The following is a 72,089-nucleotide window of genomic DNA, read 5'->3' on the forward strand; positions in this document are numbered from 1 at the left end:
TCTGGTGAATCTCATGATTAACAGTGGATAAGTTGGGAAGATATCTACTGAGGTGGGGGTAGGGGACTTTTATAAACAAGGGCTTTCTGTGCCTGCTCTTCATCGACGAGGCCTGCATACTGGGTAGGGCTCCTTGCCTCTCATGCCTCTGGCAATGGTTTCCTCACTGGCTAGGAAGGAAGGGTGTCAGTAACAGAAACAAGCATCTGATCACACCGCCTTTTCTCAAGTCTTCCTGTCGGTGCTGTGCTAGGCACTTCTAGTCACCATCTCACTGGATCTCCACAGAACCTGAGGAGCCAGCATGGATCAAGAGAACCATCCACTCTGGCCTCAAAGATGGGGAAACAGACTCAGAGATGTGGACCATCTAGAATAACATTCAGATAGCAGAGAAGGTCTGGAATCTTTGGGATGCCATTGTAGATTTTATGTAGAGAAATGACCATTGTGGTTGTTTGAACAGGTATGGCCCTCATAGACTCATGTGTTTGAATTCCATGGGGAATTATTAAATGCTATTAGAGAGTGTGGCCTTGGAGTAGGTGTGGCCTTGTCAGAGGAGGTGTGTCACTGAGGGGGTGGATTTTGAGGTCTCCTATGCTCAAATTAGAGCCAGTGTGCAATTCCGGTGTGGAATGCCTTCGGATCAAGACGTAGAGCTCTTGGCTTCTCCAGCACCGCGTCTGCCCCGCATGCTACCATGCTTCTTGTCTTAGTGATAACGGGCTAAATCTCTGAACTATAAACCAGTGCCAGTTCAATGTTTTCTTTTACACGTGTTGCTATGGTCATAGTGTCACTGCATGGCAACGGGAATCCAAAGACACAGTTTCTTAAGGCACAGTTCAGTGGCGTGTAGTTCCTTCCAGTTTTCTTTTGTTCTGTCACCATCGCCACCAGCCTCACCAGAACTTTTTGTTTTTGTCATTTCCTATGGAAACCTTGAACCTATTAAGTAGCAGTTTCAATTACCCAGCCCTTTGAAACCACAGGGAATTTAGTGGTTACAAATGCAGGCACTGGGCAAATTCCCTGAAATTGATCTTGCTGTTATTATTATTACTGGTGTCATTGCTGTTGTTGTTGTCATCGTCGTCGTCATCATCATCATCATTTGTTGTTGTTGTTTCTCCTCCTCTTCCCCCTCCCCTCCCATGTCACTTCCCTGCGGTGCTCAGGAGAGAACCCAGGCCTCTGCACATACCAGGCAATCGCTCTACCGTCTCCCACAGCGCCATATCTCCAGAGCTCTTAGACCCCAGGTATATGACACTCTAGGAACTCTTGTCTGTGGCTGGTGCCTCTGCTTTCCTGGGTATAAAGGTAGAGTGAGAGGCTCCGCCAAGAGGAAGATATCCGTTCTCTGAGATGCTCCTCAAAGGAAATCCAGGATTGGGGAAGATAGATGGCTTTAGGATCCAAATGCCTACAGCTGAATTCAGGCTAGTTACTTGCAGTCTACCAGAGTTCAAGGGCAGTGATCTATGCCTCCTTTGTGCTTTTCATCAGAGTGAGCAAGTTAGGCAGGGAAGTGCGGAGTAACTGAGGTGGGCCAGCATCACAGTACTCAGAAGGAATGCTAATTCACACCAGCAAACAAACTATTTCTGACTGCTTGGAGGCTGCTGTTTATATACCAACAGCGGGCTCCTTGCAGAGGGCTTCTGTCTTCCTTGAAGCTGGCTCCCTGGGCCTCTCTAGCTTTTAGTGGGAGATCCTTCTGCAAAAAACAGTGTGCCTGAAGGAAAAATGAAGGCCATCCTGTAATACGACTTTTCTACCAGCCACACAGTAATACTTGTGCCCAGGAACCAGGCACAGGAATTCTTAATAAACCATTGTGCAAGGGTGAGGAAGCAGGAATCGGGGCCTACGTACCCAGGTCATGCAGGCCAAGGCTGAAGGAGGACCCTTGGCCTAGGGAGATGCCAGGATCGATAAGGCTTCTCAGGAGGAAGTGGAGTTGAATTTGAGTGATGGATCTGACTTGCATTAGGACTTACTTCTCAGCTCGCACACCCTCTCTCTCATCTGGTGTTTGTCTGGCCTCCGTTTCTTTCTCTGTTCATCCCTTCTTACGATGCTGTCAAACCAGAGGTGTAGGGTCAGCTCCTATAAGCAAGGCACCAGCCCTTAGATTCCCTGGCCAGCCCTTCGAGCTAGGGAAGAATTGGGAAGAGCCCCTCCTTGGAATTTAGAACATGGTACCGGGGTAGGCTGATAGAAAAAGCCATTTTCAAATGTGTCCAGAGGATGGATGGCAACAGTTGGGGTCTTCCTCAGTTGCTCTCTGCCGTGGTGTTTGAGAAGGGGTTTCTCTCCAGCTTGGAGCTTGTTGATTCTGCTAGAATGGCTGGCCAGAAAGTCTCTAGGATCCCTCTGTCTCCCCTCCCCACCTGGTCTGCTGCCGCACGGCTTCTGTGGGTGCGAGGGAGCAAACACAGGTCTCCAAGCTGATGCATGTAGCAAGCACTTTGTTGAGTGACAGCCATCTCCTCAGCTATTAACTGTGATGGAGACAGGATCTTACTATGTTGCTCAGGCTGGCCCTGAGCTCCTGGGTCCAAACAATGCTCCTGCCTCAGCCTTCTGAGTAGCTACACCTCAGACATGTGCCGTAGTGCCTGACTTTTAAAGAGATTACCCTAAGAAACAAGAACCTGTGGGGATGGGAACAGTGAGTGGCCTGCTAGAGTGGGCCAGACTTGCAGTGAGTAGAGCCAATCTGTGTCCCAGGGCACAGTGGGAAGCCATTTATAATCCCCAAGGGATGAGAACCAGTTGGTATTGTAACAGAGCTCAAGTGGAGAGCTCTCACTGCATGCTTAGAAGGGCCATGGAGTTAAAACTCATTTAAAATACATCTCTAGAAACCCTCCATCATCTGCAGAGACGAATGCAGTCATCTGAGGAATACAGAAAAGTCTAATTAAAGAGGAGAGGCGACGTTGATCTCCATGCTGGAAGTCTGGAGCCAAGTTTGTCGGGTTCCTGAAGGCCTTTGACATTTGTGCTCGAATGTGTTTCAGAATGGGTCCCCCTACATGACGCAACAGGAAAACCAGACAAGCAGACATCGTAGGAAGTATGAGAGACTATGTAAGGGCAGAGAATATGGAGCCTTAGGGAGAACTAGAGAGAGTAGCCCTGGGCTCAGAGGGCATAGAGAGGCCAAGCCTGATGACCTGAGTTAAGTCCCCAGGACCCACAGGTGGAGGGAGAGAGTACTGACTCCTACAACCTGTCCACCCCATCTTGGCACTGTGATACAAATGCACATTCGGAGACACAGGGACACTAACTAACTAACCAATGAACTAATTAACCAATCAACTAACTAACTGTGGGGGGAAAGTAAACCAAACCAAACAAAAATCCTCTGAAGCAGCCCTGAGGAGGACCTTCCTGGCCAGACACCTTTGTGGAGCCTGCACACTTGTGCCCAGAGGTCTCACTCACAGGGCTCTGTGGCTGAACCTTCGAATTGAGACCTTAGTTCAGAAGAGCCATGTGAAACTGATCAGAAGCCCCCTAGACTTGTTTGCCTCCTGGCTCTGACAGCTATCTTGTATGACCAGGACAGCCTTGGGGACAGGAGCAGGGGTGGTATAAGAGACAGGTTGATGGAAGTTAAGTGGGACCTGCTTGAGAGGAACTTTAGATATTCTGACCAACATGAGTTTAGGAGCAGGGTGTGTGTGTGTGTGTGTGTGTGTGTGTGTGTGTGTGTGTCCGTGTCCAGGAGTTTGTCACAGTGCAGTGTCCTGTATAGCTCAATCTACTGTCCAAGCTCTGCTTTTGGCAGATCATTTGGGGTTTGAACCCACAGCCCTGGTTCTCAACCCAGTGGTACATCTGAGTCATATCTGAGTCTCTGTGAAGATTACTGTTGATGCCCAGGCCCCTTTAAGGCAGCTCCATCACAGTCTCCAGACATATGATATTGGCTAGGCTATCCTGAGCAATTATAATACCTAGCTGAGGCAGGAGGCTGTGAGGAGGGAGACAGACTGTGAGGAGGGAGGCTGTGAGGAGGGAGGCTGTGAGGAGGGAGGCTGTGAGAGGGAGGCTGTGAGGAGAGATACAGTAAGGAGGAAGGCTGTGAGGAGGGAGACAGACTGTGAGGAGGGAGGCTGTGAGGAGGAAGACTGTGAGGAGGGAGGCTGTGAGGAGGGAGACTGTGAGGAGGGAGGCTGTGAGGAGGGAGACAGACTGTGAGGAGGGAGGCTGTGAGGAGGGAGGCTGTGAGGAGAGAGACTGTGAGGAGGGAGATTGTGAGGAGGGAGGCTGTGAGGAGGGAGGCTGTGAGGAGAGATGCTGTGAGGACCGAGGCTGTGAGGAGGGAGACAGACTGTGAGGAGGGAGGCTGTGAGGAGGGAGACTGTGAGGAGGGAGGCTGTGAGGAGGGAGACTGTGAGGAGGGAGGCTGTGAGGAGGGAGGCTGTGAGGAGGGAGACTGTGAGGAGGGAGGCTGTGAGGAGGGAGGCTGTGAGGAGGGAGAGATGTTGTGAGGACAGAGGCTGTGAGGAGGGAGACTGTGAGGAGGGAGGCTGTGAGGAGGGAGGCTGTGAGGAGGGAGGCTGTGAGGAGGAAGACTGTGAGAAGGGAGACTGTGAGGAGAGATGCTGTGAGGACAGAGGCTGTGAGGAGGGAGGTTGTGAGGAAGGAGACTTGAGGAGGGAAGCTGGGTAGGGAAACTGTGAGGAAGGAGGCTGGGAGGAGGAAGACCGTGAGGAGAGAGACTGTGAGGAGAGAGACTGCGAGGAGTCTGAATGCAATGATTCAAAGAGATTTTATTTTTTTTACTTTAAATTAGTTAAAAATAATCAGCTTCATTATGACATTTTCTTTCATGCATACATATATACATATATACATATATCATGATTTACTCACACCTCTCCCCACAAAAGAGTAATTTAAAACTAGATTAGAACCTATCAGCAGATTGTGTGTCACTGCAGTGACAGCCAGCACTTTAGAATTACATGTTATTTATTTACTTACGGATTTGTGGATGTGTGGAGGTCGGAGGACAACTTCAAGATTGGTTCCCTCCTCCCACCATGTGAGTTCTGGGGCTCAGACTCAGAGCTCGGGTCACCAGACTTGGCAGCCTTTACCTGCTGAGCGCACTTTACAACAAACCAGGACTGTGGGGCTCCAAACTGTGGAACCAGGAAGGTTGGAGTCCAAGCCCCAAATCTCCAAAGCAGTAGGAGTTGGCCACTCCTTCTCCTGCCCCAGGCCTGCAGATCCCAGCTCACAGAGTCCTGTGTCCCTACTTTTCTCCACAGCAGAGGAAGTCACAGGTCACGGAGTCCCAGCCAAGTTAAAACTTCCCTTCTCCTTATAAGGTCATACCCAGCAAGCACCTGGATTTCCTCCTTATGCAAATGAGGCATCCCCAGCACCCTGGCCCCAGTATACACTGGTAACCCCATAGCCCCTACTCACCCCCAAAGATTTAAGAAGTCTTTGTTCTTCCCAATTAAACTAGCTGTCTCATTGAAGTTGCCTCCTGAGAAGTCTGTTTCTTGCTGTGCTCACCGACCCCCTGAGGTCTCCTCACCACAGCTGGTCCTGTCCTGCTCTCCCTCTCAAAACAACCCCACTACAGGTTGGGGGAGCAGAGTGGGGACAACAAAGCCATTTCACAGTAATTAGTAATTAGATCGCATCACAATTGTTAAACAGTGTCAGGTGAAAGTTTGGTTTTGTTATATAGCCATACCCCTCATCCACACACACATACATAGGGTAACAGTGTACCTTGTATTTAACGCCTATGAAAGATGAGAAGAACTGATGTGGATAGGGGGAAAGGTGAAGTCATTTTTCTGTGTATGCATGCATGTGCATGTGTGAGCATGTGTGTATGTGTTCATGTTTGCATGTATGCATGTGTGTATTTATGCATGTGTGCGCATGCATGTTTATGTGCAAGAATGAGCATGTGTGTGCGCATGTGTGTGTGCATGCATGTTTGTGTGTCAGAACGGGCATTAGTGTGTACATGCGTGTGCATGTATGTGCATGTATGTGCATGCATATGTGTTCATGTGTGCTCTATGCATATGGGTATGTGTGTATTTATGCAGGTGTGTGCATGCATGTTTGTGTGTGAGTATGGGCATGTGTGTGCATGTGTGCATGTATGTTCATGTGTGTATGTGTGCATGTATGCATGTGTGTACTCACATGCATGTTCGTGTGTGAGTATGGGCATGCACATAGCATGCTGCTGAGGGGAGGTCAGAGGATAACCTTGGTGTCAGTCCTTCCACCTTCCACCTTGTGTGAGGCTCGGTCTCTTCCTGCTGGCCATTGTATATGCCAAGCTAGCTGGCCCACCAGATGCTAGAATTTGCCTGTCTCTGTCTGCCATCTTGCCATGAATTTGCTGGGAAGTAAGAGGCTCATAATCGAATCTGGCTTTATGAGGTTACTGGGGACCATAATTCTGGTCTTCAGGCCTATGTAGCAAGTGCTTTGTATCCTTTGGGCCATCTCTTCAGCCTTGTCCTACCCAGGGTCCTTGGCATTTGGCTTCCCTCAGATACTCTGCAGCTCAGCACAGCCATTAGAGGGTGAGAAGGAATGGAACCTAGTCATTAGCCAGAGTTATCCTATCACATTTCCCTCTCTAGTCTGTCTATAAGAAACCATGGGACCAAAGACTGAACATCCCAAGGGACCTTTAGAAGCCACCTGAGGCTTCAGACCAGCAGCACTGGTACACCTCTGTGTGCCGGAGACACTGTAAGTGCCATCTGTGGAGCCAGGAAGTGCATCGGATCCTGTGGTGGACATAACGAACCTCCCTAAATGTGTGCAATGTACATATTTATTCTCTTTCATCTGCAGGTCAGAAATCCAAAATGGGTCCATGTTGTTGTAAAAAATATAATAAATAATAAAATGTATTGCTGTCTTTTACCTCACTAGGTCCCGCACCATGGTGCCCCAAGATGTCTGCTAGATATCTTGGTGGAAACACATCCCAACTCCGCCGCGGCGGCCGCTGCCTCCAGCCGCCACACACTTTCCAACACTGAAACCCTCACATAAAAGAACACACAAGGGGTTGGGGATTTAGCTCAGTGGTAGAGCGCTTGCCTAGCAATCGCAAGGCCCTGGGTTCGGTCCCCAGCTCCGAAAAAAAGAAAAAAAAAAAAAAGAAAAGAAAAAAAGAACATACAACACACTAATCTTAGATCCAATTGATAAGATGTAATTGCCCACTTAAACATACAAAGCCCGGTACCATCCATCCCTTAAGAACATTGATAACAACCTGTAAATACACAGAGCAAGATCTTTACGTCAGCCTCCATTGTCCTGCCACGGCTTCTCGGCCTCTCCTCCTCTCTTCCAGTCTCCTCCTCTTCCTTCAAACTTTTCTCCTGCCCATGCTTCCTTCTCATCCAATGACAGGCCTCCTTCTATCCTGTACCTGCCTCACCTGTGACATCATCCCACAGGTCCAAGTTGTCGAAAACAAGGGTGTTCACAGGGTTGAGTTCTTTCTGGAGTTTTCAGGGGAGAATCTGTCACTGTTTTCCCACTTCTGGAGGTTGTCCACCTCCGTTGGCTTTATGGCCTCTCCCTTCATCTTCAAAGCCAGCATAGTAGCAAGATGTGTATGCTCATGGCATATCGCACATTGCTTAATGAAGCAGCTACTGTAAACATTAGTGCCAAGCAACTCTGTCCTTATCATTTGGGTAGGAGCACAGAGTCCTAGCGAGGGGAATGGCTCATCGAGGTCAAGCAAGCCTAGCAACAGAGATGAATTCAGCTCTGAAGCCGTCCGTGCCTTTCCTCTTTGACACCCTAACAGATAGTAGATGCACAAGACAGTGTATTCTAGGCACTTGTGGTGACAATTCTCTTTACACTGTTGACTGGTGTTTAGAGGTTATGTTATAAGAAAGAGTGGAAGCTTGGATCCTGTTAGACCCGGCCTCAAATCCTCGTGTTTTAATTTATATTAGTTTGCTACTGCTGTGTAACAAGACACATGCACTAGGATTTTCCAGAGAAAAAGAACCAATAGACTATATATCGATATATAAGGAGATTTACTGTAGAATTAGCTTGTGTGACAAAGTCCCACCATGTTGCTGCCAGCAAGCAGGAAAACGAAGGAAGCATTTCAGTCCCAGTCTGAAGGGTTGAGAGACGGGGAACCACTAGCACATAACTTTGAGTCTGAAGATCCCAGACTAAACAGCCTGGTGTCTGAAGGCAGAAGGCACCAGGCTCAGGGAGAGCAAGCAGAGCTCAGAGTGCAGAGTACTTAAGTAGCACACATGAGGCCCTGGGGTTTGATCTTTAGCACTCAATAAAAACGAAGCAAACAAACAAAACACAAAAGATTAAATGTGCCTTTCTGCATGTTTTTGTTAAGCTTAATACCTCACCGCATTGAACTGAACGACGCCTTCTTGTACGGAGGGAGGCAGCCATCTTTACTCCATCCGCTGATGCAGATACTATCCGAGAACCCCCTCAGAGACATTCGGAAATAGCATTTTACCAGATCTCTGGGTTTCTCTTTGCCCAGTCAAGTTGACACAAAGTAGCAATTGCTCTACTTCCAAATCTAGGAGTTCGCTTAGCGGCAGCTTCAAGTTTCTCATTAACCTGCAGGTGGCGGGAAGGTTGTTAACAAACACTGAGCAGATGATCTTACTAGCATCCATTCATGTGCCTGTGTGTCTGTGTGTCTGTGTGTCTGTGTGTCTGTGTGTCTGTGTGTCTGTGTGTCTGTGGCTACCTAGTGAGTCAGCTGCAAGTGGCCAGTTTAGGATGACCTGAGCTGGGACAAAATGCTTTTTTTTTTTTTTCTATGCTGCCTATTGTCCAGCAGGCAAGCCTAACTAGTTCTCACAGAGAACAGATGCCCTATAGCAATGGTTCTCAACCTGTGGGTCATAACCCCTTTAAGAGTTAATGATCTTTTTACAGGGGGTCGCATCATATCAGATATCCTGCCTATCAGATATTTACATCATGATCCATAACAGTAGCAAAATTACAGTTATGAAGCTGCAACAAAAATAATTTCATGGCCAGGTAATGTTAGCACATGCCTTTAATCCCAGCACACAAGAGGCAGAGGCAAGCAATTTTATATACAGCCAACCTGGTCCACAGAATGAGTTCCAGAACAGCCAGGGCTACATAGAGAAGCCCTGTCTCAAAAAATTATATAATATACAACAATATCATTGTTATTATTATTATTGTCGTTGTTGTTGTTTTATGGTTGGTAGTCACCACAACATAGGAAGATGGGCGAACCACTGCCCTAAAGTCTCTCCCAGACATTATTTCCATCGTGGAGAAGCAGTCTAAATTCTCTTAAATCGTTGGGTCAGCCTCCTGAGGGTTGGTAGAAGTGCATGTGCCCAGAACAAGTGCATGCCGCTTCTGCTGGATCCTGTTGGCCACAGTGGCTCAAGACTGAATTCAAGTGGCATAAATGTGTCTCTGCTTCTTTTTTTTTCTTTTCTTTTCTTTTTTTCAGAGCTGGGGACCGAACCCAGGGCCTTGCGCTTGCTAGGCAAGCGCTCTACCACTGAGCGAAATCCCCAACCCCCGGTCTCTGCTTCTTTATGGGAACTTTCCAAGGTCCCTTTGCACAGTGGGTGGACAACGGGAGGGCCAGAAATGGTTAGCTCTGTGACTAATGGATCACACATGTTTCTTAATGCCTCTGGTCCTCAGTGGTATTTCTAATAACAGCTCCTCAAGAAATGATGGTTAAAGGATTTAAAATATGCATATTCATATGTAGCATAGCACCTGCGCAGTGCATATAATGACAGCAGTTGTATTTTCTATTATTACTGCTGTTATATACGACCACTACTACTGCTATTACAATATGTTTATTGTCACGGTTCTTACTATTATTGTATTTATCTGTTTTCCGGTTGCTAAATACCCAACTCTGAAGAATTCACAAAGACAGGAGCTTATTCAGCTTATCCCTGCGGAGGTTGAAAACCCAGGCGTGCCTGTTGGCCCAGCATCTGTCAAGGGTCCCCTTGACTGTCACATCAGGGTGAGCGGCATCATGGTGGGTGGGTGTGAGAGACAGAGAGATCACACTTCAAGACATGAAGCCGGAGAGGGATTCAAGTGTCAGGGGTTGTGAAGGCAACTGTCAGCTTGACTATATCTGGGGTGAACTACCATCCAAAAATGGAGGGCACATCTGGGATCCAGATCTTGAGGCTGGGAGACACAGGTTTTAATTCAGATCTTGAGGCATAGTGGCCATGAAAAGCTTAGGCCCAGGCATGCTGATACATGCCTTTAATTCCAGGAGACAGAGGCAAGCAGAGCTCTGAGTTCAAGACCAGCCTAGGGCAGAGCAAGTTCTAAGGAAAGAACATCTTAGGTCCAAGCGTGGTGGTACACACCTTTAATCTGGGCCACACCTTCTGCTGGAAGCCTACGTGAGGACAATGAAAGAAGGAAGGCTTCCTTCTCTGCCTGCTTGCACTTACTTGCCAGCACATCTGTTGGAACCCACTTCTTCAGGATTCCAGCTTCTACAGAAGAGCAGCTGAAACGCTCAGTCTCATAGGACTGAGTAACTATTAGATTCTTGGACTTCTTATTCATAGCTGCCCATTGGTGGGCTAGTTGGACCGGAGACTGTAAGTCATCCCAATAATTTTCCTTAATATAAAGAGACATTCCATAAGTTCTGACTCTAGAGAACCTTGACTGATACAGAAGTCATTCTTCAGAATAGCTCATTCACTCTGTAAGACCAACATCAGTGACTCCCAGGGCAGCTCTCCCATTGTCCCCCACTGAGTCCCACTGAAGACCGAGCTTCGGTCCTTTAACCTCAGAGGACGCACTCAGACCTTACAAGAGCCACAGCATGATAGGGGATGCTGTGCTGGGATGAACTTGGTGTTGCTGGGAAAGGAACGAATGAGACCAAGGCACATAGCTTTTCAATCAGTGAGCCCCGCCATCCATTTTCTCCATTTCATAAGCAGATGGATGTTGTTCAAGACAAATACAAAACCAGTTAGAGATGGTGTGGGATTTGAACCCAGGGCATCTGGATCTGAGTTATTAGTGCTTCATCCTCTTAGCTGTGAGAATTGGATAAATTCCTTTGCCTATCTGTGTCTCTGCTTCTTTATCTATAAAGGGAAGCTGAGCCTATCTATTTCCTAAGTCTGCTATGGGAGATGAATCCATCGATCAAGGTGAAAAAGGAGTTTTTAAGTAGGAAAGTTCTGGGCAAATATTAGTTATTCTAATCAGTACTTTCCTTTCTGTCGTTTGCACTTCTGACCTCAAAAGCGAGTCTCAAGATGATGGCCTTTCAGAAGATGATGGACGTCTCTTGGCTCTCTGGATATCTGTTAGCAGGAAACCTACTTTAACTCTTGTGATTTTTCTAACAGTTATCGAAGCTTAAAAGTTTCATAAAAAAGGGGGACACATTCCAAATGCTCAACCCTCTAAAATCAGAAGGAATGACTCACGGGGTCACCCACGTCCCTGGAACACAGTGGCTTCTCTTTTATTGCTATTAAGTAGGGTTTTATGAAGGCAATTTTTACAATCATGTGAGAGGTTAATGCATTTCGCACATAATCCATTCCTAACTCACTAAATGCTGAACCCATTAAAGACCAGCTGCTTAGGGCCGGATTTCAAGGTAGAGCCACATATGGGTGGTGTCAGGTGACTGACTGAAGACATCCAAGGGTTTGAGGTAGTTTTTCCAATTTAACTTGGTCCTCTGTGTGTTTGCATGTGCATGTGCATGTGCATGTGCACGTGTGTGTGTGTGTGTGTGTGTGTGTGCACGCGCGTGCGTGCACTAGACTGACCAGAGAGCCCCAGGGATTAGACTGCCTCTGCCCCCAGTACTAAGTTTATGCCACCATGCCTGCCTTTGTTTACATGGGCTCTGGGGACTGGACCTAGGTCACATGGTAAACAGTTTACTAACTGAGCCAGTTCCCCATTCTTACAACTTGCTCTTAAATGAGAAAATAACAGAACTTCAACCTGGGGAAAAATTATTTAAGTACCTATTACTGCTAAAGGTAGGCTCTGATGGAAATCCACGGACTGATATCTGGGTGGTTAAACTGGAGCTGCTCACAAGAACCTTCCAAATGGAGTAATGTTTGTTGTTGTGGTTGTTTTGTTTTGTTTACTTTTTGGGATAAGGTCTCTACACATAGCAGGTCTTGAACTCAGAGAGATATGCCTGCCTTTGCCTTTTGTGTCATGGGATTAAAGGCATGTGCCACCATTCTCGGTAGTACTGTGTCTCTTCAGTAGTGAGAATCCTTTTTCACCATCTTGTCCTTGCAGGGACAAGTGACTGACATTTTGGGAAATGAGAGTGACTGGCTCACGTGTGTCTGAAGGCTAGAGGAGGGTAATGGAAGGACGGGAGAGCATTGTGTGTGTGTTAAGTGTGAGCTTGATGCTTTAGGACATAGGAATGGGGCCGGGCTGTGTCTTTGTTTAAGTCAGCGTTAATGAGATGGGGAACATTCCACAAAGTATGCCTGTGTGCCCTTTTTTTTTTCCTTTTTTCTTTTTTTCCGGAGCTGGGGACCGAACCCAGTGCCTTGCGCTTGCTAGGCAAGCGCTCTACTGCTGAGCTAAATCCCTAACCCCACTGTGTGCCCTTTTTGTGTGCATCGGATGAGTTTAAAGCCTGTGCGCACATGTGTCTATCTATGTCAGGGTATGTGCGTGTGTAAATACATGTGCCCTTGGAGTCCAGAGGAAGGCATTAGACTGGAGTCATAGGCTGTTGAGAGCCACTTGGTGTGGGTCCTGGGAACTAAACTTGAGTCCTTTGCAAGAGCAGCCAGTGCTCTTAACCACTGGGCCATTTCTCCATGCCTTCGATGAATTTGAAGGAGAGATTTGTGTACGTAAATGCTGCCACAGCAGAGATAGAGACCCTGCTCGTCACATCCCGAGTCCCCTGTGCCCTTGTGTGTTCAGACTCTGCTCTTCACTCTGTCCTGTGACCCAGGCGAGTGCTCTGACTTGTCACTGGGTCAATGACCTCAGCACATTGCTTTAAACCTGTGCTATCGCACATATGACAACTGCACTCATTTTTCAATTTTCACTTTTTTTAAGTAAAATATAATTGCATCACTTCCCTCTTCTCTTTCCTCCCTCCAATCCCTCCCATGTAACATGTAACAACGGCCCCCTACTCCCCCTTGAAATTGTAGCTTCTTTAATTGTTAATGTTGCACATGTACACACTTGCATATATATGGATATATAAGTATACACACATATTCATTTAGTGTCACTGTATGTATATAATCTCCTCTTTTAAGGTGTTCCCTGAGCCTTGGGCGCAGGATCTGTGTTGGCTGGGCATTTCACAATCCCTTGTCCTGCATCTTGACTTGTCTTGTTTTTCTGTAATGTCTCTGTCTATTGCAAAGAGAAGTTTCTTCGATGAAGAGCGAGGGCTACACTTAATCTGTGTGTATATTTAGAACAAGCTAGTTATGCCGCTTTAGTAGAGTGGTGGAGGTAGGGTCTCCTTTGAGTTGCCTGACCTCACCAGGCTCGGGTAGGTAGCTAGGTTTGCAGGACAAGGCATGATTTCCTTCTTGTCGAGTGAGCCTTAAGTTCAATTAGAGCGCTGTTGACTGCTGACAAGGTAGTATGACAAGGTTTTCCACCCTCAGGGTCATCGTGCCAATCTGGTTGTCGATGTGGTTCATAAGCATTACAGCTAGGTAGAACTGTTGTTGGTTCTGTGAAAGTTAGTCCCTAGACTTTTGGGTCAGATCAAGCTCAGGTCCTCCGGGTCTTACGTCTGGTGCACTCCCTTTTCCTGTCATGTGGTAGCCTGGTGTTTAGATTTACCATAAGGACTTCTCAGTGCAAGGGCATCTTGACAGGGCATTTGAAGCCAAAGTCACACCATGCAACAAACCTCACACAAGAGATTTATTGAAAAGAACGGACTGGTGACTACCTCTGACCTGGAGCAGGGACAACAAATAGAGGGTTGGGTGGAGGGAGGCCTTTGATAGTTTGTTTTTGGAGAGCATTCAGTGAGCTAGTGGAAAGTGTGTTGTCTGGCCTTTAATGCTGAATCATAGGGGTGGAGATCACCAAGTCTCAGGAGTCCAGGTCGAGCTAGGGTTAATGTGTTTTTCCCTTGGCCTTGGTCTCTGGCTTGGGGTCAAATCTGGTGTTCTTTCCCTGGTCCCTTTTCCCTACATTTCCACAGTGTGTTTATTCACCTCTGGATGCACACTGGGTCATTTTCTAGATAACTTATTTTGTGTATTTTTATTTGTTTTTGCTATGCTGGGCTGGCAAATGCTAAGCCAGTTCTGTCACCGAATGATAATCCAAACAATTTACTTACTCGTTTTCCAAAAAATTTGCTTTGAACACTCGTTACACGTGTTTATGAGGATGCATTTGTACTTTCTTGGGTAAGAGGCTCAACACTGTATCAGTTGCTTTCCTAAAGAAGCATCGTTTTGCACTCCTCTGAGTAGCATAGAGGTTGCTTCCAGGGGCCCCGCATTTTTACCATTCCAGTGTGTTCGTAGTGTCATAGTTTAACCTGTTTTTAACGGGTACAGACACTGACTTCTTGTGCTTACTGAGAGCAAAATTCTCATGGTAGAATTATGGGATCAACTTTGTGCCTTAGCGTCTTGAGCCAAGATGGCTACCGTGTTCTTGAGATAACTTCTTGCCATCATTCCAGCTGAGGTCATGAGACGGAAGTACTGGGGGCCAATTCTGTATAATTTTAAAAGTTATGTGTGCCTATATGTGAGCGCTTGTGTGTGTGGGGGTGGTGCTTGTGTGTATATGGGCATACATGCGCATGTGTGCTCAAATGTGTGCAGAGGCCAGAGGTTAATCTTCAGTGTATGTCTCAATCATTCTCCACTTTATATTTTGAGACAGAGACTCTGCCTGAGGTAAGAACTCACCATTCCAGCTGGCCAAGCTAGTCAGTGAGCTCTGGGGATCTATCGGTCGCCATCTGCCCAGTGCCAGGGTCACAACTGCACGCCACCATTCCTGCCTTTTTCTGTGGGTGCTGGGGATCCAAACCGAGCTCTACATGCTTTCCGTGGTAGGCACTTTACTGATGGAGCCATCTCTCCAATTCCACATAATTGCTGAAATCCACAGAAATCTTACCTGCTTATCTGAAACCTCAGAGAGTTTCAGCCAATTAAAAAAAATGAAACCAACAAGCAAAAGACAAAGGAAAGATAGGAGCTCAAATAGAAACCTCTCCCTAGACCAGGTTGTGAGTGGAGCGGAGCCATCCACTCTGCTCCAGCACCCAGTGCTTCCAGACCATTGTGGCTCAGTTGAGGAGAGAAGGAGGGAGTCTCAATGGCTTCCTACCATGCGCTCTCCCATTATTTCAGAGAAATGGAATGGTCAAAGGACCACTTAGAATAAAGGCTGCGTTTTCTAGCAACTTTGCAGATAGATGTGTTCACGGGGTTGAACTCTGGTTACTAAAACTTAAGCAGAAATAGAGTAGTCATTTCTAAGGGGGTGCGTTTTATGTTTTTTGTCTGTTGATTTTTTTAAAAGATTTATTTATTTATTTTATGTATATGAGTGCGTTATCTGCGTGTACACCTATACATCAGAGGAGAGCATCAGATCCCATTATAGATGGTCGAGAGCCATCATGAGGTTGCTGGGAATTAAACCCAGGACCTCTGAAAGAACAGCCAGTGCTCTTAACTGTTGAGCCATCATCTCTCCAGTCCCTGTTGTTGATTTATTATTATTATTGTTGTTGTTGTTGCTGATGTTGTTATTATTATTTTTTATTTTATGTGTATTTGTGTTTTACCTGCATGGCATATATGTGTATTACATTCATGCAATGCCCACAGAGGCCCCAAGATTTGCATTGGATCTCTTGGGACTGGAGTTTTAAGTGGTTGTAGCCACCGGGTGGATGCTCAGAATCAAATCTAGGTCTTTTGCAAGAGCACCAATTGTTCTTAGGTGCTGAGCCCCTGCTATGTGTCATTTGAGACCAGTTTGTTCTGTGGCCCTGCCTGGCCTTGAACTTGAAATCCTCCCACCTCAGCCTCCCGAGTACTGGGGTGACTAGCACGTACCAAGCTCAGGTCCCAGGAAGTGTTCTTGAAGAGAGAGTGTTTGTTCCCCCACTTCCTGACTGCGATCTGGAGTACGAACTTAATGGGTGGGATTGAAGAACTCCTTTTGTACTATGAGACAGAGAACTGTGCTGAAGGCAGTGGGCCAAGCAGACTGTCCATGTGAGTCAGAGTCCCTGGTAACATTCATCAAGCTTCTTTATCACATCTGGATTTCCTTTGGCTAGAAGAAAAATAAACTCACATCCTGTTTATGAGGTGCTGTTTTGTTAGGCTGCTGTCACTTGAAGCCAAAGCTAATTCTGACCTTATTCCCTAATTGCTGACTTTCTTTGGTTAGTGCTAGGGGACACATGGTTAACTTAGAGTCACCAAAGGGTACTGTCCAAGGTAAATCAACTAGAAATGTGACTGGCAAATTTGAAAGACCAGTTGGGGAAGGAGCAGGGAGATATGTATCTATCACAATCTACATCCCATGGAAGGTATGTTTCCGGGAAATAGAGGGGTTTTCAAAAGCCCTCTCAGCGAGATTTGAGATGCTGTTAGGAGGATTCAAAAGGAACAGTCTGAGAACAGCAAAGAGTCTTTTGAAGGGAAAAGTCCTGATTTCCAAATTAAAGCCCTCGTAAAGACCATGCCTGGCAGTCTGGCAGTGGGGCGTTTTGGGAAAACCAACTTGATCAACTAGAAAGCTAGCTCAAGAAGGTCTCAAAACCCAAGGAGAATTACACAGAGAAGGAACCACATTGTGGAGGGGAAATAAAAAGAATGTTTAAAGCAAACAGGGAGATACGAGAAAGACAGGCGTGGAGGGCCAGGTACATGGGACTTAGAAAGACAGGACTCTTCAGAGCTGAAACTATAATAAAAAAAATACTAAAAGAAAAAAAAAACTTTGAAAATGCTAGCCAGTGACTTTGAATTTGAAGGAAGCAAAGAACTTCAGATATTGTTCTACAAGTATCAGACAGGTGGAGGGGGGAGATGATCAGAGGGTAGAGAGATGGCTCAGCAGTTAGAAACACTGTTCTTGCCGAGGACCTGGATTTGGTGTCTAGCACCTACATGACGGATCACAGCAGCCTGTGACAGGGGATCTAATGCCCTCTTCTGGCTTCTTTTCTGATATTGCATGTGGTGCACTTAGACACATGCAAATGCTTACGTAAAAATAAATATAATATAACGAAAAGAAAAGAGGCTCAGATCATTGGTTAGTCTTCAGGTTGTGTTAATAGTGGAAAACAGTCACAGAATTCTGAGAAAAATAGTCCCAACTACAATTTGTTTTATAAATCACTAAAATAAGTTTGTGTTACTCACTATGCGCTAATCTCTGCTCAAAGTGCGTCTGTTGAATTATCTCACCAGACATTTACAACCCAGTAAGGTAGGGGCCGTCGACTGAGGATGCTACAGCATAGAGAGGTTAAGCATCTGACCGGAGGTCACATAACATGTAAATAGACAGTGTAAAAGGTACGGAGGGGAAATCAGCTTATGCTGTCGGGCACCATTCCGAAACCTTACCTCCCAAAGTAAAGTGAGAAATACCAATCTCATGAAGGGGACCTGCAGTTATGATCTGTACCATGAGGGGGCGCTGAGGAACTCCTGGGCCTGGGGAATTCAGCCTGCCCTTGCCTGGGTGCCATTCACAGGGGAAGAGCAGGAGGAAAGACCTGGGTGGTGCTTTCTCACTGACAAGGAACACTTCATTAGATGGAAGGAGCCTTGCCTGTCATGAGCGCAAGGCAGAAAAAGTTAGAGATGTCCTGTCTGGTTAGAAGTTAGGTGGAAGGGGCCAGTGTGTAGGTCCCCCCTCCCCAATTCCTGAGTGCTGCCAAATATGTTTTTTGAAGGGTGGCTCCTGCTTGTAATGGGGAAGGGAAGGAAGGACACAGGAAGACAAGATCAGCTTTGCAGGGGTGGGTCTTGCTTTCACCCCCCCCCCCCAGTATCCTGACAACTGTCCTGCTCCTCAGAACACAGCCCCTGAGTTCCCCATTTATCCGTCCATCCATCCATCCATCCATCCATCCATCCATCCATCCATCCATCCATCCATCCATCCACAAGCTGGTTTAAACCCACATCACTCATTCTTCATTGACCGATGTCTGCATATAGTTCATCCTTCACTCGTGGGTTCTGTGGGTCCCAGCTGGGTCAAGCATAGGTTTCGGGGTGATCCTTCAGGGCATATGCTGACTCAATACACAGACTATGGAGAAGGCTGTGTGGGTGTGTGGGCTTGTGGGTATGGGCTTCATCTAGAGTGAAGGGAACTACATACTACTGAATATACTGAATGGGGTCTGCGCATTGGTCACAACTACTTTAACCCTGCTCCTCTGGCACAGACCAACCATCCATTGAATAAACAAGTCTCTAAAGACAGGGCTAAGTCGAAAATGCACTTGGGGGCCCAGAGGGCCAGAGGTCTTTGTGTCTAAAATATCTGTTCTTCAGTCATGCAAATCTGAGTTCGGATCCCTAGAACCTGCACGGAAAGCCAGGCAAGGTGTTATGTGCCAGCAATTCCAGCACTGGGGAGGGTGAAGGCAAGCAGGTCCCTGGAGCTCTTTGGTTGGCCAGCCTACTGTACTAGGTGAGCTCTGGGTTCAGTGACAGACTGTCTGAAAGTGAGGTGAGGAGTAATCAAGGGAGACTTCCGACAGCAGCCTCTGGTCTAGCCTGTGCTCACACATGCATGTACATGTACGCACAAGCACATGCACACACAGAGAGATGGAGAAGGGGAGGAGTAAGGGGAGGGAGGGGAGAAAAGGAAGGAGAGAGAGAGGGAGGGAGAAAGAGAGAGAGAGAGAGAGAGAGAGAGAGAGAGAGAGAGAGAGAGAGAGATTGAGAACTTGATTTTTTTCCAATCGGCCTCCCATTTTATAACCAGACCCAGGCCGAGGTTGCTCTCTCCCACACCACTGTCTGAAAACCAGGGTGTGAATCTCACCTGAGTGCTTACAGGCTTAGTAGGCATCATGGGGAACCAAGATCAGGAATCGCTTTGAAATCATTTATACCATAGTCAAATTCTTAATTTTATATCCTAAGCCAAGCACGGCTGGGGAATATAGCTGGGAGCCGAGAGTGAGAGACGGTGGTGTTTTAGTCTAGAAGGATGTTAGAAAGGTGGCCTTCTCTGACAGTCAGAGGAGAGCTAGCTTGCGGTCAGCTGGGGGCTGGGCCAGAGGATAGGGAGGCACCTGGAGCAGTGTTGCAGAAACCCAAGATTTCGTTGGGTCCTGGCATGGGAGTTAACTCTGGTGTAACTCAGTGCTCTACCAGCACCTCCTCTGGCCATGACCTCGTGGAGTTCCTGCCTGTGCTCAGCTGCTACCAAGGTGTCTCCCAGGTCAGGAGCTCCTAGGTACTCAGGAGCTCAGAGCCCTTGCTCCACACATACACACGTGTAAGTGTGTATGTATGTCCATGTATGTGTGTATGTGTATGCATGGCAGTTGCAAGTGCAGGGATGGGGCTGTGGACTGTGAACATCCAACCCCTCTTCTTTCTCTGTCCCTTAGCTACTCCCATTCCTTACTTCCTCTCTCCCACCTATCCCTAGCTTCAGAGTCTCCCAATTTCCGGTTGATCTGCCCTTCCTCCCACCTATGTTTATCCCCTTCTTGCAGCAAATATTAGGTGATGCCTCTGAACTACCAGACATCGGGGTACGGAGATGAAAGGGTCGTGGTCCCCTGCGGGTGTCAGAGAAGCACTTTGGAAGTTAGAGAAGTTCCAGGGCCCTGGGAGCAGGAGGGAGGGAATACAGTTTAAATCAGCAAGCCTCAGGGGCAGGAGGTCAGAAAGGCAAGCGGGAGAGGTGACACCTAAGACGGCTTTGACAGATGAGTTCACCTGTGGACAGGAGAAAGGAGCCTTCCAGGAAGAGAAACAGTGGATGCCAAGGTTTGGACTGAAGCAGAGTCCAAGAGCTCCAGATTCCTGGACCTGGAGGGGGTGCATTTGTTGGGAAGGAGTTAGCCCCAGGCTGTGGCACCAAGGGCTTACTGCCCTGTCAGACCAGAAGGAGGCAGAAACAGGTTCTACACTGCCAGGAAAACGTCTTGCAGGAGTTCAGGTGTCCTGGTCAAGAGGAATCTGGGGACCAGCCACACTTCAACTGCCCAGCTGGAAGAAGATATATGAATGTACAAGGAGGCTGTGTCATGCTAACGCCCTTCAGCCCTGCCCCATGTTGGTCTTTATGGTTGCTGTTTCAGAAGGACAAATACGGAGCCGGAGCGGTAGAAAAGGCAAGACCTTAGGAGGTGTCATGGCAGCCCAGAGCCCTGGGGACTGTCTGCTTATCTCTCGCCTTTATGGATGAGACATGGACACATTTTCTGGAGGTTGGGGCTGGACACCTTTCTAAACATAACGTGAGCTAGGAGTGTGGAGAGGGAGAGGTCGAGGGGGAAGAGGGAGGAGGGAGGAGGGAGGGAGAGAGACAGAAAGATTGATTGATGTAGGAAAGAAGGCTGTGGTCAAGAAGAACTGGAAACCCTTCTCCACCTTGACAGCGCTATTAAACAGAACATACTCCAGAAAACCACAGGAGGGTGGGTGCTTTACGAGTTCCCTGTGGTGCTGCTGGAGGGGCTTCTGGATCAGTACATTCAGCACACCTCTTTCCCCAGCTTTCACACACACACACACACACACACACACACACACACACACACACACACACACCACATTCTCTCTCAACAAATTGTCTCTATTTTTTATGACCTTCCTGTGTGACCCTGGTGCCATTCTTTTTGTTTCCGGGTGGAAGCTTCAGCTGATCCCCCAGAAGTCTAAGCTGTGCGTCTAACAGAAGCATTATTTGCAAGCCTGCACAGGCAGCGCTGCAGGGGAGGTTGTCCTCAGGACCCTTCTTGGGCAGTGGAGCTTCCTTCCAAGTTAAGTGGGTAAGAGGTGCCATAATACAGCCTCTGATTGGGGCCCAACGTGCAGCCCAGACCTCTGTGAGCGTCCTCCAGAACAAAACTGGGCACAGGTATTTAGGGAGCTACAAAAAAAAGGCTTACATCGTGCACAGCTGGGACTAGGACTCTAAATGTGGGGAACCTGTGGTCTTCCTGTATGCCTGCACTGATTTCCTATATATCTGTAGGAATTCTCCCCTCCTGGAGTCACCGGAGGGACAGTCTCTTAATGCTGTCACCGTATTGCTCCTGCTTCGCCATACCACGTGGCCAGAATCTCTGCTTTGTCTCACAGACGGGAACAGAGCCAGGGCCACTGGACTCATCTGGCTGAAGCTGTTCTGGATCTTGGCACTGTTACTGGTATCCCTCAGAGCAGTAATTACTGCCACTTAGTCTGGGTTAGTGATCTGGAGCAAGGAGCAGGCCAGCATGTGGTCTCCCGCTGTCTGCAGACCAACCACGGACAGAGCTATGGCAGTTCATAATAGTAACAATGATGGTAATAGCTGTCATTTATTGGACACTTACTGTGGGCCAGGCCCTGCTAGGTGTGTTACATGGGAAGAGAGCCTCTTTCCCACTCCCCCTCCTCCTCAGTCTCACTCCCCCTCCTCCCCAGTCCCACTCCCCTCCTCCCCAGTCCCACTCCCCCTCTTCTCCAGTCCCACTCCCCCTCCTCTCCAGTCCTACTCCCCTTCCTCCCCAGTCCCACTCCCCCTTCTCCCCAGTTTCTCCCTATCCTCTCTTGCTTTTGTTTTAAAGCAGAGAAAATGAAGGTTGTTCTAAGCAGATAAAATGACTCAAAGGCGTCCTTACTCTTGTGTGGCCTGGTGTCAAGCACCACGGTCAGGAAGACAAGGCCAGGGGTGTGCATAACTTTGCCATTCTTGGGGGTTCAGCTGCTATGAAGAGGGACCTCTCTTTGATAAATTAATTTTCCTTCAAGTCCAAGCTTGGCTAGCAATCTTATACGGCTCCGAACTGGCTGCCTAGGGATGGTACCACCCACAGTGGACCGGGCCCTCCTTCACAATTAATAATCAAGGCAAACCTTCCACAGACATGCCCAGAGGCTAGTCTGATCCAGGCAATTCCTCAGTCGAGGCTTTCCTTTCAGAAGATTCTAGGCTGTGTCAAGTTGACAGTTAAAGCTGACTACGTGCGACACAACACCATGAGTTACTAGAGAGAATGTCTGAGAATCACACATATCCGTGCCATTCTGGGGTTTGGGAGTCAGAGGGATGCTGGAGCAACTGATGGACTATAAAAATGAGGCATGGAGGTCTGTTAAGACAAAGGCCGGATGGTGGTGGCCACAACTGACATGGGGAGAGAGGTCCTGTGGAGTTAGAGGTGGTAGTCAGAAGCCATTTTAGGGTAAGGTCAAGAATCACTTAACTGAGTTTGTGAGGTAAAGTGTAACAGGTGGGAAATCCTTTGGAAGAGTTTTGCTGTAACTTAGACAATTCAGATAATAACTTAAAGGTTAGGAAGGGGCTTGGGGACTACAGTAAAGGGAATCTTTCTAAGTGGGAGAGGAGCTTGTTCATGGCAAGGGCTAAAGTGAAAGAGGCTGGATGGGAAGCCAGAGAAAGGAAAGTAGGCAGAGGGCTAGCAGCTTAGTTGTAACGACTGGTATTATCAACTTGACAGGATTTATAATCACCGGGGAGACAGACCTCAGGGCATGGTTGTGAGGGACTATCTTGCCTCTGTTAACTGAGATGAGGAAACCTGTCCACTGTGGGTGGCACCCACCCCTGGCTGTGTAGGCAAACAATGGATGCTGAGAATCACATGCATCCAGCATTCAGTTTCCGATGGCGGAGGTGGTTTGACCGTCTGCTTCCAACCCCTGTTGCCATGATGGTCTGTACCCTTAAACTGTGATAATTTGCTTTTGTAAGAATGTTTCTTTACCAAGGTTTTATTATTAGTGTGCATGCGTATGGTTGTGGGTAGGAACATGCTCGTGCAAGTGTCTGAGGAGGCCGGAAGAGGTCAGATACCCCTGGACTGGAGTTATGTGTGGCTGTGAGCTGCCTGTCATGGGTGCTGGGAACCACACTCCAGCCCTCTGCAAGAGCAACAAGTCCTCTAAATCAGCGTGTCATCTCTCTAAACCTTTATCAGAATTATTTTTAATCACGGCAACAGGAAAACAGACTGAGAGAGTGTCTAGCTCCAGACTTCTCAGCTTGCCAGTTGGACCTAAAAGCACAGCCCTCCTCCTCCCCCTGATCCCCTATGGCTCCATTTCCTATACAGAGGCATGGTGGGTGCTGAGGTCACCCTCTGGTTTTGGTCCTAAGCTAGGGACCACCCTGTATGAATGGGCTCTCTCCTCCTCTTGAGTCTGATGCCTGTGGTGGGATTTTGTGGCCTCTGCTGCCCCTGCTCCGTGATTCTGTCACCTCCAAGGCCCTCCATCAATGTTTGCTAAGCGGCAAATGAACGGATGGATCTCGAGGACAGGGTTACTGCGAAACTCTCAAACATTTATCTTGAATCTCGGAAATGTAAGAAAAATTGGCCCATCTGTTTCTATATTATATCAAGCTAGCAAGAAGCCACAGAACTTAACTGCAGGCAGCTCGATCATGTGTGACAATCTGGGAGAGAAGCAGGACTCTCTCTCTCTCTCTCTCTCTCTCTCTCTCTCTCTCGTGTGTGTGTGTGTGTGTGTGTGTGTGTGTGTGTGTGTCTGCCTGTGAGCAAGAGTTGCATGTATGATCACACGTGTACATATGTGGCCAAGTATGTTGCTGGATGAGGATGCCCTGTGTTGTGACCTTGTCTAAGTGATGTGGTATTTCCAGGAGTGTGTGCATTTATGCATTTCCTTGTGCCCTTGCATTCTGGGAAGCAGGAACTTTGCTTGTCACCATCTGCCTCTACCCATACGGTATGAACCCCATGAGAAATCTCATTCTTTCTTTTTAAAATCAAATTTCTTGCTGTCCATGTAAATCTAAAAACCGTCCCTCCTCACTCATTCAGACTAATCTGGGCTGAGTCGACATGAATTCATCATCAAAACCCCGGAAGTACTTAAGAAGGTAGCCACCATCTCCAGTCCTGGCCGGCTACCTCCTACCCTAAAAGGGCATCACTTCCTCCACAAACAGCTTCCTGTTGAAGGCTTTACAGCAACAGAGAGGTGCTGTGTTTTTACCGTTGTTCAGGACGTGGAACCGACCAAAAGCAAAGCATGTCAAAATGTGGTTTCTATGGCAGAACTAAACTATGCCTTTCGTTTCATTTGAATGAATTAAAAGTAAAACTTAGAGCTGGAGAGGTGGCTCAGTCCATTGAGGTGCCTGCTCCCAAAGCACAGGGATCTGAATTTGAATCTCCAGGAGCCATGTAAAAAGCCAGGCGTGATGGCGCATGTCTGTGATCATGGCGCGGGGGAGGCAGATTCCGGTGATTCTATGGGGGTCTCTGGCCAGCTAGTCTGACTGAATCAATCAGTTCCAAGCCCAGTGGGAGACCCTATATAAAAAAATTTAATAAATACGTTGAAGAGTGATGAAGAAGCCACCTGATGTATATTTTCCACTCTGCAGGCACATGTGCACACACACACACACACACACATGTGCGCACACACATGCACACATGGACATGCATTCGCATACACACGTAAATCTGTACAGGGCCAGTTGATGTGATATTGAGCGGTTTTCATCTGGAACCTGCATCCCCTGCCTTTCTTTTCCTCCTGCCTCCTCAAATCCCAGTCTGGTGCCTGACACTGGGAGGCTGTGTGTCGAACACCAGCTCTCTCTCGGAAGGCAAGCAGCCAGGGTGGGTCTTCAGGGACTCACGCTAATGAATAGAATAATAAAGATTGATACAATAAGTGAAAAAATAAATATTGTCTGTAGATAAATGAGTGCTTCTGAAATGTTGGAGAAATATCTTCCCTAAAGAGTTACATAATGTCTTTATAGAGGAGTTTATCTTAAGAGTTTATTAAAATTGCCTCTCTCTCCCTCTCCCTCTCCCCCTCCCTCTCTCTCTGTGCATTAGAAGGGGACTTAGTATTTCCTGATTCATTCCTGAGGCCCACCATTCTCACTCACCAGTGGATCCCCACTGGAGTTGAACTATCTAGGATCTCTGCCCACTCTTGCACAGTCTGTGTCCCACCCTAAGCGAGTGGCTTTTCGTGAACTGCCTCCGAAAACAGCAGGAGCCTCGGTGAAGTGGCCCCCATAGTGCCTCCTCGCAGGGTTGTGGGGATGACACAAAGACACCGATTTCTCTGAAGAGTCTCTAGCATCCAGTAAGCTCTAGGAAGCTATTAATCATTGACATTATCATTAGTATTTAAATAATCATTTCCTCTGGTTAGAATCTGATGACTGGCCAGTCAGTCGAAAGGAATTTTTTTTTAAAAAGCTATTATCGATGACTTCATTTTTTTTCCGCTTTTAATAAGAAATTGTAAAGTCAAGACACACGATGCTTTATGCGTATCTCAGACCTGAAAAGGTTTATAAACTGGTGATTTCTGTATTTTCTTTTTAAACCTCGGGCTCCTTTATTGAATGGGTGATCAGCATGTAAAGCAGATAGAAATGGGTCTGCTGGGCCCTTGGGAAGCAGACTTCAATGGCCCCCTCTGCCACACTGCTCTTCAGCTCCATGTCACCTATAGCCTCTTCAATTCCTCTTCCCAGGGGAGCAGGTGACATGTGCCATTCATTCCTTAGCCATCGAAACTGTGCTGAGAACACTGGCAGATCACACTTGAGGTACTTTCTCCTTCCCTGCCTAGAGTCTCCCTTCACTGTCTCTGAACTTCTGATATCCTAAGTTCTGCCTGGGGAGTTACTCAAGAAGCTTCTTTACTCATCCCGTGAGACCCACGTGGTCCCCCCTCCCCCGCGCTCCTTCTCCCAGAGCATTTGAACACCAAGAACAAGGCTAGGCACTGCCTTTCTTTCTGCAGTTGACTACAAATCCAGGCATGTAGAAGCCAGTCAATAAATGCTTGCAGAGTGAGTGATTTTCATAGGAAAGGGGAAAAGGATGCGGAGTCAGGAGGCGTGGCCAAAGACTCCGGATGGCTCTACTGAGCCTCTCTGAGCTTCAGTTTCCTCATCTGGAAAGCAGGAGTCCTCCCTGTTTCACAACGTCGTCGATGTGAGGCATGAGTGAAGCCAGATTAGTTACACGATGTTCTTGATAGAGTGTGTGTGTGTGTGTGTGTGTGTGTGTGTGTGTGAGAGAGAGAGAGAGAGAGAGAGAGAGAGAGAGAGAGAGAGAGAGAGAGAGAGACGACTATTGTCATAACCGGGTGTGTGGCCCAGTAAGCCTCTGGGCTCCCTTCTGGGTCTGAGTAATGGAGATGGGTTCATTTGTAGAAGATATTTGCTAATTATTGTCTGGTTTGAATAATTATCTGGAGATCCTGGAAACAGCCCTTACCACGGATCAAACTGTCACATCTGCAGCCGACCTTTAAGCAATTGGAGTGGGGGTAATTACAAAGGGCTGGTGTCTCTCTAAATATAGCTGTTCCCCAGCTAAAGGTCAACTCAAGGGAGCACAGTTTGATAATTGCAAGCAATTTGATAATGAATTGGGGCAAACACTCCCAGGGGTGCAGTCAGAGCTTTCCTGTTAAAAAGACCAGGATGTGGGCAACCCGAAGGGGAGGTCTTGGGTTTCTGAGTCCTACTGGAGAACATCAAAGTTCTAAGAACAAAGTGGCAACTACCATAGCAAGGTGCTAGGCTTTGTAGATGGTTTGTGGGAGTGTATCCCTCACCCCACGGTCATGGGCTGGACCCCTGGTCTTCAGAGTGTCCTCGTGGAGGGGGGTGGAACCTATAAGAGATGAGGCCTCGGGGTTGGGGATTTAGCTCAGCGGTAGAGCGCTTGCCTAGAGAGCGCAAGGCCCTGGGTTCGGTCCCCAGCTCCGAGAAAAAAAAAAAAAAAAAAAAAAGAGATGAGGCCTCAAGGTAATTAAGCCACTGGGCACATGACCTCAGAGGAGATTAATGCTGGCCTCGTGGGGTTAGCTCCTGTGAAAATGGGGTTTATAAGAAGAGCGAGGATACTCCATGTGTGTGGCCTTTTCTTCATGTATCTGTTTCCCTTCTTACTTCCTTCATGTTATGACACTATCAAAGGGGGTCCTCACTGGAGGTCAAACAGTTGAGGCTGTCCAATCTTGGATAAGCAGTATATAAAAATGTTAGCTAAATTAAACCTCTTTTTCTTTATAAAGTAACCCGGCAACAGGAAATGGATTAATTCTGACGGTAACTGTGGTGGTACTTATGTTGGAGTGTGTGTGTGTGTGTGTGTGTGTGTGTGTGTGTGTGTGTGTGTGAGAGAGAGAGAGAGAGAGAGAGAGAGAGAGAGAGAGAGAGAGAGAGAGAGTTTTGGGGGTTATAGTCATCACTAGGTTCTCCGAATCCTAGGTTACGAGATTCTTCTCTGGTCTACTGTTTGTTTCCAAGCTGTATGCCTCAGGTCCACGAGGAAATTTCTATCCTCTGGCTAAGACCACTGACCAGCAGATGAAGCTCAAAGGAAGACTTGGGTGTGAATCTTGGTCCTGTCAGGATTCTTGGTGGAAGAGTCTGGACGACTCCTTCATTGGGTTCAGTTTCCTTACCTGATTGGTTTCCTCATGGAAACTGTGGTGCTTATGAATTGCTGCTCATAAGGTCAGAGGGAGATCCAGAAGGGAATACGCCTGAGTCGGTTGGCAAACCTCAAAGGGTCAGTAAACTCCTCAGACAGAGATGCTCAAGACACCTTCCTTCCCTCTCCCTGGTTCCATTCTAAGTGTTGCTGGCGTGGAGCCTGGACGTTTCTTACAGCTCCCTTTCCTCTGTCCCCAACCAGTATTCACACTGAGAATTTTTGGAGGGAGATGACCTGGAATGAAAAGGGAGTAGGGAAAGTAAATCTAAGAAGAGTGGGCGGGGGCTGGGAGATGGCTTGCCGCTTGCATAGGACCGGAGTTCAGTTCCCAGCACCCACATTGGGAAGCTCAAAGCCTCCTGTGACTTTAGCTTCAGGGGACCTGACACCTCTGGCTGGTGAAGGCACCTGCACTCATGAACACAAACCCTCAAAGACATGCATGTGTGTAATCTAAAATTAAATAAAGTCTTAAAAATAAGGGTGATTACCAAGTAAAGTATGAGGCTTGGGAGACAAGTCTTTTTTTACTTGATTTATTGTTTCACTTTCTGTCATAGTCTACGTCATGTCCAGTCTATACCTTTGGTCCGAAAAAAATAAAAATAAAAATTCCCCTGCTATGCCTGGAGTTTCCAAATCCTTTCACTTACAGTACTTAGAGAAAAATCTTTCCCTTCCTCACTAAATGACAATATTCTACTTGCCAGCAGGTGTCGCCACTGAGCACCCAATGAGTTCAGGCATTCAACTGCTCAGGATTGCAACTGCCTTGTTTCCCATTAAGCATAGGTCTAGCCACGGACAAAGCAGCCTCCTCCGGGCAAACATTAAACACAAAGACTGTATGGCGTGCTGTCAGGCAGTGGTGAACACTCTGCAGAAAGGATGGAAGTTGAGTGGAGGGCCAGGGCTCTTTTAGTCAGGATGGTTAAAGAATGTCTGGGAGAGGTATGTGAAATATCTTAAGGCCACAGGGGCTGATGGGTAAGGCATGTTACCTGAAATTATTGGTTTTCTTTTTATCGCAGCATTGAGTTTTTGCTTCTGAACCTTTATCTCATAGGGCTTGAGGGGTAGACATCAACTGTGTTCTTTACGGAGCTCTACCCACCAGGAATAGTTGTGACTCTGAATCCCTAGGCAGACGTAAGCATGAGGAGAGAGATGGGGCGGTTTATCCTTCCTCCAGTCACCAGCATCCAGACCTCTGCTGGGGCTCCCATACACTTGCTGGCTCCTGTTATTTCTGGGTCATACTGGACATGAGGACATTTCATGGTTTGTTCTTAGTTCCATTTGCTTGGGCATCTTCATTCGGAGGGGCTGATAAAAAATCTGACCTTGCTGTCTTCTGCCTTTCTGTTTTTGTGCCCGTAGCAAGGTGGAAGTAGGGTTTCTCTGCCAACCTCCAGGGAGTGGGCTAGGAGTTCTGTCAGCCAAGACCCTGGTCAAGACTAGAGAACACTGCTTCCCTAAAGGCTTGGGCTCTTCCAACACACACACAAACAGGGAAATCTGCTGGTTATTTCTAGTTTTGCCTGGCCCAAGCAAGCCCCTGAAGACCATAAACAAAATGCTGGCTCGCCCAGAGGAGGACGCGTGGTGAGGAGGGAAACCTGGGTGGAAAACCTATTTGGACAGATCTTTATATTCAACATTACCCCTGCTCACCTGCACACACACTCCCACTGTACACCCCCACTTCTTCACTTCTCCCAACTACATGTAAAGCCCGAAGGAAACAGGGGGCACCGGATGCCTATGTATTTGTACCAAGCCTCGTGTTCAAGCCCACGTTCGCCTCCTCCAGGGGAAGTGTGGTTTCTCCCTCTGAGTGTGGAGGGTAATTAAGTAGCTAGTTTTTCTTTTCACCCTAAATGAACAGCAAAGGCTGCCAGGCAAGAGGCAAGAGGCAACAGGAAGCATCCCGTTAGCTCCCAGCTGGCTCGGAAACTCTTGTCTAAAAATACAGAGAAGAAGGAGTGTGAAGGGGTGCGTAGGAGGGTTGTCCCCACAGTCAGGACAACTGGGGCCATCATGGAATATGTGCCCAAAATCTCTGTGCCAAGCCCTTCTTTTAACACAAACTCTCTCCCACCCAGATATTCCCGGTAAACTTTTCACGAATATGGGCAATCCCGCCCCCCGAAAGCCCTTGAAATGAAAAAAAAAAACAAAAAACAAAAACAAAAACAAAAGAAGCTGTGTGATGGGGGCATCAGGATGTGATGTAGGGAGTGCCAGGCAGGCTGGACCAATTTGTTGTCTACTTAGCCTTGGTTCTCTGTGGTCTCTGACATTTTTGCTGGGGGTAGAGGGGAAGGGTTGCCTGTGGGGCCTGGTGTGCCTGACATGTGATTAGGGCTCACTCACCAGCTGACCAGTCAGCCTTCTCCTGTCCGGCTGCTTGATAGTCAGTCATAGCTCCGAGTGTAGAGGGTGCTAATTGGACACGGAAGCCCAGACGGCTTCCCATCTGCCTGGCCTGGTCTTGCTCGGGGTCCAGCTTTCTTTCCTGCCCCTGGTCTAATTCTAACTTGTTTTCTCCGGCACAATACTATTCTTCTTAAGTAGAAGTACCCATGACAGAGAAGAGGCAAGGTCATGATTGGGAGTTAAGGAATTGGGATTGGATAACTGAGAGAGGAGGAGCCAAGAGATCATGAGGTCACCCAGTTGGTCACAGCACTGAAGTGGGAGGCGAGGGCCCTTCTCTGCCTGACACTGGTCTCTTTAAGATGAGGGAAGGTCCTTGGAGGGAGAACTTGCCACTCTGATCCTCCAACCCTCATGTACAAAATGTTCTGTTTTCTCCCAGGATGGTTATGTTAGCAATTTCAGGGAGGTCACAGAGTTCAATACATGTTAATACATGTGTCCTCTGGAGGGAAGCACACCCATTTCCCCAGACAGACAGCACTGGAAATGTCCCTACACTGACATCCCTGATGTCCAGCCTCAGCACAGAGACCCCACTACCTTCTCTCATGTGTACAAGGCTACCCTGAAGCAAGCCGGAATAACAGTGTGTTCCAAAGCGTCCTGCAGTTCTGGCTCCCCACTTCCTCCCTGGAGCGGGTCACCTATGCAGGCTCGTTTCTTGTGACTCTACGGTACCTGCAGCTCTCACGTGTGCCTTCTAGTTCTCTGCCCCACCAGGATAAACTAGATGAGATAACTCACTTTGGCCATGAAACATGGGCAGTATTGACTGACTCCCAGTTTGGAATTGAGATTCAAAGACGCTCCTCCATTCTTTCAGCTTACCTCTGCCACACCCAGTGTGGTGCTTTGAATATGCTTGGCCCATGGGAAATGGCCCTGTTAGGAGGTGTGGCCTCATCGGAGAGGCGTGGCCGTATTGGAGGATGTGTGTCACTGTGTAGGTGGGATTTGAGGTCTCCTACTGCTCAAGTCCTGACCAGTAAGGAGACAGCCTTCAGAAGAAAGTGTCCTACTGCCTGCCTTTGGATCAAGATGTAGAACTCTCAGCTCCTTCTCCAGCACCAAGTCTGTTTGGACACTGCCATGCTTCCTTCCATGATGATAATGGACTGAGCCTTAGAACCTGTAAGCCAGCCCCAGTTAAAGGTTGTCCTTTATAAAAGTTGCCCTGATCATGGTGTCTCTTCACAGCAAAGAAACCCCAACTAAGACACCCAGTCTAGAGATGGCTCTAGATTGTACATGCTCCTGGCAGCCTTGTGCTTGTAGTCAGAAACCCAAAATGAGCCAGGGGCCAAGGCTCAAGCGTGGGCCATCATGGCCCATGTGAATGTGCTCTGTATCATCCAAACCTACATGGACCCATGGATAGAAGAGTTCGAGAATGAGTGTATGCCATGGAGATAGAGACAGACAGAGACAGAAGGGAAAGAGAAGGAGGAGAAGGAAGAGGAAGAGGAGAAAGAGAGTATTCTAGGAACTCTAGGAAAGGGTGTGGATGAGCGCCCTTGGGTGTCCCGAAGCCAAACTCAATAGAGAAACCACACACCCTCATAGCAAGTACAGCATGGGGCAGGCCGCCGTCTTACAGCAGGCCAGACACTGGCTGCTCATCTTAGGTCAATCCGACCTCCAGAGGAGCCACACAGCTCCAGAATGAGGCTGGAGAAATGAGCCAGAACTATTCCCTGGGGGAGGGTACAGTGAGGGGGGAGTGGACATAGCTATTTCTGCAGTGATATGCACTGAAGTCTGTCAAGAGGGAGCCAGGCAGAAGCAAAGACTCCAGTATACCAAGGACAACCAGGGTGGTTTTCAAATAGTTAAGACCCATGTTGATTTGGAAGCCTGGGCAACAACTGTCTACACGCTGCTGAGATACGGGGAAGACTCTGGAAGGAAGGAAGAGTTTCCTAATCAGTTTAAGTGAGTGCGAACGACAGATGACTCCTCCCCAGGAGTCCGTGGTTCAGGGAGAATGGCTGTAATTGCAGGCACTTGGCAGAGAAATCAGGCGCCTGCCTCTAGTCCCTTCGGCTGCCTTCCCTGGGGATCCCAGTTCAGAGATCCTCCTATACAGACATGGCTCCCTGAGCTGAGACCAGCTGACCCTGTGTGGGTGTTGACCATAGACTGTTTGCACATAGCTTTGGATTTTGGTTAAGGGTTTCCTAATTGGCTGGCTTGTCATTTAAAATATCATGTGCAGGGGTTAGGATGCATGCGGGATTTTGATTCCAGCTCTGTGTGTGTGTGTGTGTGTGTGTGTGTGTGTGTGTGTGTGTGTGCATGTGTGCGTGCAGGCACCAAGGGACAAGTCTTGTTCCAGGGAAATCTGCAAGATGTGCAAAACGTGAGGATCTCTCCAACATTCCAGGAGTGCCGGTGACACAGAGATTCATGGCAACTGGGTAGTCCTAGCTCTGTCACCGGTGTCAGAGGGACACGGGGCAAATGTAATCAGCGGATGGAGTGTCAGTTTCACTCTCTGTGAAGTGGGGACAGCAAGCACGTGTCTTGAAGACAAGGGTGAGGAGGTCGTAGCAGAATGCAGGAAGCAGCTTGGTCCCAAACCTGGCACATCAAATACAGTAGGAGCTACTAACATGACTCTTGTATGTATATAAACATGTATGTTAAGGCTAGAGGACAACCTCAGGTGTTGTTCCTCCTGCACCACCTAAATTAAAAACAAATTTGTTTGAACCTGGTCTATCAGTAACTGAGAGCTCACCAAATAGGCTACACTGGCCACCCCCATGAACCCCAGGGATCCTACTCTCTCTGCCTCTTTAGTTCTGGGATTCCATGCCTGGCATTTCCCACATGGGTTCTGGGGAATCCAATTCAGATCCTTACACTAGCTTCCCAGTCCCTCAACATTATTTTAGTAAGTACAGAGTACTTACTGTTGCTATCGTAACATTAAACACATACCTGATTATCTGCCTATCATGCTCCCAAATCCTTTGTTAACCTCATGCCTTCAGAACTGGCTTTTGTTTGCTTGCTTACTTGCTTGCTTGTTTTGTTTTGTTTTGAGGAAACAAAGAGGTTTGCTATGCATTACAGCTCACCTTGAACTCAATCCCCCTGCCTCAGCCTCCCGAGAGCTGGGCTTATAGGTGTATGCAAGCACTCACAACTCAAACTGCTAGAAGGCTGCACAGCTTAGTGGGAGTTCAGAGGCTAAGCACGAGTGATCTGATAGTCAAGAGACTCAGGTTGATAATGACGTGTGCTTCGTAGGTCACATAGCTATTAAGTTCCAGAGACAGGAGTCCCCCTCAGCTCCCTCTGCATCCTCCACCCTCCCCACAGGACATCCCATAATCCTGGATGCTGTACTTCTCTTTCTTCCTAGAATTCTTCATGTGTCTTCTCATTTCTGCTGCTTTGCTTCCTGGAAACCTCTGTCCACTGGACTGATACCTTCCTGAGCTCCCCATATCCCAAGTAGCCATTGCTTTGAGGTTGGATATTTGTGAGAAACCCAGTGATGAGCAGGTAAGGGGCTGTGACATCCAGAACCTGGGCCTGGTCATATTCTTGCCTCTTATCCCAGCCACATCTCTAGCTACGTGCAGTTATCAGTGAACCTAACTGATGAGGGTTCTGGGATGATTCTAAACACTGGACCAGAGTACCTTACTCCATCAGGACCTGTGCTCTGAGCTCGTTCCCACACAGGGAGAGACAATGAGCAGCTGCAGCCAGGAAGGCATCTAAGCTTGGGTCAGGCACCTTGGCCACCGTGCATACTAACTTTGCATTAGACCCCACAGTAGGGAGGTCTAGAAAAATACAGGACCCCAGTCAATTTGATTCTGCCTCTCTGCTTCTGTCCTCTCTTTCATACAAGTCATTCCATGGGGTATTGGAACATATTTATACTAAAAGTTATTTGATTTTGATCTGACATTTAGACTAATCTGTGTGTCTATCCTATGTTTTTGCTTGCAAACTCCGTCAAGTCTGTATACCACATGCACATCCCCAGTACCTACTGGGGCAAGCATCTCGGGACTCTGGGCATATGCTCATGCCCGTTAACTCTCTCTCTCTCTCTCTCTCTCTCTCTCTCTCTCTCTCTCTCTCTCTCTCTGTGCGTGTGTATTCATGCCATGTAATGTGCAGGGCCATTAAAAGACCATTTTTGGAAGTCTGTTCTTGCCTTTCATCTTGCTGAGACAAGGTCTTTCCTGTGTGCTCTAGGCTACCTGGACCAGCAGCTTCTGGGTGATTCTCTTGTCTCTGCCTTCGTCTCATAGCAGGAGGGCTGGAGTTATAGATATGTACCACTCCATGCAGCCTGTTATGCGGGTTCTAGGGGTTGAACTCAGGTTGTCAGGTTTAGGTGACAAGCATGGAAAAGTCTCCCAGGCCTTACGTGCTTCTCAAATTCTAGGCTCTATACTGAATACTGCTTATTGCCTTTCGATGGCTGCTACAGTGGTGGTGGTGTCCCAGTGACTGTGGCTTTGCTTGACATAGCTGTACCGTAAGGTCTGACCACACACAGCAGCCAGCCCCTCTGTGGTTTATCAATAAAATATTCTGTGGCTATTTGAGCAAGGAAATAAGTCTTATTTACTGTCTGCAAACTGCCTGTTGATGTCTGTGCTGGCTAGGTTTATGTCAACTTGACACAAGCTACACTCATCTGAAAGGAGGGCACCTCAATTGAGAAAATGCCTCCATAAGATCCAGCTGTAGGACATTTTCTTAATTAGTGATCAATGGGGGAGGTCCCGGCCCACGGTGGGTGGTGCCATCCCTAGGCTGGTGGTCCTGGTGGAATCCTTTCTTCCCTTGCTTTTGGTCATGGTGTTTCGTCCCAGCCATAAGAACCCTAACGGAGACAATGCTTAGGGAAGAGTCACCACTGCACACAGAGAACATAGCTACCCAGAGTTCGGAAAGGAACCCCCAGAGATGCCGGTGGTGCCCTCTCTTTGCCACCACTACTCCTCTCTTAATGTCTCAGAGGCTACTCAATGGACAAATGTGGGTCCATTTAGGGGTCTAAGGGACAAAGAAGGGTTGGGCCCTGAACAGGAAAGTGAGGGATTCTGTGGCTAATTTATCACCCACTGTATTCTATGACGTAGAACAATCAAGTGAGTATTAAAGAACACTTGCAATGAGTCAATAAAGTTAAAAACACAAACCTCTAAGTGGTCAAAAAGCACAGCACTTCCCCCTGGCAACTTAGGACAGCTTAGACCTGATGAAATCATGTGGCTGAATTCAGTGACGTAAGCTGTCAGTAAGCTGGGGATAAATTGACTTAAGTTCAAAGGGAGCCAGGAGGGCAGGGAGAGAATGGCAGGCCGTCACTCTCTTCCTCTGAAAATGGCTCCTGCTGGACTGGGCTAGACAGATGGCTGCTCTTCAGGAGGATCGGGTTCTTTGTCAGGCTGCAAGGAGGGGGAGCTGGTGGCACTTAGGAGAGGTAGCTCTTTGTTTGGTGTAGTGTTCCGTGGAGAGCAGGGTGTGAGCATCCTGCCCCACCCCCACCTCCGTGTTCTATGATGCCCTCTGGTCCTTATGATAATGGACCCACTAAAACGCAGAACTCCTCCTGGCAAACGGCCCTGGGCTTTAGAGCCTGCCTGGTCTGAGGCTGCTATGCCCTCTGTTGGTGAGCACCGCTGCCTTCCCTACCTCCATGGCTCAGGGTCTACCTCTTCCTAGATGTCCCAGCAGAGCCAAAATGATTCAAGTCCTTCTGGGGTAAGTCCTGGTTGGAAGGGTTGGGGTCCAGCCTGGGGCATCCCTGCCTCCCAACCCAGCCCCCTGCCCAGTCCCGGCCCGGCCCCAGCCCGGCCCCAGCCCGGCTCAGTCCATCTTCCTCTGCTTTCCAGAATTTTCCCTGCATTCCTCAAGGCAGCCTCTGAGAGAGAGCAAGGCACGTCGCCTCCTTTTCATTTACATGGGGATTACTGGAGACCAGGAAAGTGCTTTAAAATGATATAATGTCTCTGCACCTCATCAAACCCTTCCCCTTCCACCAATTTCTGCCTGATTTACAGTTAATACTGCACACTCCCATCACCCTGCCGGAGAAGCGGTGATTATTTCTCCATTGCCATAAAGAATGTAAAGGAGATGGGAAAAATCAGGTGAATTCAGAGAAAGTTTAGTATAAAAAAAAAGTGCTGGGGGAGGGGGGTGTCAAGGAAGACAGGATAATGGTGGGAGCAAAAGTGTTCCCGGAACCAATTTCAGAGTCAAGCGATTCCCGGGGGGGCTGGAAACAGGGCTGGAGTGCAAGCTGCTGCCTTGCCAGGCAACTGCAGCGGGTCAGAGTGGGCAGGAGGCAGGCTACCCTGGCCTGAGTAAGAAGACTTAGGGGGAGAAAGATCATCTGAGCATCTGTCCTTCCCACCTGGTGCCGCCCAGGAAGATCTAATGCACCAACACTCAGGCACTGGGATGAGGAGGAGAGATTCTAAATGCGAGGTTCCGGATAGGGGCTTCTTTATTCCGTTTGATTCATTTGGACCTTAATAGATGTTGGTTGGTCATTCCCTGTTGTTTTTATTTTTATGTATTTATTTGCACAGGGTCTCACTTTGTAGCCCAGGCTGGTCTCAAACTCACAATCCTCCCATACCTGCCTACCTTGGTGCTGGGATCATGGGCAAGCTCCACCACGACTAAGAGTTCTAAAGTGGGCTCTAGGCTATGAGACCTCAGGGTGTCATTACACAGTCTTCTCAGCTGTGGGATGGGATGGATTAGCACATGGAAGTGACACTAAAAGCCACTGCTGTGACTCTTACCCACCATCAGTCAGCTACAGTGGGTGCACAATGCTGCCACCATCTTCCAACGGGCAAGCAGGCAGATGACTGTGCTCCTTCATCAGTGAAGCTGTTTAGTCAGAGGGAAGAGGGAGAGAGGGACAGGAAAGGGGGGAGATTCTCTGAGCCTTCTCTACAGTCCCTCAGCCAAAGGAAACAATGAAGTCCCCTTGGTCTGTTACTGTCCACATATTACCCTGCTGTTTCAGCTATCCACTGCTGTGTAACAAACTACCCCAGGTTTGAATGACTTAACATATGATTATTTGGGGCCAGTGAGATGGCTCAGTGTGGGTCAAGGTGCTTGCTGCCAAGCCAGATAACATGAGGTCAATTCTTGGAGCCGACATGGTAAAAAGAAGACCCACGTCTAGTTGTCCTCTGGCCCCTACAATGCACCACAGCACCCACATATCACCCCAATATAATAAATGTGTGTATGTAAAGAGATGTCCCGGTTGTCATTTTCTCAGGACTCTGCAGTTGGATCGGGGCTTGGTGGGGCAGCTCAGAGCTCAGCGTGGCCATAGCTTGGATTGGGTCATGTGTCTGGGTCTTAGTTTTCACTTTGGTTGAGTGCCTTGCCCTTTATGTGGTCTCTGTTCACTGGAGGATCCTCCCAACAGCAAGGTGACTTCCCTGCACTCACATGACCCCTAGATCACAGGCGTGTGGGAGCTGCTGGGTATCCCAGGCTTAGGCTTATAACCGGCACAATATTGCATCTGCCACTTGCTACTGGTTACAGTGGGTCGCAGGGAAACCCATGATCAAATTGGGGGGAGGGTGCAGGGCATGGGAGCCAGGTGGCTCACTAAGGACCCCAAAAGTAATTGCATCTGGGTCTTTGGTTTGATTACGTTTCCCTTCCTCTATAATGGCTTGCCTTCAGGGGTTGACTTTATGCTCCCCGGAAGTTACTGCATAACCACCTTCATTGCACATGGCTCCCAGGCTTCCCATTCCTCCCTCCCTTCCCCTCTCTTTCCTCCCTCCTTTCCATCTCTCTTCTCCTCCCTTCCTTCCTCCTTTCCTGCTCTGCTTCCTCTCTCTTTTCCTTCCTTCTTTCCTGTTCTCCTGTCTTCCCTCCCACCATCTTCCCTTCTCCTTTCCTTTCTTCCTTCTCCTCCCCTCTTCTCTTCTCCAGTGAGGCAGGAGAGCAGTAGAAAGCACAGGTGCTCCCTTTATCGCCCCTGATCACCTCTGGATTTCCAAGTCTCTCTTCTTCCTCCTTCTGCAGGGATCCCCACACCAGCGAGCATCTCTCCCGTGGAGCACACTTAATGGCTCTCGCTGCAGCTCCCGCCTCTGTCTCTGAGACTTGCTCTATGACTCACCCTCTGTCTCCGTGTCTGTTTCTCCACCGCTTTCTGCTTTGTGCACATTTCTCTTCATTTCTATCACCTCGCCCTTCCCCCTTCTCTCATTCCCCTCTCCATGTGGACCTTTCTACTTTTGTTTTACTTCTCCACATTTCCCACCACCAATGTTTTAGCCAGAGGTATAAGCAGAGCCATAACACATATGCTTCTCACTAGCATTGCCAGAGAACCTGACACTGCTTCTGCCTGACAATCGAGGGATGTCCTGGGCAGGACAGTGTCCCATCCAGACCTTGTCAGATGTCAGGAGAGCATCCGGAAAGTCTTCTCCTCTCCCTCTTTTCCTCTGTATCTGGGGTGATTAAACTTTGTGTCTCAGAACTCAAGAAGCTGAGAAAGGAGTGAGCGGCTCAGTTAAAGGAGACTGTCCCTATGTCTGCAGACTGCAGGAGCAGAGGAAATGCTCATCTGGGCAGGTGCTTACACAGTGTTTCAGTAAATGCTGACTGACCTCACTTACTTCATGGAAGGTGTCTGTATTGCTTTCTTTTCCTGTTGCTGTGATAAAAAATACCCTCACAAGATAAGAGACGAAGAGCTTCCTTCATGGTTCAGGGGACAGCCCAGCATTACTGGGAAGTCAAGGTAGCAGAATCTTGAAACAACTGGTCACATCGCATCCTCAGTCAAGAAGCAGAGGGGGAGGGATGCATGCGTGCTGCCGCCTGGCTCATGGTCCCTACTTATACAGCTCAGGGTCCCCTATCTGAGAAATAGTCTGGCCCATAGTTAAGACGAGTCGCCCTGCATCAATTAATGTAACTAAGATACTACTCCACAGACTTGCCCAGAGACCCATCTCCTAGGTGAGCCCAGGTCCTGACACATTGACAGGGAATAGCAAATATCACAGACTGTAACAGAAAGCAGCTGCCTTGGGAGGCGGTGCGTGGCCCAGTCCTGTAACCGCAAGTGATATTGACTAACTACCTGGTTGAACCGTTTGTCCCTTCAAGGGCCAGCACATCTCTGGGCTTCATATAAAGATATTTATAATTCAGGAATGACATAGAACCCACAGGCCTTTGAAACAGCCTATCAGCCAAGGCCACCATGTTATCCCTTCCCTCTCCCGGCTCCCAATTCTGAAGCTCCTGCCTTAGTTTTTTTCTTTTGTGCCATTGTTTTCTGAAATCTGATTTCAGGCTGGGAAGGGGCAGGACTGAGGCATAGATAAAAGCCAGTCAGGCAGCAGCTCATCTGGAAGAGCCCATGAGCCTCATAAGGTTGCACATGGCGTTTTGCTAGGGTGCTGTACACAACCCACAAACAACCAAAGCAAAGAAGAAAGGAGCTGAGACTGGAAGATCACATCACAGCTCTGTAGAACTTGGAACTCTCTGCAAAGGGACTCTTCTAGCAGTGAGGCTCCCTGGGTCTTCTCTCTGAAACAGAGCCAGATGGAACTGATCCCAGTGGGGATGTACACCTCCAGGCACACCCAACCTAGCCATCCTTAAGGGGGTGTATGTACTCCCAGAAGTGTGTCCGTCTATACAAGCAGATGCCCAAGTTATACATAATAGCATACACTGACACCCACTACCCTCCACACGTGTGGCTAACTGGAACCGCATTGACAAACCCGTTTGCATACATGGTTACTAGGGCTTAAACATCTACATATGTCCCCCAAACCACACCTGGATGGGCAAGCGTGCTTATGTGCACAAAAAGCAGGTGTGTCGGTTTACTTAAGGCCCCCACGATGGGAATGATATTTTGAAAGATAAATCTGAGTTGCCTCAATGGCCCAATGGGTAAAGAAAGACACCTTCTGCCAAGTCTGACTACCTAAGTTTTATCCCAGGAACCCTCACAGTAGAAGGAGAGAACCAACTCCCTTAGGTTGTACAACCAGCACACCGAAAGCCTTGGTGTATAAGAGCTGTGCTGACATAGACAGGTAGGTAGATAGATAGATGATAGATAGATAGATAGATAGATAGATAGATAGATAGATAGATAGATAGAGGATAGATAGATAGAGGATAGATAGATGATAGATAGATAGATGATTGATAGAGGATAGATAGATGATTGATAGATAGATAGATGATAGATAGATAGATAATAGATAGATAGATAGATAGATGATGGATAGGTGATAGATAGATAATAGATAGATGATAGATAGATAGATAGATAGATAGATAGATAGATAGATAGAGGATAGATAGATAGATGATAGATAGGTGATAGATAGATAATAGATAGATAGATAGATAGATAGATAATAGATAGATAGATGATAGATAGATGATAGATAGATAGATAGATAGATAGATAGATAGATAGATAGATAGATAGATGATTGATAGATAGAGGATAGATAGATAGAGGATAGATAGATGATAGATAGATGATTGATAGAGGATAGATAGATAGATGATTGATAGATAGATAGATGATAGATAGATAATAGATAGATAGATAGATGATAGATAGGTGATAGATAGATAATAGATAGATAGATAGATGATAGACAGATAGATGGATAGATAGATAGATAGATAGATAGATAGATAGATAGATAGATAGAGGATAGATAGATAGATGATAGATAGATGATAGATAGATAGATGATTGATAGATAGATAGATGATAGATAAGATAGATAGATAGATGATAGATAGATAGATGATAGATAGATAGATGATTGATAGATAGAGGATAGATAGATAGATGATAGATATTTGGGAGAAGAAGATAGACCAAAGCACTCAGAGCAGATTCAAGACTCTTACCATCATAACTCTCCCAGTTTCCCAGGTTTCAACTGTTTCCAGGTAAGTCAGGGGATGGGGCATAGGAAGTCTGTTATCAGTCCTAGCTCTGCCTCCCTGTACTGCCAGGAGCATGTTATACCATCTCGTGGTGCTTTGGTGTCTTGAAAACACTTTCTGAATCATCGGAATGTGGGCGTGCCCATGTGGCTCTAGAATCCAGCTGAACTTCTGCATTTGAAAAGATAACAATGAGAACCTGTGGCGGAGGAGGTCGGATGGTGACCTGGAAACACTAGGACACACACTGAAGCTACGGGTGGGTGTTGCAGGCACTGTCCTTTCAAGGGTGCTTGTTATAAAGCATCATCACAGCAGTAGCTGACTGATACACTAAAACGCTAACAAGAAAATGTCTAGGACATTCAAAAGGGTGCGCTTGGTCAGGTGACCTTGGTGGTATTGACCGTATCGGCTCTTTCTGATTTGTCTGATTCTATTCTTTATTTTTCTTTTCTCCTTCTTTTACTTTTATTCCCCTGCCCTCCTCTTTCTTGTTGGTACAGAGTCATGCCCACAACTTATTGCATTCCAGGAACCTGCCCCCCATGCCAGCTTGCTCTTAACTTCCAGTCAGTGCGGTCTCTGTGGGTGATCCAAGTGATTGAGGAGATACTGGCTGAGGAAATCAAAGACAGCAAGACTTGATTTTAGTCTGTAATTTTAGCCAAATTAAAAGTATTTCATTTCTCATTTTTAAAAAGCACAATAAATTCTAATCTGAGATTGCTCATGGGTATCTGACTAAGTAAAATTTCTGGCTGAGGCAGGCCCACCTTTCTTCCGTCTAAGTTTCTGACTCCAAACAATCTGGCAGTGGGGAGAACGAAAGACGTGGGTTAGGATGAGCTGATTTCAATCCCTGGTCCTGTATTTGGCAGCCATGTAACCTTGAACAGTTCATGTGTTGGGATCTCAGTGCCCTGAACTGTACGACAGGATTATTATGGTTTCTTGTTCTCTGAGAGGCTGTGGGATCCAAGGAGATCATTCAAGGGTACAAGAGAGTGTCTGTCACAGAGAGGAGACCAGGAAACAGCTGCCCTTTTCTGTCCTCTAACATGCTAATCAGCCCTCAGCACCTTACATAGAGATAGACCCTTGTAGCTTACCCCCAGCCATAACTGCCACCAGCTCCTGGTACTGTCACAGCACGTGTACCCTTCCCTGCCCCTCCCTGTGCCCTTCATTATCTAGAAATGAAACCCATACTCAGAGTATTTATTTCCCATTGTGTGTTTGAAAGTTTTACGTGATAAAAATAACAGATTGGAACAATGGAGCTTCCCTCGAGACTCTGTTGAACAACAACGGAAGTGATTTACACTCAGGCACTGAACACTCCACAGGTGCTAACCCTGTCGGCCAACACACGCACATCTGCAGCTGCAGCATGAAGGGTTAAACACAGACGGGCTGCACCATCAACCCAAACGAAGGCCAGCAAACCTCAGGACAACGACCCCCAGCCAGAGCGGTAAATCTCAGAGATGCGGAGCTCCCGTAAGTCATAAGATAAACACTAATGCTTTTTAGTACCAAATGGGGAAATCACAGGTTTCACAGAAGATGAGACACACATCGTCAACAGAGAAGTGAAGAGAGATTCTACTTCACTGGTAACCAAAGAAACAGGCATTAAGACAAAGCAGCGTGTTCATCTGCCAAGTCAGCAGAGAGTCTAAAGGTGGCGATGCCCAGTGCTTGACAGGGCACAGCACCATAGCCCGCTGCTCGCCTCTGTGGGCGGTGGAAATTGACTCTGCTCAGCTCTCTCCTGAGCTTGGGACAATGTATTGAAAATTTAAAATATGAGGATTGTGTATAAAAGTCTCCAGAAAGCAAAAATAAAGCCATAACTCACAGTTCTCCCCCATTCTCAAACTCAAATTAAACCCCGATGTCCTTCAGAGCTCAGACGCCATAGCCAGGAAAAAAAAGAAATTGATCCACAATGTTAATCATTTAGCACTGAAAACATTTTAAGGAGATGATCTAAATATTCTACAGTGAGGGAGTGGTTTGATAAACTGTGACTCCTTCATCCCCATAGCTGTTAATAATCATGTTTTCTAGGAATTTTTAAAGACATGGGGACACACACCCTAATGTTACTGTAAAACCTGAGATGTCGTCCTGTGGTATAATCCCAATTATGTAAACAGACGAGTATACCTGAAGAAGGGTAGCAGGCAAGGCAGAGCAAAACATTCACGGGCATTTGCATCTTCGGCAAACCTCTACAGTGGCTTTAAGTTCTGACCAGCTGGAAAAACATTTCTTATCTTTTAAGGTTCTTTTCTTTTTTTTTTCCCCGGAGCTGGGGACCGAACCCAGGGCCTTGCGCTTGCTAGGCAAGCACTCTACCACTGAGCTAAATCCCCAACCCTAAGGTTCTTTTAAATGTTAATCTCTCTCTCTCTCTCTCTCTCTCTCTCTCTCTCTCTCTCTCTCTCTCTCTCTGTGTGTGTGTGTGTGAGTGTGTGTGTGTGTGTGTGAGTGTGTGAGTGTGTGTGTGTGTGTGTGTGTGTGTGTGTGTGTGTGTTGGTTTGAACGAGGTATTTCCCATAGTCTAGCCTACAGCATTTAAACATCTGGTCCCCGCTTGGTGGTTCTGTGTAGGTATGGAGGTGTGACCTTGCTAAAAGGAAGTGTGTCATTGGGGATGAGCTTTAGGCGAATAATGACTTGAGCCATTCCTAGTTTGCTGCCTGCTTTCTGCTTATGGTTAAAGATGTGAGCTCTCAGCTTCTGTTGCAGCCACCATGTCTACCACTTGTAGCCATGCTACTCTGACATCATGGACCTTAACCACCCTGGAACCGTAAGCCCAAATAAACCCTTCTATAAGTTGCTTTGGTCATGGTGTCTTATAACAGCAATAGAAAGGTAATTCAATATGTCATGATGATGATCATGATGATGATGATGATGATGATGATGGTGGTGGTGGTGGTGGTGGTGGTGGTGGTGGTGGTGGTGGTGGTGATGGTGGTATGTGTGTATGTGTGTGTGTGTGTGTGTGTGTGTGTGTGTGTGTGTGTGTGTTCATGTTCCTGTAGTTAAATATAGATATCTGAGTACATATTTGGAAGTCCAAGGACAACCTTGTCCCCATCTTTCACTTGTTTGACACAGGATCTCTTACTGTTCGCCACTGCAAATACTACACTATCCAGCTTTCAAACGTCTAAGGATTGTCCTGTCTCTGCCTCTCCTTGCTTTTGTTGAAACACTGCATAACAGCCATGCACGACTGCATCCAGCTTTCTGTGGGATCTGAACTCGGGCTTGGGTGACAAGTGCTTTATCCAGGGGTACAGTTCCTCAGCCCGAGGTTCTTTAGTTATGCAAATGTGATATAAACAAGTACTCAGTGTTCCTGGGATGCCATTGGCCAGTAAAATACCCAAGTGCAAGTGACAAAACAGAAAAAGTCTCCCAATGCTATTATCCTCAGACAAGCTTTATTTGTGGCTGCCTGGGATGCATCTGAAAGAGCTCTTTTGGATATTAAGGGATGTTCTCTCTATTCTTTTTTCCATTAGGGGAGAACATTGGGAACTGGAGGGAAAACTGGGTGGGAAGGGTCCAGTTCGTCTGCTCAGTGAGGATCTGCAGCTGTGTCTGTCACTTGGCAGGCATGATCCAGACCGCTGAGTGTTGCCCATCTAGTCGGAATGATGGGCATGTGAAGTTTCTCTCCTTGGGGTACTGATGACCTTGTCCACGCATGTCCACATGTTCCTGTGGACACAAGCATTCATTTTTTCCCCTCACTTTGGGCTGCAGTGCAAGCGTGTACTCACAATTATTACACACTCCTAGTTTATGGGGCTGGAAATGCGACTCTGCAGTAGAGAGCACTCTCGGAAAGGACTGGGGTTCAGTTCCCAGCACCCACCCCAGGCAGTTCACAACGACCTGTGACTCCAGCTCCAGGGGTTTAACATCTTCTTCTAGATTCCTCATACATCCACACACATAAATAAAAATAAAGTAAAATAGGAAAAAGAAAGAGAAAAGAAAAGAAAAAGGAAAGGAAAAGCAAACTAGTTTCCTAAGGCGGTGCGCCATTTTGCATTCTCCCAGGAAGCAGAGGCCTTCTCCCAGGAACCCTTTGGTGGCCTCTTTCTCATTCTGCTATTGAAAGGGTCTAAGGTGCCAGCTCGGGCTGTACTTCCTTATCACTATGATCTTAGGCTAATCAGCTTCCTGTGCTTTAGTTTTTATAAAATGCCAACTGAAATACTTCCTACCTCATGTTGACATTGTGAGGATGCTGGTATTAGCTCAGGGCGGGGCACCGGGCATAGGGCGATCACCCCTTTCGAGGAGAGCGCTAGTTATCGCTATTTCTTGGTGGGAGGGGTCTTCTGTACTCCCAACGCAGGGCCATCATGGTTTATCAGCAGCCTTCTACTCTGTTGCTGGAGCCCTCTGATCCCCATCAGGAAGAGTGCTCTCTTGTGTACCCTTATCGCTTATTCCCTGACCCCGACCCCGACACACCCCCTCCCCTAAAAGGAAGAACCAAATTCCTAATCATCCCGACAATTCTAAGTTCAGTCTTACGTTGTATCCCAAAAACTGCTGCAAGGCATCTTCCCAAGAAGCATGCTTCCTAGCCATTAAGACAGTAAGGACTTGCAATTAGCCCCTTCCGTGCTGCCATAGCTAGTTCTCCTGGGAGCCAGGGCTCTCCGGGGCTGGCTGGGCAGCAGTTTGCTGAGCCTGCAGTGCAGACAAGCCTTGAAGGAGAAGGACCTCTCCTGCCCTACTGCCGCCTGCGCCCAGCATCCTTGACGCTCCACCTCCCAGCTCTGCACCCCTGCTTCCTCAAGGAGATCTTGAATATTTATCATGTATTAGGTGAAAAAAAGAAGTGGGAACAGGGGGGAAATTGTGTTATTGCATATGAAATTTGCCCGAAAAGTTTCCACTCTTCTACTAGTTGGAAAGTAGTTTTGATTTGAAATATGAAGCTTCTCTCCGACTTATTATCTCAGAGACAAGAATGGGAAATGATGCTCGGCGGCGGGCTTCAGGTGGAGCCGCCGGAGGTGGTGGGCGGTTATGGGCACCAAGAATTGTCTGTAGAAATTGCCCCTTGCGCATCAAAATTGCAAATTGCTTTTTGCCTCTCTTGCTTCCCCCACTGAATTTTGCCCATTACTAACAGGCAGGAGAGGGCAGGGAGGGGGCCCCGCATCATGGAGTATCTGGGCTAGCACTGGAGTTCTCCGGGACTTTGGCAGCCTTTCCTCCATCCGGCATCAGCAGGAGGCCACAGGAAGGTGGGACTCTCTACAGATGTACTTTGCTTTGCTGTGTTAGCTCCAAGACTTGGGAGAGAGCTGTGGCTCCACTCTCCAGAAACAAACACACCCACACCAGCCTGTGGATGAGATTTATAGAGCTCCTAAATTTAACCCATTTCCAGGCAGAGAAAACTCTACCCTAACACTGGAAAACTGTCACAACAAGCCAGATGTGGTGGTATGCACATCCTGTAGTCCCAGCAACTGGGAGACTTGCAAGATTAAGGCCAGCCTGGCTACACAGTAGAAACAAGGCGGAAGGGTATAAAACCATAATAATCCCCGTTTATCTAGAGAGCAGCATGGCATGAACATGCATAGGGTACGTAACATGGTTCCTATGACACAGCAAGTGCCATTTTGGTTATAATTCTCATGTCATGCTGATGACAACCTTCGTGCCTACCGCAACCCCTCAGTGTAGATAAGACACCTGAGTCCCAAAACCCTTATGTCTTAGTCAGGGTTTCTATTGCTGTGCCGAAAACACTATGACCAAAAAACAAGTTGGGGAGGAAAGGGTTTATTTGGCTTAAACTTCTATAAACCTTTGCTGTTTCATCACCAAAGGAAGTCAGGACAGGAACTCAAACAGGGCAGGAACCTGAAGGCAGGAGCTGATGCAGAGGCCATAGAGGGGTGCTGCTTACTGACGTGTTCCCCATGGCTTGTTCAGCCTGATTTCTTATAGAACCCAGGACCACCAACCCAGGGATGGCACCACCCATGTGGGCTGGACCCTCTTCCACTGATCACTAATTGAGAACATGCCTGACAGCTGGATTTCATGGAGGCATTTCCTCAAGGGAGGCCTCTCTCTCTCTCTCTCTCTCTCTCTCTCTCTCTCTCTCTCTCTCTCTCTCTCTCTTTCCTCTAGCTTGTGTCAAATTGACTCGCAAAGCCAGCCATACACCTTAAGGTACTTATTAAATGTTACCTAGTGGTGACAAAATTGTAAGCCGGGTCCCTCTGACCCCAGGCTTGACCTATGACCCCAGGCTTGTCCTTTTCATATTCATGTTGCAGGTGGTTCTTGCTCATCCCCGGTGGCAGGCCCCTGCAGTCACTCGAAGCTGAGCATCCTTCCAAGTCTGGATGATCTTGATCCATACATAGAAAGTCGTGTCTTGATTGGATGCTCCCTCTCGCTCATTAGCCCATCCTCTTTACAGACACAAAGGACAGTGCTCCTCTGTGCTCTAACAACCCTGCAGAGACTAGACAGCAGCCATACTCTTCTGGCTAGTCCCACCTATCGCATCTGTGACACGTCATGTAGTGTGAAGGAGGACAGGATTCAGACAGGGAACATGAGTGTTCCGTACTGCTGTAGCAAATGTCCACTACCTAGATGATTCAACGCTACAGACATGTGCCCCTTCATAGTTCTGGGAGACAGAGAGCTAAGAGCAAGGTGGCATGGGGCCAATTGCTCTCGGAGACTGTCTGAAAAGATCTGTCCCATTTTTCTGTCTTCTGGTAAGTGGCAACCTTCCTTGACTTGTCCATGTCTGCCTGTGCTCACGCCCCATTCTCCAACTCTCACCTCGTCTTTTGATGGCACTGGTTTTAGGGCCCGCCCCCAGGATGAGCTTACCTGTAGATCCTCAGTGCCATCTGCAAAGACCTGTCTCCAAATCTGATCGCATGCACAGGTTCCCCAGGGCCATAGCCTTTGGGGCAGTAAGTTAAGCATAACTCTATTCGCTACCCTACTGGCTCAGCGATGGATCACTGAGTGCCAGTGAACAAGTCTCATGCCGCCCTAGGACGGACTCATGGTGACCCACATCAGTGGGTCTGATGCGCTCTAACAAAACTAATCCCAGGAGCTTTGTTAGGGCAGCCCTAGGAAACTAATACAAGAGGCCAGCAGGTGCTAGGCTGCCATCTCTGTACCAGACGAAGCTCAGGAGAAAAGGCCATCACATGACACAAGAGAAGTTGCAGATTCTAATGGCATGTGTGTACGCACTCACTACTAATAATCTGTGTGTGCAGTATGCTAATCTATACTGCAGATGTGCTGCTATGAAGGCGTAGGGCTAAAAGCTTTCTGTGTACCAAGAAGCTAGCATACACACAAAAACAGCAAAGCTGAAGAAGAATATGAAGAGGAAGGGACACGTGTTATGGGCCTGGACTGTCCCCAGGGCTTCATGTATTGAACAATTAGTCCCCAGGGCAACATTGTTTACAAGTGGGGCCATTAGGCAGTGATTTGATCCTGAGGGCTCTGACCCCGTCAATCATTGATGAGTTCACAGCTTGATTGGATCTTCAGAGGTTGGACCCACTTGGAAGAAGCTCTATGTGTGACTCTGAAGTGTGCATATCTATATGTATTATATATATATATGTATATATATGTATATGAGTACATGGTTACTGTCTTCAGACACACCAGAAGAGGGTATCAGATCCCATTACAGATGGTTGTGAGTCACCATGTGGTTGCTGGGAATTGAACTCAGGACCTCTGGAAGAGCAGTCAGTGCTCTTAACCACTGAGCCATCTCCATCTCGGAAGTGTATAGCTCTGGCCTGTTCTCTCTCTCTGCTTTCTGGCCACTAGGAGAACAACAGTTTCATCTGCTCTGTGCTCTTTGTCTTGCCTCAGGCCCAAGGTGATGGAATCAGGTTCTAATGGTGTGTGTGTGTATGACGTTGGAATCCCTAAAGCCATTAGCCAAGGCAAACCTTTCCTCCTTTAAGTTGATTTCTCTCAAGTATTTTGTCATAGCAACGGAATACTGAGTAACATAGACCAATAGTAGGAGAGTTTGCTTTTATTCTTTGGACAGTTTGAGTGGATAAAACAGAAATGTGAACAAATTACAGCCCAAATAATATGATTGACAAGGTATTATGTATAGTATAGAAGTGTTTTCTATGTAAAACACACAGAGAGAGTTCTGTATAATAATTCCCTTAACCATTTTCCTTTTAGTACCCACAGACCAAAACTACAAATTAAACCTCAATAAATCTCCCCTTAAATAACAGCAGTATAGGCCATAATTCACCAAGACAGAAAATACCCACAAAAATCAGAAAGCAACAATTTCCTGCTGCATGGAGTTGGGGTTGGGGTAAAGCAGTGGGGGAGACCAGGAAGTCCTGAAGGAAAAGCTCGGGCAATGGCTCAGTCAGTAAAGAGTTCACCTTGCAAGCGGATTCCATCCCCAGAACCCATGATAAAACAAAACACAACACAACAGGGCACGGTGGCCTGCTCTTGTCATCCCAGTGCTGGGGAGGCAGAGACAGACTGTTCCCTGGGGCTCTGGACAGGCAGCCTAACCTACTTGGCTCAAGTTCATCAGTGAGAGACCCTAGGGCAGAGTTCAAGAGACTCTAAGCTCATCCTCTTCCTCCACACACACCCATACCCATAAACACCCCCACGTGTATACACATGCCCTCACACACATACCCCTTCATACACACAAGAATGAGAACAAAACGTTTGCTTTGAATCTGATCAATCCCTCTGAAATCCATGCTGGAGCTGACTGTCCACTGTGAAGTAATAAGGTGGCAATTCAAAGGGACAAGCATGGAGGCCAGGCTTTGGAGATGATTGGGCAACAGCAGCATCGTTGGGCTGATGGCTTTTCTCCCTTTTGTGTATGTGCATCTGTGTGCAGGTGCACATGTGCGTACGCACATGGGAGACCAGAGGCCAAGCTTGAGTGTTCTTCCTCCTCTCCCTCCTCCTCCTCTTCCTTTTCTCCTCTTCTTCTTCTCTTTCTTTCCCTAGCCTGGAACTTGCCAAATAGCCTAGGCTGTCAGGACAGTGAGCCTCAGGGTCTGCCCATCTTCTATCTTTACCTACCCAGGCCCAGATTACAATGTGCTGCCACACTTGGTTTTTGTTTCTTTGGCTCTTGTTTATTTGAGACAGAGTCTCACTATGTAGTCTTAGTTGGCCTCTAAGTCATAGAGATCCCTTGCTTTGACTCCCAAGTACTGGTATTAAAGGGGTGTACCACCATGCCCTGCCTTTTAAAACAAACAAACAAACAAACAAACAAACAAACACCAACCAACCACACAAGAACACCATGTGTTCTGAGGCTTCAACTCATGTCTTTGTATTTACAAAGCCAACATTAACTGAGCATCTCCCTGCCCCTGCCCTGGTGGTTCCTAAGAAGAGGGAGGGGGAGACACCAGATACAGAGATTCACATATGCAGTCCCTGTCACTGACCATGTGACCAGGCCTGTCGTTTCACAGACGTTAATTTGCCTCAGAGAATATTCCCAGTGTTATGTTGGCTATTCCACAGTTGAACTTTAACCAGAAAGGGAACATCTGGAGTATTTCATGAATCAAACAATGCACTGGAGCCAAATCCTGGGAAAGATTGAACCCGAAAAGAAATGCCAGACTAGTTTCTCATACAAATACCAACTTTAAACATCTAAATAAGACATTAGCAATAATATTGGATACACTTAATAGGTAATAAAGTATACCCAAGTAGAATTTTATTCTTGGATACAAGGATGGTTTTACACTGAGCTGACATCTCAGGATCATCAGCCACCACTTGGGAAGTGGAGGCAGAAGGACCAGGAGTCCAAGGGCATCCACGGCTGTGACTGTTTAAGACTCACTCTGTAGATCTGGCTGGCCTGGAACTCATAGAGATCCTCCTGCCTCTGCCTCCCAAGCATTGAAATTAACAGTGTGAGCCACCATGCCTGCCTTAAACTAATTCCTGGATGGGAAAATTTTACCTCATGATGGTTTCATTTCCCTTCAAAGATACCCCACCACCACCACCACCACCACCATCACACACACTTTCAAAGCTCGACGGTATTCTCTTTTGGGGGAGACAGAACTAGATAGGGGTGATTATAAAATTCAAGTATAAGAAGAAATGAGTATGACCCTGTAGTTTGCTTCTTTTTACTAAAAACTGTGTTTTGTTTTGTTTTTTAAGTAATTAGTGCACACAGTCAGACCCCATTGGAAACGCAGTGTAATCCTGAGCCACTGCATGAAGACGCTGTGGCTTTTTAGTTCTGTGGATGGGTTTTTTTTTTTTTTTAAAGATTTATTTATTATATATAAGTACACTGTAGCTGCCTTCAGATACACCAGAAGAGGGCATCAGATCTCTTTACAGATGGTTGTGAGCCACCATGTGGTTGCTGGGAATTGAACTCATGACCTCTGGAAGAGCAGTTGGGCGCTCTTAACCGCTGAACCATCTCTCCAGCCCTGCGGATGGGTTTTTAGATAGGTTCTTGGGTTGCCAGATGTCTTTACTGATTCAGATAACCATACTGTGTGTGTGTGTGTGTGTGTGTGTGTGTGTGTGTGTGTGTGTGTGTGTACGACTGAGGGAGGTGGGGAGCAGGGACAATCTGGGGTTCCGGGCCACCTAGGGAATGGGAGTCAGACCTACACTTAGAGGTCATCTGGGATTTTGATTATGATTTCTAAGTGACTAAAAACTTGTTTCCAGCCATAAGAATTTGCATAGTACCTCAGTGAGCTGATGCAAAGACTCTTTCATTGATCATTTCAGAGCGCCTCATACTTTCCCTGGCTTAGGCTGGAGGTCATAGCTCTGGTCCTGTGAGCACCCAGATCCTAGACCTCAGTCTTTAGACCACCGTGAGCCACCGTAGCTTGGTTTTTTGGCTTACTGCTTTAGCTTTAAGGTTCCCATAGGATATGAGTGCTTCATTTAAGCTTGTCTGTGTGTTTACCTCCTTATCCTAGATTACACTTAGAATTTCCATGAGGCCCTTCTGTGTCAGCACAGCCCCCTACACTGCATGACAAAAGTCAAGGCTGGCCACTTACTATGCCACCCGGCACACCAGGATGGAATCTGCCCCTACTGGACCTAGCATCTGGCACAGAAGCTACTCTAAAGAAAGTTTGTTCTCATTTAGAGCTAATACACACACACACACACACACACACACACACACACACACACAGTGGGCTAGAGAGACATTTTAGTCAGAAAGTACCTAGTACATGAGATCCTCAGTCCAGATTCCCAGCACCCACATGAAACCCCCCCCACACACACACACGTGCCCTCACATATGCATACGCATGTGCACATGAAGCAATCAGGAGAGAGACAGATCCCCAGAGCTCATTGGCCAACCATCTTAGCCAAACTGATAATTTCTAAGTTCAGGGAGAGACCCTGTCTCAAAAAAAAAAAATGGAGTGGAAATAATTCAGGAAGATTTTTGACTTTGACCTCTGACCTCCACAGGCCCATATATATGCACACATCCATGAGAACAGCTATACACCACACCACCTCCCATTCACAGTGAGAAGGGCTCTAAATCCTTCCCCCATCCAACAGCAGCAACACCCAAATCCACATGACTCTCACCCAGCAGTCCATTTATGGAGTGTCGACCACAGGTACCTGGAACCTCGCCATTGGATGTGAGCTGTGGGGAAGGGAGTGGAGGAAAGCAGAGGGAAATCAGCCCAGGGTTGGGGAGGCACTCTGCCAGAGTCCATGGAGACTTCCCCGGGTAGGAAGCAGTTTGTTGTGGCCAGCAGAGACTTTTGAAGACTGATTGGAGCTTTGGCTTTTGGCCAGTGAGGTCCCTGGGTTGTATTCAGTTTATAAAAGATCTCAGGGAAAGTTAGGGGTCAATTTCTTTGAGTGAGAAGAAAACTGGAGAGGCCGCAAAGCCAGACAGAACCTTCAACAGGCTTCCTTCTCTGGACCCTAGAGAAGGGGGACCACGGCTTAGTGAGCTATATGGACCTGGCCCAGAGCTTTGTACCAAGACCAGGACCAAACTCCTTCAAGATGGCTTCGTGAGGCTCCAGGCACCCAGGCAGGCAAGGTCCCCAGGGCCTACCAGAAGTGGGATCAGGACACAATAGGTGAGTAATGAGAACGGCTTTCTGCCCAAGGCTTGAACCAGTTAAACCCAAGAAATCATAGGTTCCAACCTGCCTGCGATCCAAGGCTGTCGGCCTGAGCTGCAACTCTGCAAATCCGAGGCCTTTGTCTTCGGGGCCGCCATCACGCAAGCAAGAGCATCCAGGAAAACAGAGGAACAGGTCTGACAAACACAGGCACCACGGTTGTGTTTCAGGCGGTTCATGACCAGGACTTGGCCGGTGTGAACGCTTTATAGCACCTGTCTGGACATGCGTGACCTGCGTGGCCCAGGTGCAGAAAGTGGCTGTGCTTGAGGCGCAGGGGTTGAGAGGCGGTGACAGCGCTGGCGAGGCATCATTTTAGCAGCTTGGAGCAGACTAGACTACCCAGGGGACAAGGGCTTCCTCACTCTGCTACTAGCCTGCCTTTGTGAGGAATAGAGAGCAGGGGTATGTTTTCTGACCACTCACACACTACCTGTGTAACAGGCAGGCAGGGGTCACCACTGTTCAAACAACACAGCCCTTTTTGTTGTTTGCCATTACCTAGAAACTAGGAGGATGGGTGTGGGGGTGGGGCAACTTCTGATGTGTTTCAGCCTCTTGTCTCTTTGGCAGGATGAACCTATTGGGATTTCAGTGATCTCAATAATGAGGGATGGAGAGAGACGTTAATGAAGAAGCCTGTAGCCAGGGAAGGCGCCTGCTTTTCCTGAGTGGGTTATGAATAAAAGTTACATGAGAATACATTCTAGAGGGATTCCTTTACTAACAAAACTACCTAGTTTTTTTATTTTATTTTACTTTATATTGTAGACAGATAACTTAGGCTTTTACTGATGTGAACAGACACCATGATCGAGGCAACCCTTATAAAGGACAACATCTTTTTGGGACTGGCTTACAGGTTCAGAGGTTCAGTCCGTTATCATCAAGGAAGGAGCATGGCAGCATCCAGGCAGGCGTGGTACAGGAGAAGCTGAGTTCTACATCTTCACCTGAAGGCTGCTAGTGGAAGACTCACTTCCAGGCAGCTAGGATGAGGGTCTTAAAGTCCACACCCACAATGACACACCCACTCCAACAGGGCCACGCCCACTCCACAGGGCCACGCCCTCTAATAGTGCTGCTCCCTGAGCCGAGCTTATAGAAACCATCACAACAGGGTTTCACATTGTAATTTAAACTGCCCTGGAACTCATTCTGTAGCCCAGGCTGGCTTGGAGTTTATGGCACCCTTCCTGACTCAGCCTCCCGAGTGCTAGGAGGACAGGCGTGAACTGCTATGCCAGGTTTCAACCAAATGTACTTAGAGGGAGAATACTGAAGAAGTGACTTGTGAGCGTTTCTACAAGTTACGTGCGTATCATAAAGCACTGAACAAACCATGACCCAGTGGAGACACTTCGTGTCAAGCTACTGGTGCTGAGATAGCCTGGCAGGTATGTAGGAGAGACCTTCTAGGGAATAACCTGACAGAAAGATGGAGAGAAAGCCTCTCTTGTCAGTGCAGAGGCACTCACCAGATGGAGAAAAGACTTCTGGAGCCGCTGGGGCCCAGCCAGCTGACGGTGACAGCTGGAGGAGCCACAGGGCAGTGCTGATGGATTTGGACAATGTCACGTTCTCATAAGGATTTGATGGAACACAAGGTTACATAGAGCTTGGACCATCTTGAAGGTGATGGAATTTAAATAATCATCTGTCCAACGTTTTGTTCTGAATAGAATACAGCTTTCTAGAAAGGTTGCGGTCTTCAGCTGTCCCGGAACTGGCCTAGAACTCGGAGAGATCCTCCTGCCTCTGTCCTTTCAGTGCTGGGATTAAAGGTGTGTGCCACTACTGCCCCACCCAGCTAGGTGTCAGTATTTACCAGAGGCTCAGTCTGTGAGGGCTAAAGGCCTTAGTGGGTCAAGGAAGACATTTGAGACAGTCTGTCAAAGACATTCATTACCAAGATTCTTGTGGCTACTGTAAGGTCTCCTGACAGCAAGGGGGCAGCAAAGAACAGCCCCAGTGCACAGAGGGAGGACAAGGATGTACAGCCAGTCCCAGAACTCTGACTGGGAAAGGTGAGGCAGCCTGCAAAGAGACATTGAAGATAAAAAGGAAGCACCTTCCGGAACTCCAGGACCCTCTTCGACGCGTCTATGCCACCTTGGAAAGATGAAACAGCGAGAGGATTCTAGGAAGAGAGATCGATGGTTTTATGTAGGGAAGCTGTCCAAATCCCGCCGTGGGCATTTCCCAAAGGGCTGCTCCTCCCTCCTTTCCTGGATATTTTAGCACAGTGATTCTTAACCAAGGCCAAACAGCTCTCCCCAGGAGATGTCTGCTACTGCCTGGACCTTTTGATTATTACAAATTAGGTGACGGCACCTCAGTGTAGAGACCAATGTTGCTAGCTGTTCTACAACACACAGCACAGCCAATCAGGTCTCCAATCCCTTACCTCCCCCCGCCCGCACCCCCAAAAAAGCCATCAGCAGTGCTGGAAACAAACTCGGATCCAGAGTCATCTCACCAAGTGCATTTCCAAAGGACAGTGCCAGGCTGCATCTTTTTGTGTATTCAGCCTGCCCACGCACCAGTCCCTGAGGCAAGAAGGCCTATGGGGTGTCTGAGAACTATGAGGGGGTGGGAGGGGGGCAGATCATCCCAAAGAAAGCATACCTTCTTCTCTGGGTCTTCTACGTCAGGGAAAATAAAATGCAAATTGAAATTTCAATCTGCGATTCTGCCATACCTTCAACCTGCAAAGCTTTGAAGTACCTGAGGACTCCCAACTCAACAATGTTAGTTGTTAGGGCCCCCCCACCCCCAACTTTAAGCTTCCAGCTTCCAGCATCAATGTGGGGAAGTTGAAAGTGTGGGAGGGAATGGGTCCTCTCTTGGAGCATTTTCTGCAGAGTGGGAAGAACAGAGGGACAAGGGCAGAACCCCAAGAAATGCAAGCAAGTATTCAAAGGCAGTGAGGGAGGGGAGACCGGCGCTCCTGAGAAAGGACAGGGGACCCCAAGAAACCCAAGAGAGATGGGAGCAGGGTTGAAATCGAGTGCCTCCTACATTATTTTTCTTTCTTTTGTGTGTGTATGTGTGTGTGCACATGTGTGTGTTCACATACATATGTATGCATACATGTGCGGGTGGATGCTGGGAGTCTTCCTCAATCACTCTCCACCTCATTGAGGCAGGGTCTCTCGATTGAATCCACGTCTCAATAGCCAGCTTGTCTCTGCCTTCCCAGTGCTGGAATTACAGGTGGGCAGCCATGCCCACTTGGCATTTATGTGGGTTCTAGGCATCTGAATCCTGGTCCTCACACTTTGGTAGCAAGTGTTTTAACCACTGGGCCAACTCCCCAGGCCTGATATTCCACATTTAAAACCACTATCTGTGGGGTTGGGGATTTAGCTCAGTGGTAGAGCGCTTGCCTAGGAAGCGCAAGGCCCTGGGTTCGGTCCCCAGCTCCGAAAAAAAAGAACCAAAAAAAAAAAAAAAAAACCACTATCGGTGAAACTGCACTGTTCTAGAATCCAAACATATTGGGCAGGCAAGATGGCTCAACAGGTAAAAGTTCTGGATGACCTGACTTTAATCCCTGGGACTCACGTGGTGGAGGAAAAGAACTGACATCCTTAAGTTGTCCTTTCACCTCTTCATACACCCTAGAGCATGCACCTACCTCTCCTCCAAATAAATGATCCTATGTAACAGAATGCAGACATGTTGGTGGGTTGGGGTTTAAACATTTAAAAGCATAAGGAATTTGCTCATTAATCTATCCATCCGTCTATTTATTGTTTGCCCCGGGGCTATTTCTGGAGTATCTGTGGTGTGCCAGGCACATTCTAGACTCTGAGGAAGACACAGTCAGTGGTGGTTCACTCTCCCTGACTGTTGAAGACTTTCCTGGGAGGTAGGCTATTGGGTGGAAAATCTCCATCCCTAAGGCCCAGTAAAGAAAAGGGAAGACCTGGCATTCTGTAAACTCAGCCCCCGTCGGAGCCTTCTTGTTTCTAGGTCACCGCCTCGAAATGGTCCATTTCCTTCCCCAGTGATTTCAGGTAACTGCTATTGCTGCCTTGGTGGGTTGGTTTGTTTGTTTCTGTTTTGTTGTGTTTTGTTCTGAAAAGTTTGCGTAAGGTGGGAGATAAAAAACACTGGAGTCCTAGATTCAGAAAGGGAAACGGAGGTATTTATTATTCCTTTTGTATCAGACAAGGCACAGCACCAGGAAAGGAATAATCAGAGTTGACAGCTCAGGGGAGATGACAGGAAGTGGTTTGGAGGAATCTCCTTTGGTCACGAATGCTAAGAGAATTTGTGCCGAACCAGGCAGTTAACTGTGAGAGATTTTGCCTCAAAAACATGTCTAATTTCATTTTTTTACAGGCTTCCAGTAGAGGTGAAGCGGGCATGTATCTGGATTATACCACCCAGGAGGGCTTCGTAACAGACACTGAAATAAATGAGTTATGACAGTCACTTCCTGAAGCTGGCGATGCGAGATCTCGCTGGAGATCCGGTGGCCATCAGAGTTAAGGCTAAAGAAGTTCAGAAAGCCTTGATGGGAGGCCATATCCATCCAGAGTCCAGAGGGCCTGGACTCTGAGGCTATTGTCAAAATCTGTGGTGGGGCCAAGACCTCCAAGCGAGAACAAGAACCAGTGTAGGTCCTGGAGCACTGTCGGGAAGCCAAAGGCTCTGGCTTCCAAACTAATGAGGTCTGAGTTTCTCACCAGGACTGGAGCCTGAGGCCTGTCAGGCCGGTGTCTGCCCCTGTGTAACCAACCACGGGCTGGGCATTTGCCCTTTCTGAGCTTCTGCTTGACTGGAGGATCAGACCTGAGATATCTGAGCACCCTCAAAGTGACCTGTTCTTGTTTTAGACATTTGTCCAGTGCCATTCCAGTTTGCCAGGTAATTTCACCTCAATTTCCCCAGAGTCATCTTTCATGTTGCTCTACCATGCACTATCCTAAACCTGTTTTGCAAGTTCATCCCCCAGGCCCAGGTGGAGCACATGGGTGTGGCCAACCAGACCCATTCTAGGGAAGGGATCTAAACCTGAAGTAAAATGTCCTGAGGTAGAAAGGCTTGGAAGCCATTCGTGTCACACCTGGGAGTGACATGAGTCAGTGTCTCTCTCTCTCTCTCTCTCTCTCTCTCTCTCTCCCTTCTCTCTCCCCCCATCTCTGTGTCTGTCTCTCTGCCTCTGTGTCTGTCTGTCTGTCTGTCTCTGTCTCTCTGTCTCTGTCTCTCTCTCTGTATCTCTTTAAGGTGTTTGGCACACTTTTAAGATTTAAGATTTTAAGATTTATTTTTATTTTATGTTTTGCCTGCATGTATGTTTGTGTGAGGGTTTCAGATCCTCTGGAACTGGAGTTACAAACAGCTGTGAGCTGCTATGTGGTTGCTGAGAATTGAACCTGGATCCTCTGGAAGAGCAGCCCACTCTCTTAACCACCGAGCCATCTCTCCATCCTCCACTTTTTTTTATTTTTGAGACAGTCCCCTGTTACCCAGGCTGGTCTTGAACTCACCAAGTAGCTGAGGATGACCTTGGGTTTATGATCCTCCAGCCTCTGCCTCCCTAATGCTGGGATTACAGGCTTGTGAGGCCATGCAAGGGATGAAACCCAGGACTCATCCTGGGCGGCGCTTTCCTGAAGGAGGCCCATCCCATCCCCCACCTGTGTCTATCTCTTCTGATACCTGGTTCTTCTTCCTCTCTTTCAATCCAGTGGCCCACTCTCCGTATGTGAACCACCACCTCCTTCTCTGCATTCCCCCTTTGCCTATGTTAGCAAGCAGTGTCTGTTGCCTAAAGCCATTAGATTCTAGTGTCATGTGGCTCTTTGACCTTTGAACTTGAGAGAGAGTAATCTTAGTTACTTTCCTATGGCTGTGATAAGACACTGTGACCAAAGCAAATTATAAAAGAAAGCATTTAATTTGGGGCTCATAATTCAAGAAGTTTAGAGTCCATGATGATCATGACAGGAAGTGTGGCAGCAGGCAGCAGGCAGGCAGGCAGGCAGGCGCAGTGCCAGAGCAACAGCAGAGGTTTTCTGGATCCACAAACTTGAGGCAGTGTGAGCTAACTGGGAATGGGTTTTTGAGACCTCAAAGCACACACCCAGTGACAGGCCACACCCCCTAATACTTCCAAACAGTTCCACCAACTAAGGACCAAACATTCAAATTCATGAACTTTAAGCACCACACCTTATACCCCAGTAGTGGATTTTTTTTGGCAGGGGGAACAAGTGCCTATCCAGGGTGAATCCCTCCCCTTCCTCATCTCTATGACCCACCCCATGACTGAACATGTCATTGGTGATAGGCCTTTCTGCACAAAAGCCCTAGATGTACTACTTTTGCAGGAGAAACACTAAGCAAAGGCTATTGTAAAAAAGAAATATTTCGCTTCACTGCCAGGCTATAATTTAAAGCGTGACCATTGTGCGATCAGTTCTTTCAGGCACTGGGCATGCAGGACTGAATCAGACCATGGCCCTGCTCTCAAAGAGTTTACATGGGAGTGAGAAACAGATGAGAAACAGACAACAAACAGACAATGTGGGGTGGGATTGGGATGTGCTCCTCTGGGGTAATAGCATTGAAGAAGGGAGAGATGGCATATCTGAGGGAGGTGATTTCTAAGCTTCGGGAATGCAAGAGCAGAGGTGTGTAGGTGTGTGTGTATGCGTGTGTGTACTTGTGTGAATGTGTGGATACATTTGCAAGCAGGTGTACATACATGTGGGTACATGTCTTATGTACATATTTGTGTATTCACATGTGTACATGTGTGTTAATGCATGTGTATATTTGTGCATGTATGTATACATGTGTGTATTTGTGTGCACACAGTATATGATGTCTGTGTCTGTTTGTATACGTGTGTATATGCAAACATGTTGGTGCATGTGTGTATACATGTGTTATGTATGTATATATGCATGTATATGTATGTGTGTGTGACAGCCAGAAGGCTTGAATGGCTAGAGCTCAGAGAATTGAGAGGAGAGTGGCAGGGTCGGGGTCTGGAGAAGCAGAAGGCTGCAGTGTCCAGCCCTGCTTCCACTTGCATACCTTCAGGCACTTACCTGAAACAGTATGGACAGGCTTGGCTCTGGGTGTCCATGGGCTGCCAGCCGTCAGTCTCCTTTGTCCCACAGAGCCTCTCTGCTTCTCTTGCTCAGTCCCCGGAGAGTGACGTGTTTATCTTACTCCCTTAAGGGTTCTTCACATGACACAAGGGGTCTCTGTGGAATTTGTCACAACAGTCCCCCCACAAAGTCCTCCCGTTGCAGCGGCAATACCTTCATTCATTCTGCCCAAGGTGAGCTTGGCTCACATGGCAGCCTTGGCACTGTTGACACTAGTGGCCACATCGGGATGTTCTTCTATGTAAAAGGTCTGCCCTCTGGTTCTGTCTGTCACCTCACCCCTCGATCGTAGATCGTATTCTGAGTTTGAAAAGTAAATGCAGGACACCACTTCCTGTTAAATTTCCTCTTACAGGGATGAGGACTCGGCTCAATCAAGCATTGCCTTGTAAGCATAAGGAACGAAGTTCGAACCCCAGAACTCACATAAAAAAGCTAGGTGTGGTGCTTACACTTTAATCCCACCACTGGGGAGACAGATTCAGATTTCTGTCCAGCGAGTCTAGTCTATTTGGCTAGCTCCGAGCCGGGCTGAAAAAAAAAGGTTGCATGGCAGCTGGGAATGATGCCTGAAGTGGTCCTCCAGCCCCCACCTGTATACACATGCACATACACATGCACACTCACACATGCATATACATACACATACACATACACACTCACATACATACCATACACTCACACACATGTATATGCATACACATACACACATGTGCACAAACATACATATACATGCACATATACATATGCATTCACACACATACCATGCACTCACACACACACCATACACTCACACACACGTCCAATACACACATGTATACATACACGCACACATACATACACATACTACACACACATACATAAACATACTCACACACACATACATATATACATACACATACACACGCTGCAAATATACACATACACACACACACACACACATCTTCTAGCTTCATTAAGCCCACCAATCAAGCAAAACATCTTGAGATCTGATTTTCTCATCCAATGTATTTATGATTCATTTAGGGTTTTTTTTTCATCTGTTTGTTTTTGTTACTTACAGGTCTCAAGCCAAAACCACAGAGTCTCAACTGTGCATTGATAAGCTTGTGCTGGCCCGGGGCTTCTTGCTGGGTCTGGTCACATGTGGCAGGTGCAGTCATCCCCTTGAGGGAATCTCTGATCTAATCTGGCAGAAGACATTGCAGCCAGACAAGAAGTCCTGGGGGAGCTTGGTGGTGGTGGGTGCCACCAGGGAATTCAAGCAGGGGCCACATGGAGGAGAGGGGCTCTAGAGCACAAGCACAGCCAGGCTAAGGCAAGGAGCTGGGATGTGAGGGCTGTGTTCAGGAAACTGTACATGCTGGGGCATGTGTCAGCTGTGACACCTGGGAATGTGGGTCTGCCTGGCTAGAAAAAGTGGGTGCCAGGGGCCATTGGCACCTACAGGGCTGCAGAAGAATCCAGGGAACTTTGTTTTCAGTATAAACACAACTTGTGCAGTTTCTAAAGTGGCACCTCTAGTCACACAATTCACTGGTCCCTTAGTGTCCACAGGGGATTTGTTCCTAGACTCCCGGGGACATCAAAATCTGTCAGTGCTCAACTCCCTTATATAGAATGGTGTATTTGCATCTTGCAACTAATTTTTGAATATCCTTCATTTTTAAAGATTTTCCTTTTTATGTTTGTTTAGTGGTGTGTATGTGTGTGTGCACATGTGTGAGTGCATGCATGTGTGTGTGTGTGTGTGTGTGTGTGTGTGTGTACAGGCATACATGTGTGCCATAGTACATATGTGGAGAAGTCAGAGAACAACTTGTGAAAGTCAGTTTTCTCCTCCACCGTGTAGGTCCTGGGAATGGAACCCAAGCCATCAGGTTTTGTTGGCAAACACCTCTACTCACTGAGTCATCTCGCAAGCCCTCATCCTTGCTTTAAAAAAAGAATCATTTAAATGTTTATTTCCATCATCACTTTTCATTTTTAGACAGGGAGGCTAACCTCAAACTTGCTTTGTAGTCACATATGGCCTTGAACTCCTGATCCCCTGCATTCACTTCTCCAGGGCTGGGATTCCAGGTCTGTGTGTTTGTGTATGTGTGTGTGTGTGTGTGTGTGTGTGTGTGCGTGTGCGCGCGCGCGCGCGTGTGCACACGCGCTACGAATCGAAGAAAGCATGGTGGGCAAGCACAGCACTTTACCAACAGCTACATCCCCTGCCTTCACACAGTCTTTCTGAGTGTGTTAAGCCACGTCTAGACTGCTTGTGATACTTAACACAGTATAGATTCTATGTAAATACTCAGTATATGGTTTGTTTAGGGAATGATGACCCCACAAAAGTCTGTAGGTGATCGACAAGGGTGCAATTATTTCCTGCAGTCCTTTTAGGCTGTGGCTGCTTGCGTCTGTGGCTGCAGAATAGCAGACACTCTAGAGGGCTGTCTGTGCTCAGGCAGTGAGAACCCCACTGGTGAATGCTGGCGTCAGCAGCTCTTCCCTCAGAGGGCATCCCTGAAGCTTGAACCTACCTACACCCTACCCGGACAGCTTGTCACCCTCTGGGCGGGCTTGTGAGCTCTCCTTGGGTACACTCTGTTCTCACTCATGACACCCCATGCAATCATTCCCTAGTCCTCCCACCTTGCCTTTGGCTCCAGGCCTGTCCCTGTAAGATCCTTGAAATTCTGGGAGCCCAGGGTGACTTATGTTCTGAATTTAGCACCTTAGCCCAGCAGCGTCTGTCTTGCAAAACCAGCACTCTGCCAGCTTCACATGAAGGGGCCGTTTAATATGCAGCTGAGAAACAGCCCCACAAAGCACAGAAGATAAGGTGGGAGTGTTGAATATTCATTTTTGTGGTTAGAGGGTGTTTTTCCTATGATTCTGTTATTCAAATTAGCTTGAATTGTAACTTCCATTTCAACAACAAATGCTTAAAGAAACACAACAGGATAATCCCCACTTTGTTCCGAGATTTCTAGAGTGGCCGGGGCTCTAGAATGTTTTCCACCAAGGAGGAAGTGAACCTGGCTGGTCAGTTTCTTCTCTCCTAACCCAGTGTGTCCTTGAGGAGGAGGCTGGGAGGGGGGAACATCAACCTTCCAGGGATTCTGAATTCTGCCCCTTCCCTCACTTGAACTCTATGCGACCTTGACAGGAGGCAGGCCAGCCCGAACCCCCAACTCAGCCCAGGAAGCAGCAGGGTAAGGAAGTTAGCTGAACAAGTCTCTCACCCTGCATTCTGGGTAGACACACAAAGTCCACTCATTCACTAGGCCGCAGAGGGAATTAGAGACCAGGCAGCAGTAACCACGGCAGGAAGGCACCCAGCCCATGTCTATCTATATAAGAAAACATTTCCCATCTGTCCATACCTTTTGGATATGTACCATATCCCTTGGTGTGTCCTGTCCCCCACCCCACCCTATCCTGCCCCTGTCTCTTCTTAGTTCAAGCCTGGGAGACTCTAATAACTTACTTCCCTCCAATCTACATGTGACAGCCAGTGTAATTTTTTTAAGAACATAAACAGACTCTTACTCTTTTCTTGCACTGATTCTTCTCTTCTCTTCTCTCTTGCCCTTTTCTCTTTGTCCCTAATCTCCCCATCCCCCCTTCCCTCCATGTGCTCATGGCTGGCCTTTACTTATCCCCCTTTCTACTCTTCTTCTCTCATTAAACCTTTCCATGTGAAAAAAAAAAACCATAAACAGAGCCTGGGATGTGTGCCCCAGTCTCCCAGCACTCAGAAGGCTGAAGCAGGAGAATCATTAGCTGGAGGCTAGCTCAGAGTACATCTCACAGTGAAGATAGGGATAGGGTGGAAATTAACTCATGTCCCCTCTTCTTAAATCTCTTGAGTGGCTTCCAGCGACTTTCACAGCCTCTGAACCCCATTTGTGCCACTTGGCTCCCCATTTGCTGAACTTCTGCTACCAGTGCCTGGCGTCTGCCAAGCTTGTTTCTGCACCAGCACCTTGGCATTGGCTATGCTCTCTCCTGGACATAACTGTCCTTTCCGTTTCTTCTGGCTGACTCCACCTCATCTCTCACCATCAGTCGTCCCTCCTCAGAGAGATCTTCCTGATGTCATTCATTTGCTCCTCTGGATGAGTCTTTGGGCACGCTCGAGACGTTTCCTTCCTACTCCAACGGTAACCTGGAGTACACTGTTCACTTGACTGGTCTCCTGTCTTACACACTCACATTAGGGATGAGAAATTCTTTAGTTTAGACATCTCTGTTTTGTAAGGATTCGGTATAGTTCTTTTTTGTTTGTTTTTGAGCGAGACCCTCATGTTGCCAAGGCTGACCTAAAACTAGAGATGTAGTCCGGGTTACCTTGAGTGTCTGCTACTCCTGCCTCTACCACTCAGGTGCTGATATCACAGTACACAACACAGGCACCCAGTTTAAATGAGCTCAAGGTCTCCTGCATGTTAAGCAAGCACTCTCCAACTGAGCCTCATCTCCAGCCCCGGTACAGCTGATTTTGTAAGGTTTATTTTATTTTCATTTATGTGTGCGGGGTAGTGGTGTGTACACAGGTGTCCTCAGAGGCCAGAAGGAGGCATCGGTCCCTCTGGGAATGGAGTTACAGGCAGTGATGAATCATGAGACATGGGTGCTGGGAACCCCTGTTTCCTGCAAGAGCAGCAAGCCCACTCTTGGTAAATATCAATTAAATAAATTCACGGAGGCTGATAGTGGGCCAGGCTCCTCGTGCACGTTTTCTAACCAAATCTTTACAACAACCCTGTGAGGCTGATTGATTGATTGGACACTGTCATCGGAGGCCGAATCCATTTCTCAACATCTTAGTGGCCAACAGGACATTGAACTGGAGTCACTCGAATTCACCCACACTCGTGTTTTCTGCACTGACCCCTCACTGTCTTGAGGTTTCACTACCCGGCTCACAATCCCAAAATTTTGAGCCTCCTTTTCCTCCCAAGAAAAGTGTATGCATTCATCCCTGTCAGGTACTGGAGGGTTGGTTCTGGAATCAGGTTGTGACTGGTTGCCAGCCAGCTTCTGTTTGTGTGACCCTGAGTGTGTGACTGGCTCTGTCTCTGCTTTAGTTTTGTAATCTGTGAGGTGGACACAAGCGACTTTGTTAAGAGGATTACTGGGCAAACCTCCGCCAAGCCTTTACATGTCAGACACTTACACAGTGGTAAATGGTTAACTGCCATTGAGCGTTAAGGAATCTCATTCTTCTCCAGCATCCCTTCCCATTTCAGTCTCATCCTTTTCTCTCAGAGGCTCAGGAGGTCTTACTGAGAGAGTTCGACCACCTACAGGTGGGAACCCCCAAATTCAAGGACAGGTCTCCCCACCCCCACCCCCAACCCCCGACACAAGTCAGTCCACCCTGCGGCTCTGGCTCTGACTTCACCGCTCGCATTGCTCGCCCTCCCGCCGCACCTGCCCGGCTTCTGCTGATCTGTCTTTTGCTCCATTAGGTAGGGCCGCGGCCCCGGAGCCCCGCAAGCTGCCCCGCGCCCTCAGAACGCTTCAGCTGCCCGCGCCCCGCCGCCCCCCGCCCGGGGAGGTGACGGCAAAGTGAATTAGCGCGCAGCCGAGGGCGCGGGGGCGCCGAGGTGCCCGGCAGCTCCGCGGGCGCAGCACTTCCCGGCCTGATATTTGCACAAAGTGCTCTCAGGGCTCTTTACATTTGCTCTTGCCCGCGGAGTTAGCGTTTCCGCCGAGCGCCGACTTCTCCAAAGGGCGCCCGCGCCTGTGTTTGAGCAGCGGCGGCCCAGACTCGCCAGGCGCCCGGGTTTCCTCACCCCCTCCATCTTGCTCACCCAGCTAGATTCTTTGCATCAGCGCTTTCCATGCATCCCCACGCACCACTCTGGGCCAGTCAGTTCTTGCCAGTTTCTATCCATTTCCAAGTCTCTCTCCCGTCTCTGCAACATCTACCTCTGTCCTGTCCTCTCCCAGCTTTCTCCATATTTCCCCCCCTACTAATCTCCCACACATCCTCGGTTACTAGTCTCAGCTGTCCCTCACATCTCATATTCTGCTTCCTTGGTGGCTAGGCCTGGTCCTTCAAGTCACTTCCAGGGTCCTTGGGATCTAGGAGACTGGAGAAGGGTCCTCAGGTCTCATCTAGCCTCAGCCACCATTATGCAAGAGAATTTGGGGTAGCCAACGCAACATCCACTGAGGTTTCCTTCCCCAATGGGTGTCCTGCAGCTCTGTGCCAAAGCCGACCAAGACTCCTTCTTGCCTCTCTGAGCCAAAGTGTACCCCAGGGGCCAGGAATGCTGAGGTTTCCTTCTCCATTCACCATCCCAGCAGCCAGACGGCCTCTGGGATTTCTGGGACTCTTGGACTGGAGATCAGTGGAGAGGCACCAGGAAACAAACACAGGTACCCGAGAATGCCCTGTACCAGATCACATGTGGCCAAGTCCATCATGAAATTTGGTTCCAAGGAAGGCTGGAGTTTGTGGTAGCAGACAAGGAGGTGGGCATGGCCACACTCTGGCAACACCTGACTCACCACGCCAAGCACCCTCTACAGTATCCCTATACAGACACTAGGTCATAATGCATGTGCATGCACACACACGTGCTCATGAGTATGTAGGTGCATATGTGTGCATACACGCACACACTTGTGTGAGCGTGTGGAGGCCAGAGGACAACCTCAGGTGCCATGCTCAGGAATGATGTTCACCTCCTTTGAGATGGGGTTTCTCACTGACCTGGAACCCAATTAAGTTAGACTGGCTCTCCAGGGGATCCTTTTACCTGCCCCCAGGGCTGGCATTACAAGCCTCAACACCATGCTTGACAGGGTTCTGGGGAGCCTCAAACCCATGCCTTGTGGTTGCAAGTCAAGCACCTTACCAACTGAGTCATCACCCCAGGCCTAGAGTGTTTCTGCTCTGCAGACTAGAGCTCTAGCAGGATTCCGAAATACTTTATGCACGAATTTTCTCTAGCACACTATATTCTAATGTTATTTTTATCACTAAGGAAAAGCCTTGTTTATTCTGTAAGCATAATTTCAATCATGGGTTAAATATTTTAAATGACTGTAAGTACTCTATGACTTCTAGAACAGACTCCCTCATAAAGAGTGGCTATCAAGAATTTGAAAAGATCCTCCCTGAGGTTTTGATTGTTTCGGTGGCATCATTTGATCAATTAGGTAATCATTTCCAGTATAAAACCTGATATTAAAAAAACATTCTTCTGGAGGCAATTTGGAGTTTCTCATTAAAACGTTGGAAAGGGTTTTATTTGAATATTAAATGCAAACTCAATATTTAATATATTCTCTAGTACTTCGTATTTTATTTTTCTTATCATAATTATATTTTATAAAGAATGTGTAGTTAATTTTTAGATGCTTCTCAATGGAGCTACCCGAGGTCTGTGGGAGAAAGAATAGGGAGGGCAAGGCATCAGCTTTCAGGGGGAGTTTGTAGCAGCAAAGGGAACATTTTCTGAGGACCTGTGTGCTTTTGAAGACCAGAGAGTTCCCCCCCACCCCCCACCAGAGATTAGAGCCATGAGTGGCCTTGGTTAGCTCACACCTGATTCTGCTCCAAGAGAGATGGATTCTGTCTCTGGGTCACAGCGTCGGCTGTGTCTCAGACAGGCATGGCAGCCATTGGTCTGGCTTGAGCACAGCTGCTGTGCTTCCCAGCCCACTGGAGCACAGAATGCAGCTGCACAGCACGTGACAGCAGTGTCCAGGAGCCAAGCGCAGCAGAGACGTACCCCCGAGCAGCGTGTCCCCGGAGCACCCCTAAGCATGGTTCTTATCTCTTTCCCGTACCTTCCTGAAGACTCAGCCACACTGATGCATTTGGAAATATGGGCACTTTGACTTCTCAGGTACCTGTTGGGTCCCTTGGGCTTATCTGAGGTGGAGGAAGAGGATCTGGCATTTGAAGGCAGGCTCTACCCTCTGCTGTCTGTGTGACCTTGACCCATATCTCACACAATACTCTCTCTTTCCACATTGGCTACAGGATTGTAAGGAACAAACAGGACCATGCACGTCAAAAAGCATTGTAAATTGTAAAGTGTGGTGAACATGGAGGGGTGGTGATCCTCGATGTCAGGAAAGGCAGAGCCACAGTGGCTCCTACTGAGTCACAGGCGATCCCATTCCGCTGTTAACTCTTGGGGAACTGTCCCCACCGCAGCTGGGTGTCTATGGCTGGGTAGTGAGCCAGACTTGGCTTGCAGAGGGTGACTTCCTCCCCAAGATCCAGCTCCAAGGCAACATGTCTGCTAACACAGCCTTCTCCATTCACTAAACAAATATCCACTTATTTATTTTCAAATCATGTCTCTTTTTTACCATTCCCAAAATAGTTCATTCTGGAACATTTAGGAATATAAATGTGCTGAAAGAAAAAAATGTCAGAGTCACCCCCAAATCCCGTTGAGATGAATGAGTGTCAGACACAAACACACACCTCCCAATTCTTCACCGCATACGTTTGAGGAAAACGTTACGTCGTATAATACTCGCATTTTGTGATCTGCCTTTAAAAAAAATTCTAACAGTAATCTATGACCATTTACTAGGTCATAAACTACCCTATATCTACAATATCATAAAAAAAAAATCCCCGCCTAGTTATCCATACTGTTAAGCATTCTGTGGTGGTATCTACAGTGTACAGAGAGAGCCCTGTGCAAACCCCTGTCTCCTGGGAATTCCTGCAGAGGAGTCAGACCATACCAGAACCATCCAACCCACAGAGACACAAGGCATTGGGGGTGGGGTGGGGTGGGGATGCCAGGAAGGAGAGGTAATGCACCTTGACCCAGAGGACTGATCAAGAATGGCAGGCTGGACCGAAACACAGGAAATAGCAATGGATCTCTGAGTTTCAGAAAGAGCAGATAGCAAAGTGTGTGAACCAACCCCTCATCAGAGAAATGGTGGTACCACACTGTGTTCTCTGCATGGAAGCTGGCACAGGGTTTAGTATTAGAAGCGACGAGTTAAAACCTATGATCCCACTGGGAAGAGGAGACTCATCATGTATCGTGGGATTAGATTTGTGACCTTGGGAAAGTCACAGAAGCTCAAAGTGTGTTAAAATAGGGAAGGCTTAGTTTCCTTCCTAATTCACGATATCTAGATGGAACATTGAGACCCACTGTAGGCAGCACGGTGATTTGAATGAGCATGTCTCCATGGGCTCATATGCTTGACTTCTTGGGCCCTAGATAGCAGAACTGTTTAGGAAGGATTAGGGAGCATGGCCTTGTTGGGGGAGGTGTGTCCCTGGGGGCTGGCTTGGGGCTTCAAAAGCCTCTTAGCTTCTCAGGTCTGATCTCTCCGCCTCCAACAGACAAGGTGTGAGCTCTCACCTGTTACTGAACAGATTACTGCTGTTCAGTAATCTGCCTCCTTACCTTCTCTTTCCCACTCCAACCCTCTGGAACCATAAACACCAGACAAGCCCTCTCTTCCATAAATGGTCTTGGTCATGGTATTTTATCATAGCAATAGAAAAATAGTTAAGAGTGTATTAAGACAGGGTATTAGTTAAGTCCAAGTTCTCTAGAGCACAGAACTCATGGAACAACGAAAGAGAGAGAGAGAGAGAGAGAGAGAGAGAGAGAGAGAGAGAGAGAGAGCGAGCGCCCAGGGCTGGGGAATGGGAACTCCAGTTTAGCTCACTGGTGAAAGTCCTTAGCTTGTCAGGAGTTCTCTGGGACAGCAGAGGGGCCTGCTGCAGGAGGTTAAGCCTAAGCAGCAGCTTGGTAGTCAAAGGCTTCCTCCATTCTCCCCACAGTGGTTCTCCATGAAAGAAACAGTCGTTGGTACCTAACTGTTTACTGATTGTTCACTGTGGAAAATGGGTCTATACCACCTCCTGAGGGTGGACCAGAGATTAAATACCTTTTGCAGAGAGGAATGTCTAGGAAGGGAAACCTATTGGATAAACCCTCAGAGCCTCTAGATACCTGATTAGCATAGAAAACTCTGTTTTGGGCTATGTGACTGACGTGGGGAGTGGAGTCATGTGTTTCTGGGTCAGGACTCTAGTAGGGGGCAGGGAGATGCTTACCATCTCAGGTGGGTACCTGGGTGCCAGGATCTTGGACCCACTCAACCTTACTAAGTTTCCTGGCATAGTCCACTGTCCCATGTATGTATGTATGTATGTATGTATGTATGTATGTATGTATGTATATGTATGCATGTATGTGTGTATGTATGTATGTATGAAGGGAAATGACTTATAGGCTGCAAGCCAATTAATCTAACCAATAGCTAGTTATGAATGGGAAGTCCAAGAATTTAATAGTTGTTCAGTCCCACAAGGCTGGGTATGTCAGCTGGTCTTCTGTATATGCTGGAATCCCAAAGAAGTAGGGTCCATACCAGTAAAGGAATGGATGCCCAAGCAAGTCCAAGGTAAGCAGGCAAAGAACAAGACTTTCCATCTTCCGTGTCCTTATATACACTCCAGAAGAAGGTGTGGCCAGATTAAAGGTGTGTCATCCCTCCTCAAAATCTGGATTAAAGGTGTGTGTCTTCCTACCTCAGAGCTCCAGACTAGAAGTGGATTCACCCACTTCAAAGCAAGCAGAATAACTCTTCTAGGCGTGACCTCTATTTCTGGATTGTAGTTTATTCCAGGCATTGACAACCAAGAACAGCCACCACAGACAGGCGATGACTTGTCTGTTCCAGGTGATGCTAGGAGCTGGTGAGCTGCTACAGTAGCAGTCCATTTGCTCATAAAAGTTTACCCAACATTTGACACAGACATGAACACCAAGAAAAGGCTTGCTAAGCCCAAGAAGCCAACACCACTCTGATAACCAGCCTAGCCCATAGCAAGGTCTTGAGGAAGACCATGAGAGAGAGCAAATATTCCAAGTTTCCTAGCACATTTGAAGAACAATCACGGCATAAGCACCAGCTCCTCTTCATCCCCACTCTCCCTGGCCCATCTGATTTAAGGCTTCTGGTAGGAGAAACAGATCTATTCAAACAAAAGGAAGCTTATTGTAAAGATACAAATAGTTGTCTTGGAAAGCCAAGGATAGGAACCATAGGACAATTGGGTCTCATAGGAACCGAAGCTGATCCCGGAATCAAAGCCACTCTTTTTCTTCCTGACCACCAACTTCCAAGGCTAAGGACCACCTCAGCGTACATCCACCCATACTCAACCATGCAGCTCTTCACCTGTCCATCTGTGGTGGCCCCCATAGACTCATGTGTTTGAATGCTTGGCCCACAGGGAGTGGCACTATTAGGAGGTGTGGTCTTGTTACAGGAAGTGTGTCACTGAGGGGTACTGTGGGTCTCCATGGTGCTGTTTGTATTCTGATGTTGATTCTGCTCCCTCAAGAGGGTCTGCCCCTAAGAGGAGTGGATCTCATACTCAGGTGATTTCATGGGAACCTTCTCCCCATTCTAACTGGTCAAATAATGACTGGAGCCGGTGATAGAGCA

General features: G+C 47.7%; 2 long non-coding RNA genes across 2 annotated transcripts; one reads left to right on the forward strand and one right to left on the reverse strand.

Moving 5' to 3' along the window:
* The first annotated feature begins 35,566 nt into the window (after positions 1–35,566).
* Lnc081 (long non-coding RNA 081) lies at positions 35,567–37,512 on the forward strand. Its single transcript, NR_126576.1, is given in 2 exon segments — positions 35,567–35,989; positions 36,121–37,512. It is a non-coding gene; the product is annotated as a long non-coding RNA 081 (long non-coding RNA).
* A 7,164-nt stretch (positions 37,513–44,676) lies between these two features.
* LOC148006037 (uncharacterized) lies at positions 44,677–54,455 on the reverse strand. The gene is made up of 3 exons (XR_015621446.1): positions 54,351–54,455; positions 52,937–52,997; positions 44,677–44,977 (listed from the first exon to the last, which is right to left on the reverse strand). It is a non-coding gene; the product is annotated as an uncharacterized LOC148006037 (long non-coding RNA).
* Positions 54,456–72,089: the final 17,634 nt, after the last annotated feature.

The sequence above is a fragment of the Rattus norvegicus genome, chromosome 5 (assembly GCF_021556685.1).
Source record: "Rattus norvegicus strain SHRSP/BbbUtx chromosome 5, alternate assembly SHRSP_T2T, whole genome shotgun sequence".
Lineage (NCBI taxonomy): Eukaryota > Metazoa > Chordata > Mammalia > Rodentia > Muridae > Rattus > Rattus norvegicus.